This window comes from Blastomyces gilchristii, assembly GCF_000003855.2.
Source record: "Blastomyces gilchristii SLH14081 genomic scaffold supercont1.4, whole genome shotgun sequence".
Taxonomy (NCBI): Eukaryota; Fungi; Ascomycota; class Eurotiomycetes; order Onygenales; family Ajellomycetaceae; genus Blastomyces; species Blastomyces gilchristii.
Genome location: NW_003101679.1, coordinates 1,180,285 through 1,235,092, shown reverse-complemented (window position 1 = coordinate 1,235,092; position 54,808 = coordinate 1,180,285). Strand labels below are relative to the sequence as shown.

The 54,808-nt window shown below is 37.2% G+C and overlaps 11 protein-coding genes and 1 pseudogene across 12 annotated transcripts; 7 read left to right on the top strand and 5 right to left on the bottom strand.

Annotated features, from left to right (window-relative positions):
• Positions 1–14,066: 14,066 nt before the first annotated feature.
• On the top strand, positions 14,067–17,291 carry BDBG_02788 (uncharacterized protein). The gene is made up of 4 exons (XM_031720954.1): positions 14,067–14,364; positions 14,441–14,612; positions 14,675–15,150; positions 15,306–17,291. The coding sequence occupies exons 1-4, from the start codon at positions 14,209–14,211 to the stop codon at positions 16,353–16,355; spliced, it is 1,854 nt and encodes a 617-aa protein (XP_031577307.1). The 5' UTR covers positions 14,067–14,208; the 3' UTR covers positions 16,356–17,291.
• BDBG_02787 (SacI domain-containing protein) lies at positions 14,714–19,719 on the bottom strand. The gene has a single exon (XM_031720953.1). The coding sequence runs from the start codon at positions 19,598–19,600 to the stop codon at positions 16,793–16,795; it is 2,808 nt and encodes a 935-aa protein (XP_031577306.1). The 5' UTR covers positions 19,601–19,719; the 3' UTR covers positions 14,714–16,792.
• A 132-nt stretch (positions 19,720–19,851) lies between these two features.
• BDBG_16654 (uncharacterized protein) lies at positions 19,852–20,515 on the top strand. Its single transcript, XM_031724561.1, has one exon. The coding sequence runs from the start codon at positions 19,985–19,987 to the stop codon at positions 20,177–20,179; it is 195 nt and encodes a 64-aa protein (XP_031577305.1). The 5' UTR covers positions 19,852–19,984; the 3' UTR covers positions 20,180–20,515.
• Positions 20,516–20,687: 172 nt separating this feature from the next.
• On the top strand, positions 20,688–21,003 carry BDBG_02786 (uncharacterized protein; the record flags this gene model as incomplete). The annotated part of the gene is made up of 2 exons (XM_031720952.1): positions 20,688–20,706; positions 20,755–21,003. 2 exons carry the CDS (start codon positions 20,688–20,690, stop codon positions 20,928–20,930), a joined length of 195 nt encoding a protein of 64 aa, XP_031577304.1. The 3' UTR covers positions 20,931–21,003.
• A 1,186-nt stretch (positions 21,004–22,189) lies between these two features.
• BDBG_02785 (mannosyl-oligosaccharide alpha-1,2-mannosidase) lies at positions 22,190–24,789 on the bottom strand. The gene is made up of 3 exons (XM_002626562.2): positions 23,421–24,789; positions 22,860–23,353; positions 22,190–22,768 (listed from the first exon to the last, which is right to left on the bottom strand). The coding sequence occupies exons 1-3, from the start codon at positions 24,393–24,395 to the stop codon at positions 22,474–22,476; spliced, it is 1,764 nt and encodes a 587-aa protein (XP_002626608.1). The 5' UTR covers positions 24,396–24,789; the 3' UTR covers positions 22,190–22,473.
• Positions 24,790–25,172: 383 nt separating this feature from the next.
• On the top strand, positions 25,173–26,903 carry BDBG_02784 (3-demethylubiquinone-9 3-methyltransferase). Its single transcript, XM_031720951.1, has 2 exons — positions 25,173–25,356; positions 25,508–26,903. The coding sequence occupies exon 2, from the start codon at positions 26,246–26,248 to the stop codon at positions 26,720–26,722; it is 477 nt and encodes a 158-aa protein (XP_031577303.1). The 5' UTR covers positions 25,173–25,356; positions 25,508–26,245; the 3' UTR covers positions 26,723–26,903.
• A 425-nt stretch (positions 26,904–27,328) lies between these two features.
• Positions 27,329–29,100, top strand: BDBG_02783 (alcohol dehydrogenase). Its single transcript, XM_002626560.2, has 2 exons — positions 27,329–28,519; positions 28,622–29,100. Exons 1-2 carry the CDS (start codon positions 27,644–27,646, stop codon positions 28,844–28,846), a joined length of 1,101 nt encoding a protein of 366 aa, XP_002626606.1. The 5' UTR covers positions 27,329–27,643; the 3' UTR covers positions 28,847–29,100.
• Positions 29,075–32,368, bottom strand: BDBG_02782 (PEK protein kinase). Its single transcript, XM_031720950.1, has one exon. It carries the CDS (start codon positions 31,730–31,732, stop codon positions 29,288–29,290), a length of 2,445 nt encoding a protein of 814 aa, XP_031577302.1. The 5' UTR covers positions 31,733–32,368; the 3' UTR covers positions 29,075–29,287.
• Positions 32,369–32,391: 23 nt separating this feature from the next.
• On the bottom strand, positions 32,392–34,471 carry BDBG_02781 (C6 zinc finger domain-containing protein). The gene is made up of 2 exons (XM_031720949.1): positions 34,066–34,471; positions 32,392–33,908 (listed from the first exon to the last, which is right to left on the bottom strand). Exons 1-2 carry the CDS (start codon positions 34,132–34,134, stop codon positions 32,748–32,750), a joined length of 1,230 nt encoding a protein of 409 aa, XP_031577301.1. The 5' UTR covers positions 34,135–34,471; the 3' UTR covers positions 32,392–32,747.
• Positions 34,472–37,661: 3,190 nt separating this feature from the next.
• Positions 37,662–39,305, top strand: BDBG_02780 (tyrosinase; the record flags this gene model as incomplete). The annotated part of the gene is made up of 5 exons (XM_002626557.1): positions 37,662–37,975; positions 38,044–38,206; positions 38,267–38,352; positions 38,426–38,919; positions 39,043–39,305. 5 exons carry the CDS (start codon positions 37,662–37,664, stop codon positions 39,303–39,305), a joined length of 1,320 nt encoding a protein of 439 aa, XP_002626603.1.
• Positions 39,306–39,814: 509 nt separating this feature from the next.
• Positions 39,815–39,903, bottom strand: BDBG_16653 (annotated as a pseudogene). Its single transcript has one exon. The product of its transcript is annotated as a tRNA-OTHER (tRNA).
• An 11,246-nt stretch (positions 39,904–51,149) lies between these two features.
• On the top strand, positions 51,150–51,397 carry BDBG_16652 (uncharacterized protein; the record flags this gene model as incomplete). The annotated part of the gene is made up of 1 exon (XM_031724560.1): positions 51,150–51,397. Exon 1 carries the CDS (start codon positions 51,158–51,160, stop codon positions 51,395–51,397), a length of 240 nt encoding a protein of 79 aa, XP_031577300.1. The 5' UTR covers positions 51,150–51,157.
• Positions 51,398–54,808: the final 3,411 nt, after the last annotated feature.

The window sequence follows — 54,808 nt, the reverse complement described above, 5'->3', positions numbered from 1 at the left end:
CAATATTGTGTAAAATCCAGAGAAAAACATCTTACTTTTTCAAGAGAAGTAAAAAACTATTTCTAAGATCTTTTTTTTTTATTATATTAACTGCTGTAGAAGAATGAGATAGAAACTGCTAAAATATACACTACTGTATACTCTCTATCAAGACTTTCTCTCTTCAGAGTCTTGATATTATAGAGAATATAAGTCTGTTTCTATATAATAATATAAATATTGTAAAGTGAGATGTAGAGGAACTGGTTATTTATATCTCAAAATAGAAGACTTTATCAATGATTATATCAATATAGAGATAATTCTCAAATTCAATAGAAATCTAGTGTTACTGTTCTCAATCTCTTGCAGAATCTATTGAATATTGAGGTATTAAAACTAGATTTAATATATCTCACTGTGCAGGGATCAAAGGCTCAGTCAGATCTTGAGATATACTAAATTTATAGTTGTTGACATGCTGTTAACTTGTTCTGTTGACTTGTTGTCTGCTGGTTATGTATCAAGTACTGTTGCCAGAGTGTCTTTTTGTATTGTTCTGCCAGGGATGGGCCAGATTGAGAGGGGCGGTACAAGGGTGAGACTTGGCATTTATGTCTAGATACACTGAAGACAGACAGGGTATTCACAGAGATTGCACTTCAGAAGTGTCTGTTGATTATGTGCTTGATATTATTGCTGAGGTATCTTTTTGTATTTTTCTGCCGGGGATGGGCCAGATTGGGAAGGGCGGTATGAGGGTGGGACTTGGCGTTGATGTTTTGGAACATCAAAGATGGACAGGGTTTTCGCGGATGTTGCTCCTCAGATATCTCCACAATCACAGGTCGGGGATCTTCCAAAATCGAGAAGATTGGTGCATATGACTAGGTCTTTTCACCTTACAATTTGTATGGCAATTTGGCCCGGGGTTGTGGTGTGGTAGGGGAGAACGGGGGATAATCCCACACAGGAGTTTCGAACAACGTCTGGTTCACATTTGGCTGGATAACTCCACCACCACACGGGGTATGCGGTCGGCGATGGGGTCAAAATGCTCGTATGATCGAGGGCTTTTCGATGGATCTATCGGCGGGTTCTTATTCAAAAAATCGAGCGAGTTCGTGGTGGAGCAGTTGGATATTCTTGCTCATTTAACTGTAGTTATGAGACTATTTCTGAAATTGTAAAGAAGAAGATATCTGTCTTCAATCTGATTAAGAGTAAGAAATTAAAGTGAAACAGTATTACTGTATCTGTGAATATCTGTTTCAATCTTGTAAAGACTCTGTAAGCTTCTGAGATAAGAAAGTTCTCACAGCTCTCTCTTCTTAATAATCTTTTCATTCTCTGTTCATAGAATAACTTCTTCTTATTTTCACTCTTCAGCATGTCTGTAAGAGTCAAGAAGATTCTTATAAATACAAAGATAAATCATTTATAGAAATTCACAAAGCTCAGAAAGATCTGAATCTCATGAATACTAGTTAGCTCTGATTATAATAGAATAGTCTCAATCTATGAAGATTTCATCTGAATATCATCTGCAGTGATTACATATTCTAGAAAATTAATTCAATAGATACTAAAGTTGTACTTTATAAGCTTAATATACAGTTCTGTCTTATCTAAGACCTTCAACACACTTTGTACATGCTCAGTATATTCTTTCTTCTTTATAAAGTACATCATCACATTATTCAGATATATTACTATAAAGACATTCAGATATATATAAAGTATTTTATTAATAAAAGACTGAAATACTGCAGAGACATTAGTCAGATTAAAAGATATTATTAAATATTCAAACAATTTCAGTACAGTTCTAAAGACAGTCTTTTATTTATTCTCAGACTGTATTTATAGCTATGTATATATATTGATTACATTCAGTTGTGTGAATATAACAGCTCTTATAAGACAGTTAATCACATTCTCAATCAAAGATAGAGAGTAGTAACTCATTATTATCTTGAAGTTCAGATCACAGTAGTTTATATATAATCTGAGATCTTCATTCTTCTTCTTCATAAATATCACAGAGACTCTCACAGAGATCTGTAAAGATCAGATAAAGTTATTCTTCAGATTCTTCTTTATATAGATTTGTAAGACCTCTGTCTTATAATAAAAGAGCTTATAGATTGATTCTCAGAAGAGTTTCTATTCTTCTATTAAATTTATTATCAGATTCTTCTCATAGTGAGAAGAAAGCTCAGCTGTCTTTGTTAAGCTGAATATCTCTGTGAGATCTCAGTATTTCTCTGATATCTAAAGCTCAGTTTTTATAACTGTGAAGTTTTCAGACATTTGTAAAGTTATTATATAAATGAGCTTATCTTCTCTAATCAACTCTACAGTATCAACTGATTCTATCTCTGTGAGTAAGTCTGTTAACACTGATCAGAAGTATAAACCTGACTTATAGATAGCTATATATGAATTGTATCTTTAAAGTTATACAAGTTTCAAGTACATATTATCTGTAATATCTGTAATAATTATAGTTTCTGTAAATTTTCTTCAGATTCTGAAGAGATCTTACAACTCAAAGATAACTCTTATAAGTTTCTCAGCTCTTAGATCTAAGTTCTCATACTCTGCTTATTATAAGAGCAAGTTCTCAGTTTTCATTATTCAGCTTATTTACTCTGTAAGCTTTAGAAACACTACAGTGATCTGAGATTCTGAGTTTATCAATACTTTTCATACTTGCAGAGTAGTAGTACTGCAGTGTGATCTCTTCTTATAAACAAGTATTTTTATCAGAGAAGCAACAGATTCAGATATCAGCTTCAAGACTCTTAAGTAGACTGTTACTGACTCTGTCTGTGACTTCTCAAATTTCTATTTTAATTTATTTAGACAGTTTGTATAAAGATGTTCTGATTTAAAATAGATGAAGTAGAGTCTCTTTTTCTTAATCTCTCTGTTATATACTCTATTCACAGAAGCTTATAAAGCTCTCTCTCTCTACTTAGTAGTCAGATATAAATCTCTCTATATCTTATTATCTTTCTCTGATAAATCTGTTCTCTGTTATTCTAACTCTTGTGAGATTAGTTGATAATTCACTCTTCACAGATCTGTGACTCTCACAGTGATTCATAAGCAGTGAATGAGAGTTATCAGTTTCTTCAGAGTTAAGAACTTAGAGTCTTATTCAATGAGCTTATTCTGTATATCTTTATTCAGTCTCTTTATAAATATCATTATTCAGATCTTGTTTCAGAGCTCTGTTTTCACAGACTTTAATTCATATTATAATTTTATAAAGTACTGTAAGTAGTCTTCATCAGATTTCTTGTCTCTTTTTCTAATATTAATAATCATAGCTCAGATGTTCTCTATTCAGTTTGTAAAGTTTCTCAACTTATTCTCTAGATAGGTCTTGAGAACAGATCAGTGAAATCTCTCATAATTATTCTCTAAATAATTCAGTCAGTTCTTGACTTCAGTGGAGTAGAGATCTGGTATCATATAGATGACAGCTTCTTCATCTTTCATATTACACAGCTGAGCTTGTAAGTTAATTTTAAATACAAACTTATAAAAGCTTTTATAGATTATAATTCAATAAGTAATTTTAAGTGATTACAGCTTAAGATAGTTTCTTTTCAGTTTGTAAGTATCTCTGAAGATTATGTCTAGAGACTCAGTTTAAGAGTGTTTATAGATAGTAAGTATTTCTTATAGAAAAATAGCTTAATCTTATAGAAGATGCTCAAGAATGTTCTTCACTGAGAGTAATTTATTTATGAGTTTAAAGAGTTTCTCTATCACAGATGTAGAGAATAATGTTCTGTGAGTGATTTATAAGTTCTCTGAGACTTCTTTTATAAAGATTATTCATAATTTGAGTGACTGCTTCTGAGTATCTGCAGTAGAATTCACAGGGATTAAAGTATATAAGTTTCTAGTTCTTTCAGTTATAATAAGTGATTACTGACTGACTGAGCTTGAAATGTAAGAATAAGTACTTACAGGTGATTATTCAGGTGTTTGCAGCTTGACATAATATGTACTGTTAACTACTAGAAGTATTCATAATAGAAAGATAAAATGTAGAGATCAGATATATAATAGCATTCAAGCTGAGTTACAAGTAGTATTCATGAACTTCAGTTTATATAGTTATATGTAGTCAAGAGCTGCTAACTCTATTAATTACATGAGAGATAGAAATAGAGGTAAAGAATCTGTGAGAAGTGTGTAGTCAAGAGCTGCTAACTCTATTGATTACGCGAGAGATAGAAATAGAGGTAAAGAATTTGTAAGAAGTGGGATTTCTTACACTATTCTATATAGATAATGAGTGAATACTCTTCTCTCATTTTATAAGTGAGAATAGTCAGAGTGATATCTCAGTAGTATTTTATTACTAAGCAAGAGTAATCTGCTAATCTTATATAGAAGCAGAGTTCTTATATTTATTACTTAGATCTTTCTATAATATATCTGAATAATGTTATAGAGTGATTGAAAACTGGTTTGAACAGTCTGCAGAATGAATAGAATTATTCACATGAAAGTAATAAGTTATGTAAAACCGTAGCAGGGCCTTGACGCGGTCAGAGACATGATATTTAGCTATATCTTTAAGCTTACAGATAATCTGATTTCATAGTATTCAGTGAAGTAATCTTACATATCTCTAAGTTTTAATAAGACTGAATATATAGCTCTTAATAAGACAGTCTGTGAAGTAACATGAATTCAGAATCTTATAATTAAGCTTGATCTTATTACTACATCTCTGATACAGATTCTCACTGATAATAAAAATGTCATAGATCTTATAAAAATGACAGTTATTACAGTCTGAAGTAAGTATATTAACATACATTTTCATTTTTTATATTAACAGTTGAATCAGAGAGTCATTGATTTAGAATATATTCTCACTGCTTAGATAATAGTAAATAAACTTACTAAATCTCTAAATACTATGACATTTATATAATTCATGATTTTACTAGATCTTACAGATGTAAAAGTTGAGAATGTTTAATTTTACATTTGTATTTGATTTTAACAGACTATCTTGATGATTTGAGTGTTTTTGTATATAATTCTTATTATCTTGAGAGAGAGTGTTAACTGTTACAGTCATTGTAATTAGTGATCCCACTAGATTACGTGACTTATTACTATATTATGTTCTTGTATTATCTCAGTGAGCTCAGATCTCTGACTCAGTTTAAACAGATTACAGTATTATTAACTAATTCAGTATAATATTAATCTACTTTTAATACAAGTCATGTACTCAGAGCAATTCTTATCAGAGAGTCTGAGAAGAAATGATTTCATCTTTAATAAAGATTTCTGAGATTTATAAGAATTTTTCAGATTCTTTAACTTTGACTTTCTATTACTATATATTTATATATCTTTGAGATTTGAAAATCACCTTAGCTTATAGCTAAAGAGAAGAAGAATAGAAATATTTCTTTAATATTTTAAAAAAATCTATATTTAAGATAGATATATACTCTTGAAAATGATTATATTTTTTAATCTCAGAATTTCTAAGAGCTTTTTTTTATATAAGAAATTGAATTAAAATTCCTGTGTTTAAAAATACACTAGTTAACTTTGAGATGATACTTCTATTCTAAGAACTTGAGATATGAATATAAAAATCAGATATATTATAAGAATATTATTATTCTAAGATTCTAAAATAATATAGAAATAATAAATTTATGAAGTTGAGTTGAAATTCTCTTTTATACTCAGAATACTGAGTAAATTCTTTCTGTATTATTAATAATCAGAAACTGTTTCTTGTCAGACACTTTGTAAGATATTATCACTTACATGATCTGATTTTATCTTGAAGAATAACATTGTTGTGTTGTAATCTAACTACGCGAGTTACACTAAATAGATTGAGATGATATGTGACTAGAGTAGATATAGTAATCATCAACATCTTCTCTTGCTACACTGTGGTCTATAAGCCGCCACCCGGGGCCTTTCTAATTCTCAAATCTTTCAAAAATACAATAATAATTAATTATATCAATCAGACTCTGATTTTCTTATTAGAAAAGACATCTGTACAGCAATAACTGTAAAAATCAAGAAATATATGTAAAATTCATTGATCTGCTGTATTATCATTATTATTCAATTATTTCTTCTTCTCAATTTTCTGAATGCTAATTCTTTTGATAAAATCTTCAAATGCAGGCTTTGTCAGTGACTTAATAAGATCATCAGCTATGTTTACTGTAGAACTAACATGTTCTATCATGATTTCCTCTTTTTCAATTAAATCATAGAGAATATGATATCTAATCTTGATATAATGTGATTTTCATGTTAAGAATTCTTTCTTTGCTAGATCAATTGCTCTCTTATTATCAACTCATAGATATGAGTATATTTTCACTTTTTCATCATTCATCAACCTGATGTTATATAACATATTATTTAATCAGATTATCTTATAAGCTATCTTACTAACTGTAATATATTCAGCTTCTGTAATTAATTTAGTAATAGATGTCTGTCTCTATGACTGCTATGAAATCAGTGACTCATTAATCAATATAATATAGTCAGTAATCAATTTATATTAAGAATCTGCTCCTGCTCAGTCTGAATTGTAGTATATTACAGAACTCAGACTTATATCACTGATCTTCTTTCTGTATAATATGTCATGGTTTTTCATCTTCTTGACATAACATAGAACATGCTTCAACACTGCTCAACATGTCTTATACAGATATAAGTTAAAATACAAGAGATAGTTAATCATGAACATCAGATCTGACTGACTGCTTAAGATTAAATATTGTAATGATTTCAATTCTTGATAATATCTCATAGCTGTAAAGTTATCATTCAATTCTCTTCTCTTATCAGGTGACAATTTCAGTTGTATGCTGACTGCTATCAGAGTGTCAGCTGAATTTATCTTATTCATGCTGAAATCTTCAAGAATCTTCTTAATATAACAGCTCTATGTAACTGCTAGATCATTATTCCTCTGACATTTAATCTTCATTTCAAGATATAACTTAATCTCTTTAACATTCTTTGTCTTAAATCTCTTTACAATCTTCTTCAATACTCAGTCTAATTACTGTTCTTGAGATTCTGTCATCTGATAATCATTAACATGCAATATCAGATAAATCTTGTGAATAGAGTGATATAGAAATCTACTGTTATAAGATGATATCTTAAATCTCAATGTAGTCAGATGCTCTGTTATGAGGAAACACTATACTCTTACAGCTTACTTCATTTTATATAGACTCTGACAGAGTAATCTTATCAAGTCTTCTCTGCTGTGCTTAACATCTGTGAGTAGTTATATATAGATTATCTCATTCTGTAATAATATGTTATTCGAAAATGTGAATATATAGTTAATTAATTTGATCTTTCATTCTTTGACAGTTAATATAGTGAATAGACTGTGTGATATAGACTCTGATATCACTGCAGTATACAATCTCATATAATAAATACTCTGCTATTGCAAGAATTCTCTAATCACTCAGTGAGCTCTAAAATGAATGATTTCTTTCTTATTATTGAATTTTCAATCATATACTTATTTATCTGTAAGAATATTCATTTTCAGAGTCTTCTCAATGATAATATATATCTTCTTCTATTCAAATATCTTAATCTTCTTTTTCATTGTCTTATGTTAATAGTCTCAGTCTGAGCTTCTTTTAGCTTTTATCAGTGTAGTTAATCAGTCTGTCAGAATACTTAGAACAGAATCATTCTTATTAACAGAGTCTTCAGACTCTTCATTCATAACAAGCTGTGTCTTATTATCTAGAAGATAGATTGAATCAATTACATTCTCTAAGTTCTCATTGACAATCATCTTTAAAATATCTGACTTTTTCTTCACTAGATATTGTAGTAAGCAGTGCTGTCATTTCTCTCTGTCATTCAGAATGTTTAATTTATTAAACAATTCATTGAATTCTCTTATCATATTCACAGGTGTATTTGCACTCATGTTAAGAGCTTCATCAAATATGACATCTCATGTAATCTTAAGACAATATACAACAGAATCTCACACACAATATTAATGTAATTCTTGATATTCAACTAGTTATTATTTCTTACTATCAGTTCTATCTGTGAGCTTATTCAACACTTTCAAATCCTTCTTATAGATCTTGCACTCTCATCTCTATATTCAATGAACAGAAGATTGTACCTTATTTCATACTTCAAAAGATATAAGTAATATTTCTTTCTTACATTCAAATATCTTTATTGATATTGAGAATGTATTGATTATCATGATTGTGACTTATATTACTTCATCTCAAAGATCTCTTTCTAATTCACTATTAAATAGTAGACTTTATATCTTTTCTGCAACTATTTAATTTACATGTTCTACTGAGTCATTTAATTATGATGTGTCAGATGTAGTTATTTCATATATTATTTCTTTACTCTGATAGTAGATCTTAAGTTCTTGACTTTTGAACTCTTCTTCATCATTCTAGTATAGAGTTTCAACTTAATATTATATAGTTATTTTAATACTCATAATAAAGTTTATTAATCTTACAGTAGATTCTTTCTTTCTTATTATAAGAATTACTCATCTATAACAGATTGTATTATTCATTATACTCAATCAGTAGCTTGCACTCTCTCTAGTGAGAGTGTTATTTCTGTTGAAAAGTGTTTTTTCATTCTCTATCAGATTGATGAAGAATCTCATTACTGACTTAACAGCTTATGTCATAGATATGAAGATTGAATATATTATTTTTATCTGAACACAGACTTTGTAGAATGATAAAGCTCATTGATCAATAATTCTCATTTCTAAATATAAATCTATTATTATTTTTGTAATATCTGTGAGATTTAGATGTTCTAGCTTTTAATATCATTGTATTATTGTAAGTTCTATAATCTTTATATTATTTCTTTCAGATAGTGTTAATATTGTATCATCTTTCACCTGTAATATATTCACAGGTTCAAAATCACTATTAAGTATAGTAAACTGAATCAAGTCTCTGTATATAATCAGTCTTTTCATCTCATAGATATCATTCTCATTTAATCTTGCTGTAAATGAGAATATACAGTCAAGAGATATAATTAACATAGTATAATTATTCTTATATATTAACTGCTTATAAATATAACTCTGATGTATAAGCTTACTTATACTCATAAGATTCACTTCTAACTTCAGAATATAGCAGATATTATTTAATAGTATATTTATCTCTTTCACTGAAATCTTTGTATCTTCTATAGCTGCAGCAAGAATCATTATTTCATCTGTCATTTTTAACATCACTTTTATCTTCTGAGATTTTGTCATAACAAGATCTCTGTGAGATGTGATATAAGTGTCTGATTCAGAGTCTAGAATTCAGATATCTTTTTCTGTCTAGTTACTTATATAGATCTTTTCTTTAATATAAAATACTTACTTTATAATATTGTGAACAGAAGCAGCATCTGTATTCTCTGCATTCTTGTCTTTATTCTTATTTCTATTGATGTTGAAATTCAAATTCAAAGAATGTTTCTCAGAGTATTTCTTTCAACAGTCAGTCTGAATATAATCAATCTTTTAACAATGATAGCAGGTTCTTGCATCATTATCTCTATATTCAGGTTTGAATTCAGTGTTCTTATTCTTGTCATTATCTTTATTCTTGTCTTTCTTATTCTTGTCTTGAGTGTTATTCACAGGATTTTTCATAGATTCAGTACTACTATTTTTCACAGTAGAAAGTTATAGAAGTATGTTATAATATAACTTTATAAAGTCTTCTTCTAAAGATCTTGAATTGTTCTTATCAATCTGATTTATTCTATTCTTTATAAAGAATGTTCAATCTCTATTAACTTCTATTAGTAATCTATTGAAAAATATGACATCTTTAATTTTATATTTCAGACAGATATAATCAGTTCTGATAATAATTAATTATTTAATAAAAGCTCTGTCAGATTCTTTGCTTTTAAAGATTATTTTAATAAGCTCTTTAAATAAATAAGTTTTATATATAGTAGATCTCTCAGAAAAGTTATTCTCTATAATAGTTTATAGAGTATAAGCTGATAATTTAAACTTTTTAAATATAGTAAAATAAGTCTTAGTCTGCAGAGTAATTGTAGATTATATATAATTATATAATCAAAGATTGTATTCTTTTCAGAAATGTTGTATATTTATAGTAATATTCTTATCAAGATTATTATCTTTAAGAATATTATCAGTTTCAGACTACTCTACAGTTAAAAGAATTTTCTCTCTCTATATTAAGTAATTAATAAATTTAGTGAGAATTATTAGTCTTTTAATAAGTCTTACTTAGCTTCTGAATTCTTTAAGAACTTTTATTATAATAGATATTTTCTCTTTCTATTGAAGATATTCTATCAGATCTGCTTTTATCTCATTATCTACAGAGTCACTTCTACTAATCTTTATTCACTCAATCTCATACTGAAGTCTTGTACTTTCTAGTCTTATATAAGTCTTCTCACTCACTGAGCTATTATTATTTCAGTTATTTAAGTTCTCTGTATTATTTAATATCTCACTGATATCTTTAACTAAGTCTTTATATTTATTAAACTCATCAGACTGTTTCTCTATAATGATTTCATTCAGCTTAAACATCTTAAGAGCTGTCTTCTGATTTATTATTAATATTAACAGTGATCTGTGATCTTGTATTTACTACTCTGATATTTTCTCATTTCTTTATCTTGAAGATATATATTCTTTTATTAAGTCAGATATTTCTCTAGATCTTAGATTAATTATGAGTTCAATTAATCAATAAAAAACATCTAGGTACATGTAATAATATGTGAAGATGTAGTTAACATATTATTTCAGTGATTTTCATTGCTTGTAAAGAACTTCATAATCTCTTAAAGAATAACATTGTTATGTTATAATCTAACTACGCGAGTTACACTAAATAGATTGAGATGACACGTGACTAGAGTAGGTGTAGTAATCATCAACATTTTACTATTTCTTGAAGAATAATGTTATTATATTGTAATCTAACTACGCGAGTTACACTAAATGAATAGATTGAGGTGGCACGTGACTAGAGTAGGTGTAGTAATCACCAACACCCCCTCTTGCTACACTGTGACCTATAAGCCGCCACCCGGGGCCTCTCTTATTCTCAAATCTTTTGAAAATGCAATAATAATTAATTACATCAATTGAACCCTGATTTCCTTATTAGGAAAGACATCTGTACAGTAATAATCATAAAAATCAAGAAATACATGCAAAATTCACTGATTTACTGTATTATTATTATCATTCAATCATTTCTTTCTGATCTCTTTCAAATCAATTCTTTTAATAAAATCTTCAAACACAGGCTTCGTCAGTGACTTGGTGAGTCTGTCAGCTATATTCACTGTAGAATCAACATGTTTCATCATGATTTCCTCTTTTTCAATCAAATTATAGAGAATATGATATCTAATCTCAATATGATATGACCTTCATATTAAGAATTCTCTCTTTGCTAGATCAATTGCTCCCTTATTATCAACTTGTAGATGTGAGTATATTTTCACTTTTTCATCATTCATCAACTCAGTATTATACAACAGGTTTCATTATCTGTTATACTCAATTAATAACTTGCACCCTCTCTAGTGAGAGTGTCATTCCTGTTGAAAAGTGTTTTTCCACCCCCTGTCAGATTGATGAAGAATCTCATTACTGGCTTAACAGCTCATGTCATAGATACGAAGATTGAACATGTTATTTTTGTCTGAACACAGACTTTGCAGAATGATAAAGCTCATTGATCAATAATTCTCATTTCTAGATGTGAGTCTACTGTCATTTTTGCAATATCTGCGGGATTTAGATGTTCTAGCTTTTAATGTCATTGCATCATTGTAAGTTCAGATCAAGTCTCTGTATGTAACCAGTCTTTTCATCTCATAGATATCATTCTCATTTAATCTTACTGTAAATGAGAACATGCAGTCAGAAGACATAATCAACATAGTATAATTATTCTCATATGTTAACTGCTTATAGGTATAACTCTGATGTATAAGCTTACTCATACTCATGAGATTCACTTCTAACTTTGAGACATAGCAGACATTATTTAACAGCATATTCATCTCTTTCACTGAAATCTTCATATCTTCTATAGCTGCAGCAGGGATCACTATTTCATCTGTTATTTTCAACATCACTTTCACCTTCTGAGGTTTTGCCATGATAAGATCTCTGTGAGGTGTAATGTGAGCACTCAATTCAGAGTCTAGAATTCAGGTATCTTTTCCTATCTAATCACTCACATAGGCCTTTTCCTTGATGCAAAATACTTACTTTATGACATTGTGAACAGAAGCAGCATCTGTATTCTCTGCATTTCTGTCTTTATTCTTGTTCTTACTGCGGCTAGTAGAGTGTTTTTCAGGAAATTTCAATCAGTAATCTGTTTGAATGTGGTCAATCTTCTGACAATAATAACATGTTTTGATAGCATTATTACTCTTTCTATTTAACTTGATAAAATCTTTGTTCTTGTTCTCAGAGACCTTCTCCTTCTTCTTATCTTAAGTATTATTTGCAGAGATCTTTTTATCAGAGATGAGAGATTTATCAGTAGCTGACAATTGTAGAAGAATATCTCAATACAATTCTATAAAATTATTTTTAAGTATTCTAGCATTCTCATTCTTCTCTATTACATTTATTTAATTCTTTATAAAAGATAATCAATCTTTACTAATCTCTGTAAGAAGTCTGTTAAAAAACATGAAATCTTTAATATTATATTTTAATCAGATATAATCAGTTCTGATTATAATTAAATATTCAATAAATATATAATCAGAATTCTTTGATTTTAATATCATCTTAATTAATTCTTGAAATAGATGAGTTCTGCAGATAGCAGATCTCTCAGTGAAATTATTCTCTATAATAGATTATAGAGAATAAGCAGATAGTTGAAACTTCTTAAGTATAATAAAGTAAGATTTGATCTGTAAGATAATTACAGATTATATATAGTTATATAGTCAGATATTCTGTTCTAATTAAAAATGTTATATATTTATACTGACATTCTTATCAGAATTAATCTGCTTATTATTAAGAATATCATCTATTTCAGATTATCTTACTATAAGCAGAATTTCTTCTTTTTATATAGAATAATTTACAGAGTCAGTGAGTATAATAGATTTCTTTATAAATCTTACTTAATCTCTGAATTTATTAAGAATTTTTATTAATACAGATGTTCTACTCTTTTATTAAAGATAGTTTATTAAATCTGTACTAAACTCTTCATTTTCACTTTTATCTATCTTTATTCACTTGACTTCATGCTGAAGTCTTGTAATTTCTAATCTTATATAAGTCTTCTCACTTACAGAGCTATTGTTATTTCAGTCACTTGAATCTTCTGTATTATCTGATATCTCACTAATAATATCTTTAACTGAGTCTTTGTATACATTGAACTCATCAGACTGTTTCTCTGCAATGATTTCATTCAGCTTAAATATCTTAGAAGCTGTCTTCTAATTCATTATTAACATTGACAGTGATCTGTGATCTTGCATTTACTGCTCTGACATTTTCTCATTTCTCTGTCTTGAAGACATGTATTCTTTTATTAAGTCAGGCATTTCTCTGAATCTTAGATTAATCATGAGTTCAATCACTTATAAAAAAACATCTAGGCACATGTAATGATACATGAAGATGTAGTTAGCACATTATTTCAGCAGTTTTCATTAGCTTAATGAGGGCTTCATAACCTCTTGGAGGATAATGTTGTTGTGTTATAATCTAACTACGCGAGTTACACTAAATGAATAGGTTGGGGTGGCACGTGACTAGGGTAGGTGTACCTAGTAATCACCAACACTATTTGGATTAGCTTATTACTTATTTGAGGTTAGCTCATGACATAATCATCAATCCAGTGTTAAAACAGCAATGGAATATCTGGAGAAGCGTCTGAGCTTGCTGAGATAATTCTTGTAGATAGATCTATCAATACAACCTTCAACTATCCTACATTTTCTGCTTCCTGACCAATGAGTTTACTAGTGAATTTAAAGTCTACTGCATACTGTACAAGTACTATATTTGCCGGCTCCAATAATACAAACACTGGCACCATTAATTGATTTAAGGAAATTGATGTGTACTCCATGTGGCAATAATTCGCCCTCATGCACCAGTATAGGATAGCAGCTTGCAAAAGCTTGAAAGCCGTGGACGACAAAGCCAACTATCATCTTGATACATCTCAGATTGAGTCTGATATAAGCCTGCCTGACCTGTGGTCCGAGATCAGTGCAAATGAACCCTCTGTCACTACTGAAAAGGCATGTTTAAAGTTATTAAGGCGAATGCCACAGAGAGCATACACAAGTTCGTTCGTTACTAATATTATTCTGCTAGCAATGCGAAGATCTTCTCCTCGTGGAGGCAGTCTTGAGGGCTACCAGGCAGCCCGGTTTATTACAAAGGGAAGATCGAGAAGCGGCAAGATTCCTGACATTCTGGACTGCCCGCGCTGTGCTACCAAATGAAGATGTTACTGTTTTATGGGAAAACGCGCAGCTTGCCGATAGTGAGTTTGATTTAAACATCTTTGGGAGAATAAATGTATTTTCGCTAATCACCGTTGAGTAGACGAAGACTCAAAACGCTCACAACCCGGAACATACAAATTGGCCCGACTAAAATCAAGTGTTGGAGTATCGGTTTTAGGACTTCTCAATTTGATTAGCCCTATCGAAAACCTTGAAGACGAGGATGCAATTGATGTCATCGCCTCCCTAGCCGCCTTCACGTGCAGGAAGGACCCTTGGACGACGGAGCGTGCATTCAATGAGTCCTCAACTATTCTTCAAAACTATGAGTCATGCCTTGGCTCAGGGACGAGAGGAGAGTTGGCTGCTATTCAGGAAGATATTCTTAGAAAGAAAATAAAGCCATTGTTTTCGAAGACGAAGACGCCCGCGGTGACAGCTGCAGGCAGAAAAAATGTCCACCCTCTTCCACAACCAAGATTTGACCCGAGCATTTTTGACCCAGAGTCCAAGCCGTGGAAGCTTAGAGATGTGTACCTGATTACGGTACTTTCTTGGGTTATTGGAAGATATTCGGTACGTTGACAGTTACTATTTTCTACGGTACCCCTGACACTAAAACAATGGAAATCCACTGCCAGCTCGCTGTAACAACAGATAAATGTTTCTAATATGCTTCTAAAATTTCAATGGAGATGAGATATACTAATAGAGAGAATCCACCCTATTAGCCATCTGACAAACTCGCACTTGAATCGCAATTCCCTCTCCTTGTCCCAGCAATCCTATCCTTAATAGATGACGAAACCCTCTCATTCAAGGCCAAGGGCTGCGAGTTGCTGTCGAAATTCCTAGCTCCCCTTGAACAGTCAAACTCAGATATACTCCAGCGCACAAACCTGGATTCAGTATTCCAAGACGCTCTTAACCCTTGCCTGCTCTCCCTTCCTACAATCACACCTGAGCCTGAATCCATTCATCTTCTCCAATATGCCTACCCAGCACTTCACGCCGTAATCCGCACTCGTTTCCCTTCACCCCTACTCCAACCTACATCAACACCACTAAGACCCACCCAATCCAGACCGAAACTAGATTCCGAATCTCAAAAGCGTGTGGAATCTCTCACTAACCTCCTGCGCCACGGCATCCTTCACTCTTATCACCACACCAGCAACCCTCGCCCGATTGAAAACACCTCAATATCCTCGTATCCATATCCCCGCCTCTCTACCCTCCTTCTCTTCCAGCTCCCACCGGTCCTCTCGGAGTTAGGTATCCACACCACCAAGCATCTCCAAGATCTCGTTCCGATGATTTCAGCCACATTGTCCAACCCGTTTGGAACAGTATTCCCGCCACTTCTTGCTGCGGCGGTTGAAGCGACAAGAATGCTAGTCTTGAACGCATGGCCGAGAATTTGGAGGTGGCGGGCAGAGATACTAGGCGGGTTGTGTGCCTGTTGGTTGCATATCTGTGATGGTTTGGTAGATATAGGGATAGGCACTGGGGGCGACAATGGCAGTGGACAGAAGGCAGAGTTACTTCAGCTACAGGGTGGGCTTAAGGTCGTAGTTGCAGTAGTAAGGATTGCGATCGAGGAGTGCGTGGGTCCGGCTATGGAGGAGACTGGTAATGAAATAGGAGAACAGGGTGGAGACAAGGGAGGGAAGGGACAAGTTATTGATGTTGATAGTGAATTTGGAAAGTTGGTTCAAGGGGATACGAGGTTGAGTGGTCTGCTGATCGATAATGAGTATTTTGATAGCAAAGAGGGGTAACAATTCACTTCGCTCCGACAATTGCGTGATATTTGTCTCAACAATTTTCCTTTCGTTAAAACAATATTAAATTTTTGAAGCTATGGAGTCTAACACCTATGTCCTCCAAGATCAACAAGTGTAGGGTATAAATGTATCGTCATGGGATATTATCCAATTAGTTAAACGATGAAAACGCAAGAGAGAAATGTACGCCACAGTACAGACAGCGCACCCTCATAACCATGAGCTGAGACAAAGAACTACGTATCACGAATCAACTCGCTGCTTGAACAGGCTCTTTCCTCTCAACCACTGCCGATAACGCTTGTACCCTTTTCTTATCGTGGTCCTCTGCTATGACTGTCAATCCTTCCTCACTCACATTGACAAACTCAAGATAGTCTGGCAAATTATCCTCCGCTAATAAGTCCAAGTTAGCATCGTCGAGTGTGAATTTATTGGCATATTCGAAAGGTCAAGGGTTTGATCCACGCTCCGCCAGCGAAGCCGGCAGCCAGCGTGTCCTCTGAGGTCACGACAAGGGGGACTTTGAGAGGGTGATTGATGTAGCGTTCGTACTCTTCTGCCTCCACAGCGGAGACTGATGGGTGGAGTGATTCGTAGACTAGCTCGTCCAGACTCCATTGGATGAGTTGTGCTTTACTAGGAGCATGTGAGTTGTTGGCCATATAGGTTTCTGGGCTGTCGGAAGTTTCGAAACGGGGTGCTTTCATGATACCGGTCTGGGGCGGGTGTTTCTCGGCAGAGGGAGGTTGCTGGAGCCAGTTCTGGATAGGTTTAGAGACAGCTGATGAGTCGACGAAGGAGTTCATGGAGCGTGCGTCTTCGCTTTGGATATCTGATGGTTCTTGGATGGTGACGCCTTTTCGGCGGGATGGTTTCTTCTCACGACCATCGGGTTCGTTAACCACACGCACGACAAATGGACTGAAGTTGTACTGAACCCCTTGGATCGATCGGAAAGGAAGATAACGTATTGTTGATTTCATCTTGTTTGAGAAGATTTTGGAAAAGGAAGACACGGCCAACGGACGGTAGTATTCTAGCCAGTAGTCGTCGTAGTTGTTGACCTGGGGATTCTTTACACCTTTTGGAACCACGGCTGACGGTGTTTGGTGAGGTTTCAAGTATTCTGGATTGAACCAGTTTATATAATTATAGTTGTTCGACCGTACTCGTGGATCCGAATGATGGAGATAATAATCCGTGGCAAGTTCCCACAACATGGGCTGGCCGTGGGAAAATATGTAGTTCCCTAGGAATAAGTTGTACGCTTCCTGGCGCTGCGCATCGAGAAAGGAATTGTTATAATATCGTTTAAAGCTTTCAACCATATCTCTGGAATGGCTCGTCCACTGGTTGATTTTTCTATAGGTCGCCATGGTGTTCACGAGGTGTGATCCACCATATTGAACTGCTATTGTATCGCCATGATGATGCCACATGGTAGTGAACAAGTTCATCGCATCGGTGTCATACTCGACGGATACTTCGTCGATAATCCCCAAGGCATGGAGTTGATATCCCAGCGCCCGCTTACCAATGACAAACTGGGCGGCATTCGTTCGGTCAAGGCAGTCGATACAATTTGTTCTTGCAATGCCATTTTGTAACTGCAACCCGGATTCAGCATCCTTGCCGTTGCGGAAAAACCCTGTCTTTGGTATTATATCCTCAGCGATGTCCTCTAACGTGCCGATGACATCTTGATCACGACTCTTTGACGCTCGACTCATGTCCCAAGCTTTGTAAAGAATTTTCTTATCTTCAGGCAGAAATTGATTTAGGTAGGTAATGGCATTCGTAAACTCCGTTAGCAATTTGGATTCCCGTGGGACTCTCTCCCTGGCTTTGATAAGGTTCAAGACGTACACGGGTGCGCCATATCGTTCGAACAGGTTATTGAAATGAAGAGCAGCAGCCGAATAGAACGGGTCAACAAGATTCAGCTCAATATCGGGCTTCGGGCTGACCCCTGTACTGTCCTGCGTCCAATGCAATGGAATACTACCACGGTGTTGTACATACGAAGTGTACTGAGGATTTGCGTAAAGCTTTGGTCCAGGAGAATGAAAGGAGGTGGTCAACATTTCGGAGACAATCTGTTCGGTTTCAACATCGTTGGCGACGTAACCAAGATCGTTTGCGCCGCGCTTCAGAAATCGTGCCCCTGCAAAGAATCTAGACCGGCGGGCAATTATGGTTACATATACTAGTCTTCCATAGACGGATATCATCGACTGATCAACATATCCGTGTATGATCGGGAGGCACCAGTCAAACGCATTCTTAAAAAGGGAAACCACAGGTTCCAACATGTAATAATTCCAAACAAACATTGGATTGTGATCAACGTCGCGACCGTCAGAACTTCCTCTTTGTAGTTTCTCTCGTTCGTAAGAAATATTTCGTTGCAGCGTTCGAGTGATGTTATAAGAGTAACTGAAGTAAAAGGATCGTGTTAAATCGACATTATTCATAATGGCAATGAATCTTGCCTCCTCAGCATTTTTTTCAGATTTAGTTCGGGCTGATGCTGTAGAGGTTAATGGTACAAGTTCTGTGCCGTCAATCTGGTAGATATAGTGTCCGCCAATCATTGCAACTTGACTTCTTCTCGTGACCAGAAGCATGTAGTATGGCCCAGTAAATTTAATGAAACCTAGTAGGCCCCAGGAACTGCATCTAAGCTTTAAGCCACCAGAGCTTTTGTTTCCATCATCAACCGCATCTAGGAGCTCATTCATTTCACTTTTGGTGTAAACGGTATCGTCTTCTGAGATGTTGAGATCGTCCAGCTCAGAAGTGCGCTCGATCTTTAGAATCCGGAAACGTTGCTCCAACAAATCCATGCCCACCATGTAATACCGCGTTGAAGTCTCATATAGCGAGAACTTGTGCATTCTGGAGACCCAGTCATCTCCTATCTTCCCATCGAGGAAATGCCGACTTCTCTGGGCCCCAGTGGAAGGGGAAGACGTCCGTTCAAAGGATTCGGCGACATTTGGCTCCTCATCTCCAGCCTCCGTACCCTCGTCAAATATTGGCACATGGTTGGCAAGGCCGCGGGTAACTGACTGCTCCTCGAATGGGGTCGTAGTGCCATTTAGCTTCGTATCTTTGATATTGATATCACAAGATGCTGGTCGTGCTGGCTCAGGAATAGTTGCATCCAGTGAGCCCTGCTCCTCACTTTCGATAAGTGTTTTGAGGGGTCGCGTCACATTATCGAAACTCTCCATTGAAACTAGAAAACATGCGGTATGGCCAAAATAAAGGGCAAGACGAGTTACCTTGGATGGGACCTTGGTCAAGTGTATGTTCAAAAAGTCCCTTATCTCGATAGGATAGCGCGACGTTGATGGCGTTACGTCATACGTTTCCCCTTGGACAGAGAGCAATTAGTTAACTAGTTAACTATCACGTGATATCATATTTTGTTGGAGTGTAGTGTGCTATGCTATGCTGGTATGCTCGGTGGGAGATGTATGTAACTATGTATTTGTATGTACATTACTGCAAGATCAAACTAAACGCATCCTTTTGATTCATTGTAGGTTCTATTTTCGCCGCAAGATTGCTACTCCTGAGTATGCCGCTGTCAAGTTGTTTTTCTATTCCTTAACATGGGTCGCGTCAACTTCCCCAACATCTGGATAGGCAATCTGGGGGACAATTTCAAGCTGCACTGCCATGTCTGGCGCATCAATGAGAAAATCACTGAGAAGTCAACTCTGCTGCCCTCACTCCCCAGCATCCACAGAGGCAAAGCCGAGGCCCAGGCTGTCTATCACTACAAGGAGATTTTCCAGGGCAGATAGAACAGGAGACGGGTGTTTGTCAAAGTACAAATACACTAAGGATACACATGTCTACATATATCAGCAAACTGGAATAAATCTTGCCCATAGAGTACCCCCAGAGTTCCTGCCTAGTTTCAACTCAGGAGTTTGCACTCAGCTAGCAGAAACAGTGCCAGCAGGCTGGACATGTAATGAGCTGCACTCCCACACTCGCTTCAACAAGAAGAAATGCACAGTGATCCCCAAGCTGCTCAATGTTGTGAGCTCATGGCAAGACGGGCCTAAAATGCCTGTCAAAAGGCTATCTGATGTTTATTGTGATGAACTCCCAGGTGTCTCACTGACTGATTTCTGGAGCTACCCTCTCTGGAAGCGCAATGTGGTCAGAGCTTCATTTGAAAGGAGTCTGACATAAGTAGCAGCCCTTTACTATTTGGACCTTTACTTACTAGTCATGACTACTTATAGTGAGCTATTTAGCTTTCACGGACGTCCTTGGGATTGCAGGCTCAGAATCTTATCCACAATGAGAAGACTGACAAATGGTAAGCCCTCAAGTCATTGTTTACATAACAAATCACTACTCATTATAGCTCTTCTTCTTGTAGCTACTTCTGTTGAATTTGAAGGAGTCGATGTGACAGAGGACAAACAGGTGCTCAGTTTTTCAGATATCTATTTCTACCTGTGGGGTTTGATGCTGAGGAGTTTGGCGAGGTTCGCCGCTAGTATGGAGCTACGAATGGCTGCTACAATCCAAGGTATCTAATGATATCTGAATCTCAAAATCGCGCGGGAACCCCTTGCCTTGACGTTCTAGGTACTCTCATATTGTTTTATTTCAGACACATTGGACATATTACATCCCGAAACATTGAACTAGCAATGTATGGCTGGGCGAATGGCCCACAGTCAGAGAAAATGCTACGAAGTCTGCACAACAGAGTGTCGACCGGAATATGGGAGCAAATATATTGTCTTGGTGATGGTGGCTGAACAGGGTGTCTCACTGTTGTCAACATTCTTGGGCTCGTGCGAAATTCTAATGGAGGTGCCAGCTTCATATGCCGCGTCCGTGGGAAAGGTATCCCTTGTTTGATTAAGCAATGGGTTTCAATTGTTGACGATGCTGTGGATCGCCCTCTATCTACGATTGTTCGTGGAGAACGGTACGACAAGGCAGCCGCTAAGAACAGAAACTAATGTTTCTGATACGTCCCTGGAAATAGGATTTGATCGGCATGGAAGAAGATTTGTGCATCATTCCAAACAAATGTCTACTAGAACGGCAAGCAACCCCTCATTCGACCAACCGAGAGATATGTCTGTTCGGTTAGCAGAGTGCCGTGACACCTCTCGATGGTGCCACAGGGTAAGGTTGGTCAGGGCTAGGTTCATTTGAGACCTTCGTCATGCAGAGATGCAACCTATTTTCCCATATGCTCCGGCCAGAAGTTAGCCACAAAAATTTGGGTGTTACCAAAACTCCTGAGGTAACCAAGAGCAAGATCCTGAACTGTGTCTCCCAGCGGCTGCCCTTAAGCCCATATGTACGCGGGTTGCTTCCTTATTGACATGGTTAAGTTGCTGGTTACCTACAGCGGATTCCCCCGAACATCTCATAGTGGAAAGTGAAAGACATACTGCCCAGGGTTGATAGGCGATTACTGCATCTTGCCTACTCGTTTATTTCGGAAAAGTATCGCGGACGGCACGCTGAAAGTCATGAATGTGACAAAGATAAAAAACGAATATGCCGCTTAGTTGTGGTCGTGGTACTCTCCCCCACTGGTCTTCTAGCTCGCGCGTTGTTGCTGCAGGTGTCGATCTAGCATTCACAGACGTCCCGCAGTTCAGGGACTGTCATCATGATTAAACTAAGTTTTCAAATTTCCCTGCCCCCCTGCCCATCCTGTAGGATCAAATGTCGACAAGTTAAAACAAGATATGATGGCTCAGGTTATTTCTAATGATGCCTTCCCCGTTCCTCTCAAATGATGATGCTACGTTATCCACATATGCTGATATCCAGGAAGGAAATAAAGAAAAAGAAAAGAAAAAACTACAAGATGACACTTGGGATAGCTACCTGTATAGAAGTCAATATATTCTCGAAACGCCTGATCTAGTCCCACAATAATAATACAAACCTAAGGAAAATAACGATTCCAGCCTCAAAATGCAAAAAGCACCCACCCCTTGTTGCAGTATACATACCATCTATCCTTTAGACCACTCTATGCATGCGACTTTCTATAATTTAACACCCATATTCTCCAAACAAACCAAACCAACCAACAAGCCTCATCTATTTACCAATCCATCAAAAACGGATGCGCCTCCGTATTAAAAACATACTTGTCCAAACTCGCGAGATCCGGCTCGCTAAACAGAAGATAAAAATATTTCAACGTCTCCCCAGTCCAGAACGACTCCATCTCATTCTCCACCCTCGGTTTTGGCGACGTGACATCATCCAGGCCGCCGTAAGCGAACTCCGTCTTCGCATGCTTCTCGATGGCAGAGAACATTTCCCAACCTTTGTCTTGGAGGCTCCTGTCGCCAGTGATGCGGTAGAGGATGAAGACGGATTCGATAGCCTCGGGCCTGTTTTGTATGGTGTGTTAAAATCGGCAGGGTCCTTGATATTTTAATAGGGAAGGGGCGGGAGGAGCAATAAATAAAATAAAATAAATACCTTAAAGAATATCCCCTTTGGATAATTGTGGAAAATCCGGCAACCTTCCCCTGTTCCCGGCCCATGCGCTCGTAGTCGCTGTCTGAAGCCCCGTCATGAATTTCACCAATAAACCACGACTCCGGTCGCCACTTGCAATCCGCCTGGTCCTCACAGGGGACTACCTCGAACGTCTCTGGCATTACCCCACTGGGAGTGGCTTTGTATGCCCAGATACAACCTTCTGCGAGTTTTCTGGCGATCTCGAGTTCCTCAGGGCGATTGAAGACCTTAGCACCAAGGGCAACCATACCCCCTACAAAGCACGTAAGGTGTTGTCCTTCGGGTCTGAGTGTGACCATTGTTGTTCCTCCAATATATGCAGTTCCGGAAATCAGGATGTCATCACTGTCTTTGGTCATGGGCCGGAAAAAAATGTGTTTCTTGGCCACTTCGATGGCTTTTTCGTACATGTCTTTGTACTGCTGGTTCCGGCCACCGAGTAAGATATATTCCTAAATTGATGCATTATTAGCCACCAGATCATGGAAGGGCAGATGCATCGGTATTTGAGTTTCGTACTTTCGGTAGATACTCATACAGAGAATCTGCCATGCTACCAAAAGTGAATCGACGATCCCTAGTAAATGAGGGAGTTTGAGTATCGACAGATAGCGGCCATAATCCAGGAATCTTTGTGTTAAACTGGTGCTCCTGAAGTATATTTGTGATCCGATGGATGGCATCATAGTACTTGTGGTCCCCGGTAATCTGCGATAGCCTTGTGAATTCGAGGGATAATGACCCGAGTTCAGCAAGATTATTTAGCGTGCTTGACTCCTGGTTATCACCATCCCTTGCCCCAGGCCAGTACCAACGGAGAACGGGCATTCGATTCGGAGTATCGAATGCAATGTATAGAAGATCTCCTACTTCTACCGCTTTTTGCAAAAGGACCGGATAAGCTCCCTCTGAAAGATCGTAGGCTGCTAGAAATCCACCCAAATACCGAATATTCGTTTCAAACACATTTAGCATTAACATGTTACTAGACGAGAAGTCAATGTGCTTAACTGCCGCAACAGCCTCCTTGAATTCCTTCTCCAAGCCCATGAGCCACAACGTATCCAGCGTATCAACTAACGTTGCACCCCACCCACCGTATGGATTCCTCGCCCCACCGTTAACGGGTGCAAGCTCATCCTTCAACCAGGCATATTCCTTATATCCTTTCCATGTATGGAGGAATGCCTTTTTTACTAAATCCCGGCGAGATTCTCTAATTGCCTTGGAATTTGGATCCTCATTTCCAAATTCAAATTGGATTTTTGGAATTGGTACGGGTTTCGTGGTTGGAAGAGGGACCATAGACGTCACAGGGTATTTGATGACATGCCGCCTGAACCAATTGTGAACAACTTTCTGTTTTCGTCTTGCGGGTGGTGAGGAGACAGAGGACGTCGAGTCGGGCGATGAAAGATTATTTATGTGAAGCAAAGTGAATAGGAAAACAAAAGTGAAAATTAGGGTGATGACCCATCGTCGAATCCAAGCCATTGCAGAATGTTGAAAGGAGTGTATTATTCAAAATGAAAAGACCGAAAAGAAAAGAGCGGCAACGACGACGAAACGATTGCCCTGAGTATCATCGCACAGGTTAAAGGAAGGAGTAAGAAGATGAGAAGAAAAGATTGCAATTGCAACCGAAGAGAAATGCCATTGCTCGTGAAATCTGGGGTTCCAAAAATTTACAATTCATCTGCTTCTTCCATGCTCGTTCTCAAGGCTCCAAAGAAACTCAAGCTTGCTAGGATCAGGCCAATCGGGCATTGCTTCGACGGGATGGGATTGGTCTTCTTTGCATTTCAGGAAAACTCAGGGCTCCCAAGTTCCACTACAGACCCATTATTCTGTCTTAGCTCATGTTTGATCTTGTTCCAGAGCCACAAAAATAGCCATGATGTTTGCCTGGGTATTGCTTAAGTCTCCCCGATTGGCGGCAAAAATGTTTCCAGGGGGGGCTGCCCCTGGTTGGCAGTGACGTAAGCTTGGCTAGGGCGGCAGCTGCGCGAGCAGCCCCAAGGATTAGGCGTCCGGCTAACGGGGTTCCAGGCCGTCCAGGCGCTGCTCGGGGCTTCTATGTTGGGTCTTCTTGCCCAGCGGTGGGCCCTGTGGGGCCGCTTGGCTCGCCTTAGCAAGCTTGTGTCAAGTTAGCTTGCATATCAGTGGACCAGCAATTTTTTGGGCCCAGTTTTGCTCCACGCGTGTGAATGTCTCTGGTGCTGCCAAGTTTTTCCAAGCAATCCATTTTCTGGGGAAATTGAAGCAACAAAGGGGACGAAATATTATTTATAAATCGGTTAAAAATCATATAAATGCAGCATGACCCACAGGAAGCCAAAGTTTTTGCAAAAATGCGCTTTTGTTCTTGGGCAAGCGCCGCCGGACACCGGCCGCCTATTCATTCATATCGGCTGTGTCATATATCGGGCAAGCAAGCAGGATGAAGGGCAGCAAGGTGAGTTAGTTCTCATTGTTCGATATAAACGCAAGAACGCTTCACCATATGAAGAAGATACCCTTCAAATGCCAATTAGGTGATCCCGCCTCCCCTCCAAAATCGCAGTTCATTCAGGAAGCTGCTAAGTTAAAATACCGCCCGGTTATAGTAGACGTAGATTTTAACACGCTTTGGAAATAACTTACTCGACATGGGGCTCCATTCAAAGGGCATAGGGACCACAACGTGATGTTCTTAAAGATGTTCTTCATTAATTTCAGATAGGAGATGGGTTCCTGTTTATTCCAGCGGAGCGCGTCCAAAATTTTATTATCCCCGGATACAAGTTCGCAGAGCAGTCGGAACTGAACTCCCAAGACAAATAACGGCCGTACGCTTCAAAGAAGACAGGGTCCCAATTTGAATTGGCCCGAACTCCGATATATGATCAGCCTGCAAACGCATTTCCCCTCCTGAAAACCAAATGGATGAGGGGGTGTTTGGTGAGATGTGTATGGGAATGGGCGTTAAAGATCCAGTGGCCTGAAAACACGTGATTGCTGCCTGAAATGATTTCGTATTGTCGGCTTGTTCGACCGGATTTGAGCATCAAGGGGTTTGCATCCCACAGAATCAACTCTTCCAGGGTTGTTCAAGGGTCAATGAGTCACATCTACAAGCTTCAGATAGCGTTGGTCGATGAGATGAAGAGGGGAAGGTTGATGCGACGTAGCCAGGACATAAAAAGATCCTTCCTTTCCCACCCCAAGCGCATCTCAATCTCTGGAGCTCCGCAGGAACAATATGAGCATACCATAATCTAAACTCTCGGGGTCAAAATTGATCAATTGGAAATTTATCCACCCAACACCAAAGAAAAAAACCTTTACTCCTTCCTCTGACCACCATGTCCCTCCCAACTTTCACCGTTCCCTCGCACAAAATTCACACATGTCTCTGGTTCGAGAAAGACGCCATCAAGGCAGCCGAGTTCTACGTCTCCCTCTTTAAAAATTCTCGCATAGTCAGCAGCTTCGATACTCTGGTCACACTCGTTCTCGACGGCCAGGAGATATCTCTCCTGAATGGCGGCACTTATTTCACCCTCTCCCCGGCAGCGTCCCTTTTCACCATTTGCGAGGATCAGGACGAGGTTGACCGTTTGTGGGCGGCGTTGCTCGTGGATGGCGGCAAAGAGTCACAGTGTGGTTGGGTCACCGATAAATTTGGCGTCTCATGGCAGATTGTTCCGAAATGCTTGATGGAGATGATGGGAGATTCCGACAAGGAGAAGGCAAAGAGGGTTACGGTTACGGATGCGATGTTGAACAGCATCAAGTTTGATATTGCGACGTTGAAGAAGGCGTTTGATGGAGGTGATTGAGGTGATTGAGGTCGCCCCTCACGATGATGGAACAACATATATATATATATATATATATTAGCAAGGGACAAGAGAGCAGTCTACAGGGAGCTGTTACATAGTATGTTTTGGCTTACCCCGCCCATAGTTTTCAAACCACCTTTTTCTTTTTTTTCATTTTTTTTTTCATTTTTCATTTTTTCATTTTTCATTTCATTTTTCATTTTCATTTCATTTCATTTTTTTTTTTTTTTTTTTTTTTTTTTTTTTTTTTGGATCGAAGGAGAGTTTTCAAATTTGAAATGAAAGAGTTTTTGGTCCTCTTTTTTTATCCAGAGTTGTCGTAGCCTTGTTTTCCGCATAGCAATCGTGATTCAGTTGGAAAGTATCCCCTCCTGATGTCTCCTGGCATATTTCGTAGGTACCTTCGGGGTACCACTCATGAAATCCCTAGTGCAGTACATTTTGGATTGCTTGAAAGTGACCGGAACGTCTCCCATCTCAATCCCGAAGTCCGATAAGCTTCGGCACCGGTTACCCCACAAACTCGGCCCGATACCAATATCCTAGCTCCCGAGGTACATGTAACTACTATACAAACAGCGAACCAATCAAAATTACCAATAATGTAGCTAGGTAGGGCGCGAAGAAGAATTCAAATGCGCATCAAACAGAAACCTAGGGAAGACTAGGCCCAACTTTTTAATCCGAGGCTCAGACTCTCATACTGGCGATTCAATTGAGGTCGTTGACGATGAGTTAATTGAAATCACTCCTCGCAATGACTCGACGTACCCAGACCTCCGCGCTGCCCTCTCAACTAAATCTTCTCAAACGAACTACGATAGTAAACGATAACTCCTAGCCCACCACGCCTCTACCAAACACCTTTCCCTACCTTCCATCCTTGCTTGAGACCTTCCTTCACAAATAGCAAAAACCATGCAAGCAATCCACATAACCGACTTCTCCGCCCCCCTCTCCTCCATCAGCCCACAAACGATCCCCATCCCACCACCCCCCAGCCCCAACGAAGCGCTGATAAGAATCCACTGCGCAGCCCTAAACCACGTCGATCTCCTCTACGCGCAGGGCAAGCACCAAAACAACACCTCTCTAATCCGGCCCCCTTTTACCCTCGGCCTCGAATTTTCTGGCACAATAATCGCCCTCGGCGAACCCGCGCCCACCACACCCCTTGCCCGCACGAGCAATCACGATACAGCAGACGAACACCCACTCCAAATCGGCGACAAAGTCTTCGGAGCCGGCCCGGGTGCCTTTGCAGAGCGCATTGTCGTCCCCGTCGGCTCTCTCCACCGCATCCCTCCAGGATGGGCGTTTAAAGACGCAGCTGGCCTCGCGGCTACGGCGTCAGTGGCATATGGGGCCGTTGTGATGCGTGGGGATGTGGGGGATGGGCAGTGGGTGCTAATTCATGGGGCGGCAGGAGGGGTTGGTGTTTATGCTTGCCAGATAGCTAAGGCGTGCGGGGCGAGGGTGATTGCAGGTGTGAGGAGCTTAGGGGATTCGGAGAAGGTGAGGATGCTTAGGGGCCTTGGATGTGTGGATGCGATTGTGGAGACGGGTGGGAAGGGAGATGGTGGTGAAAGTTGGACGAGCAACGTTAGGAAGATCACAGAGGGGAAGGGGGTGGATGTAGTCATTGATAATGTTGGGTTGGTTAAAGAGAGTTTGAGATGCTTGAGGCCTGTCGCTGGAAAGATTGTTCTCGTGGGGTTTGCAGGGAGAGAGGGTGTTATGGAGCAATTGTCTGTTAATCGGATTTTGTTGAGACAGGCGGTTGTGATAGGTTACGTGAGTTCTTCCTGCACAGCCTCCACTTCCTACCCCCCCCCTTTTCAATTCCGGAGATATGGGGTTTACCTCAGACAGCTGACTGGGCGCATACGATAATAGCGATACGGGGAAACCAATCGCAGAAATCCTAATGAAACCAAACTGATATGGGATGGATTGATGAACCTCATAAAGTCTAATGCCGTCAAGCCAGTGACGTTTGAAAAAAGATACCGTGGGTTGAGTGAGGTGCGCAATGCCATGTCAGACCTACAGGCGCGGAAAATATATGGAAAGGCAGTGATATATGTTGATGAAAATGAAAGCGGCCGGGCTGCGCTATAACTACGAACTTACTCCGCCTTCATCCGCTTCGTTTCACCCTTTCGCTATTGCCCATTTTGAAAGGGAGATAACCATGATTTCCCGTTTGATTCCTACAAGCATAGTGAGTGAGATACTGCTCCAGAAGAGTGGCGATGTACTGTGCATGAACTGCACGAACTACTGTATATACAGTCACCAAAAGCAAACAAATGGATTTGGGCAATCCAGAGCCAAGAATTAAATCTTACAAGGTCTTTCGCCTTTTCTCAGAAGCTTTACCACAATCAAACTCTAGGATATTTAGTATTGGAAGTCATCTAAGAGCGACATAGCGCCGTTGGAAGGAAAAAGAAGTTAACAAAGGAAACACCAGGCTCCGAAAAGGGATGGAGACATAAAAGGAGGGGAGAATCATGCGCTTGAAACCCAAAGAAGAAAGCAGCAAGAATGGCTTTGCTTCTAATTTATTCCGACATCACCGGTCCAGGTTGGGTTTTCATACCTGGATACTATGTCATTCAAACATCGCTGCACATCCTTACATGACCATCTGCAACGAGGATCCGGATCGAGCATTCCCTTTATACATCCAGTCAACTTTCTAAGGATATCCGTAGTACCACTCTCACTCTCATCTTTGAAGATCCCCGAACAATCAACCTTGGTTGCGAAGTCAGATGGAAGTTTAGGCACGAGTCTGGAGGGCCTGCGCTGGTGCTTCATCCGCGGATTGGGTGAACAGGTCAGATCACAGAGCGTCATTTGGCGCTCCATTCGGGTCTCAAACTTATATAGTAGTTCAAAGAGGATGACACCAAGCGCGAAAACGTCTAGGCTTTCGTCGATGCTGAGGGCACTGCGTATCTTATTATGGTGTATCTCATTGTCACCGTGGCCACCGCCATTGTCATTGATTCCATGGTGTGTGCTGTGACGTGTGGTAGGGTATGAGGATGTGACGATGGGCGGTCGGTAGAATTCCGTGCCAACAGGACGGACATGGGTCCCTGTGGAACTACACAGAAGCCCTTTATCTTCATCCTGGCATTGGGATATTTCTGCAACGAGGCCGAAATCACCGATGCGAGGTGCCGTGTACCAAGTCCTTTCTGTACCAGCTTTCTTGCATGTTGGACATGGGCTGTCCTGCGCACCTGCTGGAGAAAGGAAAATGTTTGCAGGCTTTAGGTCCCGATGCACTATGCCAGTGGCATGCAGATACTCCACGCCAGCCAAGACTCCCAGAATGATTTTGAGAGAAGGAACTAGATGGTAGCAATGTTGCGGGGGTTTGGGACCTGGCGCGACGGGCTTCGCAGTCAGATATTTTGCCAGGCTCAAGGGATGTAGCGACATTTGTATATGCAACATAAGGACAGGGCCAGGTTTCACTAGGTCAATTTTCCGGTTGACATGGGCCATGGAGCCACTATGCCCCATCCCGTCAGAAAAAACATCATCATTTGTTTCACTCTCCGTTGTTGTGTGGCCAGGGGTTGGGAAGTCAAAATGGCGTGGAAGAGACTGGACTTCATCGTCTACGGTGTCACCTCTGCCACTTGATTTTTGATAAAATTTCTGCTTATCGCGTCGTGCGCCGGGAGTGTCGTGTGAGAGTTCACTCTCGTCAACTTCACTTTCACGATTTGTGGAAGAGTTCTCGAATACGATTCCGTGGCTGGAGTCCTCAAACACGATGCTAAAGTTTAATTCATCGTTTCGTGGTGATGACGATACGGGGCTCAGGAGTGGCTGTTGATTATCGTCCATCTCGCGATGACCAACTGGAAAGCTCGTAGGGGAAGTCTCGATAATTGGGCCACTGGGGCATTCAGCCCAAGCACCGAAATAACGCACAACATTTGGGTGCTCTAACCGAGCGAGCGTTCTAACCTCCTTCAGGATATGATCTAGACCTCTCAAACCACGTTCCTGCACTTGCCGCAGTCGTTTCTCTCCCAGCGGTATTTTTTTCACAGCATAAACTTGGCCATCAACGTGATGTCTCACGCGGTATACAGCACCATATGACCCTCTGCCAATCATTGCTTCCTCTTCAAACTCAATCGTATAGCGGGAAGTGGGGAAATTCATAGCTTGTGGATATAGAACAGGTAAGTTGATGGGAAGCTGCGGGAACGGAGTACGAGTATGCTTTACGAGATCCGCAATATTTGGCGGCATGGACTCATTGGGAGCTTCAGCATGGGCTTTGTCAGTAATACGTCTTTGAAGACTAGGGCGGGAAGCGCCACGTGGAGTGAAGTTCCTTATGTTTTCAAGATCGAGGCCTTCTAATCGCTTTTGAAGTTGCTCTGTATCTACCATTCCTGCAGCCTGTCTAACAGCTCCCCTCGATGATGGGCGAGGGGACCGGCCGCCCAAGTCCGCATCTCCTAAGGCAGCCATACCAAGCACATCCAGGTTATCTCTATAATACTGTCTCGTACTTTCCCAATCCTCCCCATCGACTCCCCCTGCAATAACACCATGATGAGACAAGAACTGCGACTTGTAGGCATACATATGCCTTCCTAAGAATTTCGCTTCAGGAGAATCTCGAGTATATGGTCCATGGGATCCTGGTTGCCCATTGAGGATGTCAGCAGCGCGACTGTTGCAATAGAATTCTAGGAGGGCGGCAGTCATCATAGCAGCCTGTCCTTCTGCATTGAGTTCGGGGATATCCCCCTGGTCAAGGCGATTACTTGTCTCAACTTGCTCATACTGAGACGTTCCGTATTCATGAGAACGGGTTGAAGCCTCGGCAGTATCGGTGCTTGTGTCTGTGGGAGCCTTTTGGGAGTGTCCCGGCCATTCGTCGGTCTCACCAGGGTCAAACTCCGGCAGAGGTTCGGAATCGGAAGACGAGATATCTTCCGGAGAACGAAATAGGGTAGACATTATGCGTCTGTGTTTTTCCGTATTTTTTGCACTCTTCTGGACTCGACGAGGAGATCGAATATTTAAAATGAGGTTTAACGAGGGATGGCAAGGAAACTCAAGCACAATGGGCAACAATCATTTCAGAAAGGAGTGTGTAGAATGGAAAAAAAAGAAAGACTGTATCATATTACTGTAAACAAAGGTAACGTGCGAAGTATAAACAGACATTACACACAATCAGAATGACAATGACATGTTTCTAGCAGCATTCTGTAAGTGATATTGGAGAATGCAGGAACTAGTGAACAGTGAAGTGAAAAAAGAGGTCCCCTAGTGAATCTAAGCAGTTGGAAGTTTTGCGCTGGGGATTCTTGAATTACCAGGGTCAAAAGGGTTCAAAAACATGGATATTATGATATTTGAGCCTGTGAGTTTCGATCAGATTCCATTTGATATAGCTCGAAGGGCGCCGGTGGCTTGCCTCTCTGCCTGAGGGAGCTGCACAAATTAGTGGCTAGGATTCCACTATAAAAAGATAAAAGTCATCCCAGTAATAAACATGTTGGATCATGGCATATCGATACCCATTTGGTCGATATCAAATTGGAGCACAAGCACTGGAGGTTCAACTGAATGAGCCTCGCGCAAGTTGAGGCTGAAGAATCCGATAGTAGTTACCGACGTATTAACTAGTCAGCGCAAGCTCCCCTTTCCGATACACTTAACTAGCTTAGGACATTTAAGCGAGTGACAAGAGCCAATAAACGCGAAATGAATAACAGTAACTTACGAATACTGCCTAATTAGGTAACTTAACTAACCAAATAGAAATACAGTACAAAACCGCAGATAAGGTAGAAATTAAATACTATTTACAATCTACTCCATCAAACTCTGCGCCATACTCCTTCACAAACTATTGGAAAGTATTTGCTGCCCTTGAAGAATACGTATTATCTTCCATTCCACCCACCACGCGGGGCGTAGCTCCGTAGTAGCAGGGCCTTCAGATAACAGAGGCGTCATTCGTAGCTCATGGAATATTCGCCAGCTTATCAGCCAATCCAAGCATTTGCATCGGCCATCGTAACAAGGGTCTCCAACTCACGCCTAAGGAGCGATAAATTGCTTCGAACAAGTGACTCGCCCAGCCTTGCGACCACCAGCACGAATCCAACCTGGAAAGGATGACACAGTAGTGCGCAAGAATCACCAGCGCCATGGGTTTTCGGGCCTTCAGATGCACAAGGTAGGCTTCGGGGAGAAGGATCGGCCAGCGAAAAACAGTCTCCAAGCTCGAAGCGGGTCGCTCAAACGAAATCCGAAGTTCGCGGATGGCATGATTATTCGCATCCTTTTCTTCAGCACTTAGCTGGGTTACATGTGCTCCATTGCAATCGTGCAAATAATCAAGTGCATTTATGACGTCTTTAGAAATCGGCTGTGGTATACCATCCGCAGGACGCCGGATCATTGGCCCCAGCTCCCCCTTCTGTATGAGCTCCCATGATGTACTTAGCACGCTCTCCACACCGCGAAATAGAAGGAAATCTTGAAGTAGCTCAGCAACGGGCTCGCCCCCACCCGGCCTGCCGACAAAACGAGAGAAAGCAAAGGCCAGCGCCGCGATGAGACTCGAGAACGCGAATACAGCGTTGCAGTTGGACGGGGTGATGTTATTCAGCACTGGCCGAAACGCTGCAAGGGCAAGATGCTGATGCATGGTGGCTAATTCGACATATTTTCGGAGGTTCGGGTCGTTATTGCTGCTGCACTCAATGAGGTGAAGTGCTGACAGAGATAAGAGTCCATGCATTAGAAAGGGGTGAGCAAGAGCTTCCTTGGGAATGACGGTTCTCCATATTTCGATATGTTCTGGGGTGTTTGATAGCGTCGTATACGTCTCCGTGGTGTAATGGTGCATAAGCTTCAAATCATCTATATGTAAATTCGATGTGAATTGGGGATTTCTGCTGTCAAAGGTGGTGAAGATTTCCAGCTGATCAACAGTTGACGAGGAAATTGGCGCTGAGATTGCAGGGAAAGAAACAGGTAGCAGTGCTGAGGCGCCATTGACGATCGCCGGCCAACGGCCAGTTCTACCGTTCAGGCGTACCGCCCCAGGAGGTGTCGCGAATTGGCATTCAATATTGTGCTTTTTGCAGTTGCCGCATGGCGGCGGAGCCTCGTCACACTATTACATATGTAGAGTCAGATATCTTCGATGAAAGCTACATTTGAGCCTAGACCTCTGTGCTATGATATTTACTCTTTTCGTTTCCATTTCAACTAGACCACGGTGAAAACACAAATAATCCAGGGAAACTTCGTAAATCGACTTGTCTTCTTACCTTTATCTTTCTTCTCTTGCACTGAATACATCCCAGGCGGGACTTGCGATGGCTCCTTCTTGGCGGCATTGTGAATACAGAAGCTTGTTATTATTTTCCTCGCTTCTGCATGCTAGTTAGATCATACGCGTAAATGTTCGTAGTAAAGCAAGCCACGGTGAAATTGCATAAAAGCCATGAACAACATCCAGGGCATGATCAGGGTTCCCTGGATCAAATCTTTAAACCAGGAAGGCTCAGCAGCACGTGTTCGCCTGGATCCCCCGCTGAGCTCAGACTACCGGACAATAAAAAGGGACTAAACCATGCTAAGAAAAGGTCACCATAGGTAGAAAAATCCTTGTAAACAAATCAAACAACGTAAATTATGCGTAATCGAGCTGCGCAGTGAAATTGACAATATAGATTGTCAAGGCAAGACATGACATGGAGCGCCAGAAGCCGCCACCAGGTCATGGTACGTACCCAAAAGTATCCACATGCAACTATCCGCAGGTGTGATACCCAGCTGGTGGGTATGTACAGTAGTTACATGTACATGTACGTACATTACATTGTTACAGTACTTCGACACTCACAAATTCCTATGATTGGCCGCAACATTAGTGTCCGCCCCATCCTCACATGGGCTGATATATCGTAGTCGAGTTTACTGCAGTTTCACACCTTGCTTCAGAAAACACGGAAATATCTTGTTGAGCTCCTGTTACCATTCTACTACATCAATTATCTTACTCTACTCTCTCTTATAAAACCATTAGTTATCGAAAACTTCAAGCATGAGCATGCACATTTTTGTCCTGATAGTTATTTGGGTCTGTTTTGTCGCCACGCTCACTCGGGAGCAACACTTGCCTGGGCGGAAATCTAACAAACAAAGCGCAGGCTCCATATTCCTGCTGTTAATGGGACTTCAAACTTTCACCGCGACCCAGTTGCGGTTATTGCCGGGTCCTTATGTGTGTCAGAATTTGTTGCGATCCCGGCACAGGAACGTATTCCAGGATTTCTGTGGTGGCGCGTTGACGAATTCCTGAGGAATGCGTGTTCAGCTTGAGCTCGATGCGCTCGAATGGCACCATTATAACCTCTGTACGGAGTACGGAGTACAAATAACCTCAATGGTTGACCGCCCTAGTTGCCATTAGCCCCAAAGCATGTCTTGTGTTATTGGCTACCGCAATTGCGACGCAGCAGAACACATTCTCTTTGGCTACTCGGGACCTAACGAATTACTAGCTCCACGACACCTTCATGACGGAAGGGGACGAAATAATGTAAAGGAGTGCAGGATGATTCTTTTGTACATGCCTATTGAGGCATGGACCCCGGGTAGGAGGATCACAAAGTGTCGGAAATTAAGACACACTTGAAGACAGCCATGCCTTTGTCATATGGAATCGCCCTATTCAATGCGGCGGCTAATTACGGCTCGGAAAAGGAATCTACTGTTGGTTTTTTTTATAAGATGACTATCATTGAACTCGGGTGCTACCTCATGGTTATCTAACTTGAGAGGTCAGATTTTTGAAACTTTAACAGGTTTAATTTCACAAGTCCCAGCGCAAAGTTTCGATCAAGAAGTAGCCTACATCCTCGGAAAGCCATAACTACCCATGCAAGCCCTCTAAAAGTATGGTTTCCCCGGATTTCCTAGTCTCAGACACGCATGGCAAGTTGTTGTTTTACAGCAGGGAAGCACCCCCAGTCAAAACCCAGGGATCTGGGGAATGACAGTTGGTTCTCCAAACAGTTACCCGAGTATTTGGAGGTCGCGTTTTTATGTACTGTACAACGTGTGACCATCAAAACTCAACCTGAAAAGACAAATGTTTGCTTAAATTGCTGCGAACTTGAGATTATAAGTGTACCGTACCTCAGTGCGATATGTCTCATCGGTGTTTGAGGTCGGGCAGTTGTCTTCTTTTGGATTGAGAATATATACCTCGTTATTTCATATCATTTGGAGCTCGATATGCTTTTGGGCCCGAGTAGCTCTGGATTATCCTGCCAACCCCCGTTCGAAAACTTCTACGATTGCTTCGACCTCCTCTATGTTATAAACACACATCCGAGATAAATAGCTCTCATGGCTCTGAGTTTTTCACTTGATCGGCTTGTGTTACCTTACTGACATAATTTTATAGCTCCCCGACAAGGTCGGCGTTAGGTACAGCTTTGAAGTCCAGAATTCTGTAATTGTCGTTCTTGTTCACCAGATATCCATCCTTCTGACATATCTGTCCTACTCTGTTGGAGGGCTGGTTCAATTTTATAAACGCTTTGCCGTGGTTGACCAATCTCACTAACTTAATGACATCAACTCATGTGCACAATGTGACACGGGTTTGGTCTGTCTATCTCCAGTTTTGAGACCCTCTCACTTATCTCTAGTGCTCAGTGGTGCCCTGCGCTTGACCTGCAGGTTGACCTACGCCAATTTCGTATCTTGCACTTTTTGTACCCCAACCCCCAACGAGATAGACACATTATTCCTCCTGTAAAACGCAGGCCATTGAGGGTTCGACGGCTTTGCTAGCAATTATCTCATGACGCCAGTGTGAATTCATGTGTCCAGTACACGGCTCTGCTTAAGTTCGTTGCTTGGTCATCGGTCTGATCCCTCCCCCCCCCCCTTCTCTCTCCTCCTCTTCTTCCTCTTCTTCCTCTTCTTCTTCTTTCCTTTTTTTTTTTTTTTTTTTTTTTTTTTTTTTTTTTTTTGGGTGGGGTCGACCTGCTAAATAATAACTACTCAGGAGCTTTTTATCATAGGTTCTTCTTTCTTCGACGATTGGCAGTTCTACGGCACGTTCTATTGCGCGCAAATATTGTGCTAAACATCACAGCCCATTCATGGCCACCCCTCCACTCACCTCTCATGTCTTAGGTTAACACGGGATCAAACTATCTGCATTCTAGTGTGAAGTGCAATCTTCCTCACTGGGTCAAGACTCTCTGGATCAGTCTCGTATCAGGTGGTCGATCTCATTAGCATTTTCTCTCGCATCGAGTTTAATATCCTACATAATTAGCCATCACGAAATTATTTTCGTTTTTTAGATGGAGATGGTTATTTAGTCTACAACTACTGGCTTGTGAGACGTTGCAGAATTGCTCCCCTCATTTTGCCCGCCATGATCGAATTAAATTGACGTTCTGGATACCATTGGTGTCACAGGCATCCCCAAGGGGTACGCAAAGGCCTCTGTCTTGAAGAATATCTCCATTTACGGCCTTTTATCTCACGACAAGATGCTCTAAATCTTGCAAAGTTGAAGTTGGAGCTATGTCCTTGACACATTATCAAGCTAGTTTCTGTTTGATAACGCCAATTGGTATTCGATCCAGCTCAAAAAAAACGTGCTCATTTATTTGGGATTGCTATGATTAACAATAGCCCGACGCACTTCATATTTATATCCTACATCACTCCCAACTTCCCTGCCTCTTGGATCAGTCGTTCCCATTCATTGTAATGTGTTTTTATATATGATTCGAGTCTTCTATTATACATTACCTTTGTACTAACTATCAAGCCTATTCCATATTTGTCCACAGATTTGTATACGGAGAATTTCAAGTTTTTACCACCAATCATGAAGCAACATGTTCTGGCGTCTCTCTTCTGCTTTTGCAGTATTTTGATAATTGGAGCACTGGGAGGGTCTGACACAGCGAACAGAAAGAGACGGGAGTTTATTGACAGCGGAGCACGCCTTCTTCAGCTGCAAAGCAAGGCAAACCACCACCTGTATGAGGCACTTAGAGGACGACGAGATACTCGCCACGATGAAAAGGCGGGAGGGTGTAACAATGACTACGGTGACGGTAGTGGTCATCGGGATGATGACCGTGGGGAAATATGTCGCCATCAATGTACGCCAGGTAAATTAACTATTAGGAAGGAGTGGTGAGTTGACATTCTTCCCTCCGAAACTACTTACACACCAATTTAACTCACTGGCGCTTCTTATATAGGCGATTCTTGTCCAAGGCAGAAAGACGGAAATATATTGACGCTGTGTATTGCCTCCAGTCGAAACCATCATTATTTACACAGCAAGAAGCACCTGGCTCTAAAAATCTTTTTGACTCGTTCGCAGCTGTCCATATTAACAAAACCCCATTCATCCATGGAACTGTATGTTTTTGATATATATGCGTCCCTCTCATATTTTACCCAAGCGCTTATGCTGTCTAGTTCAACTTCCTCGCCTGGCACCGATACTTCGTCTGGGCATACGAGAAGGCTCTTAGAGAAGAATGTGGATATCATGGGGCTAGTCCGTAAGAATCCCTCAATCCAGCCTAACTTGTGGCCTGTTGTGAATGTATACTCATGTTTTAACCCATTCAAAAGTTATTGGGAGTGGGGATACGATGTCCATGATCCGGAAAAATCTGCAGTGTTTGACGGTTCGGCCTATAGCTTGGGGAGTAATGGTGCTCCATTAGCAGATAGGGCACCAACATACCGTCCGGCTCCTCCTCCGCCCTTGCCACAAACTGAGGGTCACGATTTTCCGGCTGGAACTGGAGGAGGATGCGTTATGTACGGTCCGTTTTCAGACTTAACCACCAATCTAGGCCCAGTTGCTATGCCCGGAGGTGACCTAAATAATCCATTGCGATACAATCCCAGATGTTTGATGCGTGATATGAACGCCTTCATAGGCCAGCACTACACTGCTTTCAACTGGTCGACGTGGACTATTGAAGAGAGTAAGGACATAGATGGGTTTCAATCTCGTCTCGCTGGGCTACCGGGCAATCAAGGCTCGAAACATGATCCGCTGAATTTCTTTGGGGTGCATGGTGGTGGACATCTCTTTTTGGGTGGGATGACTGGCCAACGTATGTATACTCAGCATAAATAGCGAATTTTGTATATACCCTCCTGTGGTGTACAGGTAGCACCTAACCATTGACTCGCACTTATGATGTCCGAGACAAACTAATGCTTTTCGTTGCGTCCAGATTCGGATTTTTATTCCAGCCCCCAAGAGCCAGCTTTCTTCCTACACCATGGCCAGATCGATCGTCTCTGGTCCATCTGGCAATGGCTAGATATTAAGGAACGACGGGATGCAATTTATGGCACACTTACGCTAGCCAATATACCTCCTACCAGAAATGGAACTTTAGACGACATCATCGACGTGGGTCCGCTTGCACCGCCAGTGTCTGTGCGAGAGGTTATGAGCACAATTGATGGACCGTTTTGTTACTTTTATGAATGATCCCAAGATCACCCTACGGTCTTCGGATTTTCGTGGTTTTTGTTATTTTCACCGACTATATATGATCTCTAATTGACATTTATTCCTTTTATTCTTCAGATTATTAGGGTTGGCCGCATCTAAGCGAGCTCACGAACTGGTTGGTTGAACACACTTGCCAGTGTGGCTGCTTGAATAAACGCCTTTCTGGCTACTGTTTGAGATGTAGAATAATTGTATAAGTTATTATTATTATTATTATTATTCTTCCATTATACTCATATGCAAGCGGAGCTTATGATGAGTCCTTGCGTGATGTTAAATACAGGTCAAGTGTTGGTTATACAGGAGGAAATACAGGTGTTGAGACCACGCCAAGATAACAAGAACATAGGAAAATACAAAGGAGTGACAATTAGATACATGCGATAATAACTTCCCAGCCCAGGAACATAGAGTGATTCATTGAAGCGATTTGTACACCTCTGTATTTATTAGGAACCTGAGGTGCTTGAGTTCCGGATTTAATGTATCCCCTGCGGGTTTCGAACCCACGCGCCTTGGTTTCCCACGCCAAGGTGCTACCGGGTGGCCGCATTAACCATTCGGCCACCGGGGCTAATTGTATAAGTACTTCTCGGCATAATTATGAATTTTTTGTCACGTTTTGAATACAATACATTAATTTTTATATCTCTGCACCCGTTATCTCAGCGGGCTCAGACCCTCTGGCTCGGTTTGAACGGGTTGCAGCATTATTATTAACTAATCCGGCATGACACTAATCTACTTTTGATACAAGTCATGAGCAATCCTCATCAGAGAGTCTGAGAAGAAACAGTTCCATCTTCAATGAAGATTTCTGAGATTTACAAGAATTTTTCAGATTCTTCAACTTTGACTTTCTATTACTATATATTCATATATCTTTGAGATTTGAAAATCACCTTAGCTTATAGCTAAAGAGAAGAAGAATAGAAATATTTCTTTAATATTTTAAAAAAATCTATATTTAAGATAGATGTATACTCTTGAAAATGATCATATTTTTTAATCTCAGAATTTCTAAGAGCTTTTTTTTATATAAGAAATTGAATTAAAATTTCTGTATTTAAAAACACACTAGTCAACTTTGAGATGATACTTCTATTCTAAGAACTTGAGATATAAATATAAAAATCAGATACATTATAAGAACATTATTATTCTAAGATTTTAAGATAATACAGAAATGATAAATCTATGAAGTTGAGTTAAAATTCTCTTTCATACTCAGAGTACTGAGTATACTTTGCAAGATATTATCACTCACATGATCTGATTTTACTATTTAAGTTAGCTTATTACTTATTTAAGATTAGCTCATGATATAATCATTAATTCAGTGTTAAAACAGCAATGAATATCTCTTAAAGAATAATATTATTATGTTATAATCTAACTACGCGAGTTACACTAAATAGGTTGAAATGGCACATAACTAGAGTATATGTAGTAATTATCAACACTTTCTCTTACTACACTGTGATCTATAAGCTGCCACCCGGAGCCTCTCTCATTCTCAAATCTTTCAAAAATGCAATAATAATTAATTACATTAATCAGACCTTGATTTCCTCATTAGAAAAGGCATCTGTATGACAATAACTGTAAAAATCAAGAAATACATGTAAAATTCATTGATTCACTGTATTATTATTATTATTCAATTATTCCTTCTTCTCAATTTTCTGAATATCAACTCTTTTGATAAAATCTTCAAATACAGGCTTTATCAGTGACTTGATAAGACTGTCAGCTATGTTCACTGTAGAATTAACATGTTTTATCATGATTTTCTCTTTTTCAATCAAATTGTGAAGAATATGATATCTAATCTTAATATGATGTAATCTTTATATTAAGAATTCTCTCTTTACTAGATCAATTGCTCTCTTATTATCAACTTATAGATGCAAGTATATTTTCACTTTTTCATCATTTATCAACTCAGTATTATATAATATATCATTCAATCAGATTATCTTACAAGCTGTCTCACTAGCTGTAATATATTCAGCTTCTGTGATTGATTTAATAATAGATGTCTGTCTCTGTGATTATCATGAGATCAGTTAGACTGATCATGTGACTGTGTCTGAGACTAGAATCAAACTTTACAGTTGTTACATTGCCTAAAAGCATTACTTCTGGTCATGATTTGTATTTATTATATTAATCTCAAATCTCATTATTTCAAATATTAAAGATCTCAGATTCACTTTTCAAATAAAAATCTAGTCTTAGATAAAGAATATGTTTGAATTCTTAGTTACATTTTCATTCTGATCTCATTATTGAAAATGGTATTAAATGAGACTATGAAATCATTTCTCACTTACATAATATCATAATATAGTGCTCATTTGTTGAAAATTCAACAGAGAGTGTTATCAAATATTATTACTTTTCTGAACACAGATTATAATTAATATCATTTTAATTAAAAAAAAAAATGTAAAATACAAAAAATAATAAAAAAATAAAAAATAAAACAACAAGAAAAAATCACAATAAAAAAAAAAAAAAAAAGAAAAGAAAAAGAAAAAAATAAAAAATAAAAATAAAAAAAAATCAAGATCACAGAGCTGCAGTACTCTTAAAATACTCACTTCTCAGAGTCTTCACAATGTTCATCACTAACTGTGTATCTCTTATAGTGAGAGTAACACAGCTGTGATGAGTTATTATCTTAATATTATCTAATAAATAATCAGTATATATCTATATAAATGTGAATAATTAGAAAACATATACTTAAAAAGTGTGATCAGAGTGAACTCTGCTGTCACTTGAATAACATTAAGAACAGAACACTGAAATCAATGATTTCTCTCATTAATTTCATAGACAAGATATGTAAAGATGATCTTGAGAAATATAAGATTCTCTGACTTCTGATAGAAATGAATCTCATGAAGAGACTCTATTTTCATTATATCAGAGACTGAGTATTATCAAAAAGTATTACTTCAATACACATGCACTTACTACAGTGATTCACTCTCTACACATGTGACTGAGAGTTGTAGCTTTCTCACACTGCACAGCTCTCTCTGAGATGCTGCTGCTGGTTTGCAATTCATGCAGTCTCTCAGTTCAGCATGTACTGTGTATATACAGCTCTGTGTGCTGGGGCTGTGTTAGTCATTATGGCCTGACATGATACTCACTTTTCACAGGTCATGTTTTGTTTGATTGAGGGGAAGAGGGAGACGCGACTGCTGTTTTATTTGAGAGAGAGTGAATAATTGAATCTGTAGAAGATAATTTGATTTCTTCTGCATTTGAAATTTGATTAGTCTATACTCTTCAATTTGAGAGTTTCTGAGAGTGTTTTAATAGTTTTCATATCAGCTTGAAATTAGTGATTGATTGAAGAAGAGAAAAGAGAGAAGAAAGAAATGAGAATAACTTATCTTTATAATATGAAAACAGAGAATTGCTGCAATTATTTGCTCTAGCAATAAAGATCTGTTTTCTGCATGTATCTCTGATACAGATTATATCAGGGACCGCTCCACCACGAACTCGCTTGATTTTTCGAATAAGAACCCGCCGATAGATCCATCGAAAAGCCCTCGATCATACAAGCATTTTGACCCCATCACCGACCGCATACCCCGTGTGGTGGTGAAGTTATCCAGCCAAATATGAACCAGACGTCGTTCGGAACTCCTGTGTGGGATTATCCCTCATTCTCCCCTATCACACCACAACCCCGGGCCAAATTGCCATACAAATTGTAAGGTGAAGAGACCTAGCTGTATGCACCAATCTTCTTGATTTTGGAAGATCCCTGATCTGTAGTTGTGGAGATATCTGAGGAGTGACCTCCGCGAAAACCCTGTCCATCTTTGATGTTCCAAAACTTCAACACCAAGTCCCACCCTTGTACCGCCCTTCCCAATCTGGCCCATCCCCGGCAGAAAAATACAAAAAGATACCTCAGCAATAATATCAAGCACATAATCAACAGACAATGAGTCAACAGCACATCAACAACTATAAAATCAGTATATCTCAAGGTCTGACTGAGCCTTTGATCCCTGCATAGTGAGATATATTAAATCTAGTTTTAATATCTCAATATTCAATAGATTCTGCAAGAGATTGAGAACAGCAATACTAGATTTCTATTGAATTTGAGAATTAACTCTATATTGATATAATCATTGACAAAGTCTTCTATTTTGAGATATAAATAACCAGTTTCTCTACATCCTGCTGACAATATTTATATTATCATATAGAAACAGACTTATATTCTCTATAATATCAAGACTCTGAAGAGAGAAAGTCTTGATAGAGAGTATACAGTAGTACATATCTTAGCAGTTTCTATCTCATTCTTCTGCAGCAGTCAATGCATAAAAAAAAAAAGATCTTAGAAATAGTTTTTTACTTCTCTTGAAAAAGTAAGGTGTTTTTCTCTGGGTTTTATACAATATTCTTACAAAGAATTAAAAACAGAGCTGTTTTCTGTTATAATTTCATATTCTTTTAAATAAGAATTACTTTTTCAGTGACTGAAGAGCTTTCATTAATACTTAATTCTTTTTTACACTCTTTATTAACTGATTTGAGTTGCACACTTGTTATGTGAGAAGAATTGAATAATTTAGAATAAAATTAAATAGTTTTAATCAATTTCTCTGCAAAAAATTGATTTATTTTTTGTCAGTTTTTCTCTCAAAAACTGTCATATTATCTGATTTATTATCAATTGATATCATACTTTTCCTCACTATATTCCAAGAAAGAGATTGTAAAGATTTTATTGATTTATCTCAAAAATCAATTTTAGTTTATTAGATTCTCTTCAAAAATCTAATCTAGTTACTGAACTAGTGTGAAAAAAATCAGGTGTTTTATACATAAAAGTCTTTTATTCTTCTTTTGAAACAGTCTGACCAACTTTTCAATTGAAAACAGACTTAGAAATATCTCAATTGAAACAGTCTGACCAACTTTTCATTGAGTGAAAACAATAAGTTCAAAAATACACTCAGTTGATGTGGAAAAAGATGCTTTCTCAAATGCTATTTCTGAGATTGAAATTCTGAAGAGAAGAAAGAAAGAAGAAATAGAGAAATAACAAGTTCTTAAAATACAGAAACTTGAAAAAGTAAGCAAGATTCTTGAAAAGCAGTGTCTGAGTGAGATAAATAAAGAAGTTCTGTTAATTCTTCATACTCAGGCTAGACAACTACAGGAGATGATCAAGTTCAAACTTGAAATCTCAAACACAGTTTAAAAAACATTGAAAATTTCTAGTATAATCACTGACTCTTCATCTTACTCTTCTTCATTCTTTTTTCCTACTTCTTCTTCTTCTTTGAATTAGAAGAAAACATATGCTCAAGTAGCTGAATCTGCTGTCTTTAAACCTGCTATCTCAAAACCTGTTCAAAATCCTGAGAAAACTGAGAAGAATACTGCTCATGTCTCTATTCATAGAAAAGTGAAAAAGAAAATGCAAAAAGAGAAAAACTTTCAAATCTTCAGAAATAGAAGACTTATTCTCAAAGTCTCAAATCAGGATATTCTGCAAAGAAACAAGCTAAACTCAAATCTCATTTTCAGAATCAGAAATAAAATTAATCAGCAGTTCTTTTCTCAGTTGATGACTGATATTGAAGTTCAAAAATCAGTTATAGCTTTAATTAAGTCATTATTCTTTGAAAACTTCATCATTCTGACTACAATGTCTGAATTCAGTGCTGAATTTCTTATTCAGAATGAGAATCTCTGAAAGTCAGCAGTAGAATCTTTGTTAAACATAATAATTCTATCTGAAAGAGATGAAAAGTGAGATAAATTCATTCTTTATAATATTTCAGTTGAAATTTTTGACTGTGAAGAAGAAATACTACTTCTCAAAAATGAATTGAAAGAATACAACTCTATTCAACTAAGAAAGAAGCCTGTATAACTAAATTCAATTGAGTTCAGATAAAGCAGGAGAAATGCCTCTGTTCTAGTATATATAAAAACACTTAAACAGTCAAAGATCTCTGAAGTAAGAGTAGCAGATTTGAAAATGAGAGTTCATGAATACAAAGACTCAAGAATGAATCTCAAAGCTCAAACACAGTGTTCAAACTGTCAAAGATATGAATACTTTATAATCTCATATTTTAGAGACTCAAAATGTGCATTCTGTGCCAGAGATCATAAAACTAGTGAGTATAAATATGAAACATGCTTAAAAAGAGATAAAATTTGTCAATATACTCTGCTTAAGTACTCTAATTGCAAAGAAAAACATGCATCTAGCTTAAAAGAATGTATGTTTACTTCTAGAACTCAAAAGAACTGGAGAAAAGATGAAGCTCAAAGTCAATCTAGAACTGAAGAGAAGAGTCAAGCCAGTAGACTTATAACTGCAAGCTTAAAAAGAAGAAACTCTCAACTATCTAAATCTTCAAACTCTAATTCTTCAGCTAAATGTAAACAGAATTTGAATTCTCAAACTTCTGTTAAGATTAGAGAATTGAGAAATGACTCTGATGATAAACTAGATATAATACAAGCAGTTGAGATTTCTACTTTTAAGAATAGTTATAATCTACTATCTGATGATAGTGATTAGATTCTACTCTACTCTCTTTTAGTATGAATATACAATAAAAACAACAAAAAAAGTTTAAAAACTCTTCAAAAATCACATTTATTCAAAATAATGTGAATAGAAACTCAAATTGCATTTATTCTTATCTTTAAATTGCATTTGAATAAAAAGTTAATTTTATACTGCTTCAGAAGCCAAATTTTGATACTGAGCAAAAATATGTCATTTCTCATTCAAGCTACTACTGCTTTTTATCTCAAAAGTCTGAGATAAAGTCAAGAGTAGTGATCTATGAAAGAAAGAGATTAAGATATCAATTTAATCTAAGATTTGATATTATATCTGACCCTGATATTCTGGTGAGTGATATTATAGATAAAGAAAATAAGTTTGATACTATACAGCTTATAAATATCTATAATGAAAAGTCATTGAAGGAAAATAATAATATCTGAACAATTGATAGAGAATTTCTGAACATAACTTTATCAAGAAACTCTATAATTACAGGAGATTTCAATACACATCATCTCTGATGAAATTCAGAATGCAAGAGAGCAGTGAGAGCTGATAATCTAGTTAAATGAATCTTTGAGCATTCAATAGATTTGATTAATAAGTCTGATTAACAAACATTCTTTAGAAAAGACATGAAACAGAAATCTATTATAGATCTAATCTTCATATCACAAAATTTAATGAAAAGAAGACTTGTAAACTGGTTTATTAATTCAAATGAGACATCAGAATCAGGTCATGAGATTATTCAATTTAAGATTGAACTGAGTGAAAAACAAATGAGTGAAAATTCTCTTCTCTCTAATCAGTTTAACTTTGAAAAAGCTGATTGAAAAGTAGTTGAAGAAAGCATAAAACTATTAAAATCTGAAAGACAGAATGAGCTATATTGAAATCCTGATCAAGATATCTCAAATGAAATGCTTAAGAATAGAGTGAAGCTTATTACATCTATTATTCTAACAAGTGTTAGAGATAATATTTCAAAGAGAAAATCTTCTGAGTATTTAAAACCTTGATGAAATGAGAATATCTCATCTAAAAGAAAAGAATTAGCTACTGCTAGAAGAGATTGAAAGAATGATGTAATATCTGATGAAGAGTTCAAAGCTGTCAGAAATGAATATTTTTCAGATATTAAAAAAGCTAAAACAGACTGCTGGAATAAATTTCTTGAAGAAGCATAAGAAAAGAAAGTTTTTAAAGCTTTTAACTATACTAAAACAAGAAGTGTAGCAAAACTTCCAACCTTAGAATATGAGTTTCAGAATGAATTATATACAGCAAACTCTTTTGAGGAAAAATGTCAAGCTTTTATAAGAACTCTCTTTCAATACTCATCAGATTCAGATTCAGAGAAAGAGAATATATCACTTCTTAACTATATTGATGAAAATGACTGGAAATGGCCTGATCTTACTCAAGATGAATTAGAGTCAGCTATTTTCTCAAGTTCAGTTAAGACTGCTGCAGGGCCTGATTCAATTAATCACTTGATTATTCAAAATACATACTTCTACTTAAAGAATGAATATTTTGAGCTCTTTTTCAATCTCTTGAAAAATGAATATCATTCTGAATGCTGAAGAGAAGCCACTGAAGTGATTCTTACAAAGCCTAATAGAAAAACTTCAATTTCTAAGTTATATAGAGTAATATCTCTATTGAACTGTCTAGAAAAGGTTTTAGAAAAGATAATAGCTACTTAACTATCTTTTATAAGCTCTGTCAGTAATTCTCTTTTATTCAGTGAATAAATGAGGGATAGAAAACAGTGTTCTGCAATTGACACTATTCTCTCAGTTGTTCATAATATTCAAATAGCAAAGCATGAAGATCTGGTCTCAACTGCAGTTTTTATTGATATAAAAGAAGTATTTAATCATGTTTCAAAGTCAAAGCTAATTCAGACATTGAAGATGTTAAAACTGTCACTTTCTCTAATAAAATGAGTTAACTGTTTTATATCTAAAAGAATTATACAACTTTTCTTTGATGAAATGAAATAAGACAAGACTGAGATAAAAATAGAAGTATTACAAGAATCTTCAATCTCACTCATTTTATTTGCAATATACACTGCATATCTATTCAAGAATAGAAATATGAGAATAGTGAGATCTCTGAGTTATATGAATGATATTGATCTAGTCTACAGCTTAAAAACTATCAAAGAGAATTTAAAAGTGATTGAAGAAGCTGCAAAGGAAATCTTTGTTAGAGCAGATATCAATCAAATTTAATTTAATATGAATAAAACTGAGTTAATTCATTTCTTTTCTAGATTCAATGAGAAAGAACTGTCTCTATCTCTTTTAAATAGAGAGATTAAACTCAGTGTAAATGTCAAATGATTAGAAGTATGATTAAACTCCAAGTTGAACTTTAAATATCATATTTAACAAAGAACTGTCAAGGCAGAAAGACTATTGAACAATATAATCAGACTATCAAATACAGAGAGAGGTCTATTCTTCCAGGCTATGAGACAGTTATATATAGCCTGTATTACATCAGTAGCTGATTATGAAGTTCAAGTTTGATGAAATAATCAAGAGAATTTCACTGAACTCTTTCAAAGTCTGTAAAACAGAGCCTTGAGAAGAATTCTGAGAGCATTCAAATCATCTTCTATTAAAGCAATGAAAATTGAAGCATCAATTCCTTCTCCTGCTATTAGATTTGAAAAGGCCTGTATGAACTATGCTCTGAGAGTTATAAAGATGAGCTCAAATCATATAATCAGAGAAAGAGTCTCATCTTCATTTTCATTAATTAACTCTGAAAATGAACTGAATTGAAATAGATTTCTTGATTGAAATGAAAATGATTCTTCAAAGAAAATATCTTCTCAACTTTACAGACTATGCTCTCTGATTAAGAATCAATTTTCTTCTTTAAATATTGAAAAAGTGAATCATGAGAAGTTATCTCTCTGAAGAGAAAAGCTTGAATCTCTTATAGACTTACAAATAAGTGAACTATTAAAAGAGAAAGAATGTGAACAGCATTTGAAGAGAATTTCTACAATCAAGATAAAAGACTCTATTCTGATTTATTCAGATGACTTAAAGAATGAGAATCTGAATAGATTAGACACAGACATTGCTTATACTGAAGATAATATCAATTTTATCTCAGATTTCTGAAATCTAGACTGTGAATCTGAAGTCTTTGATGCTGAACTATTTGTAATAGTGAAAGCTTTCAAACTCATAGAAATAAAATCTTATAAAAGAGAAAATAGTTTGAAAGAGACATGAATATTCTCTGATAGTCAAGCTGCTTTAAAAAGACTTAAAAATAGTCAGATTCATAATGATCAAATGAATCTTGAACTGATCTTAAACTCTGTTTTGAAAATTCAAAAGAGAAGAATATCAAAGCTGATAATTCATCTACACTGAGTTCCTGCTCATATGAATATTCATGGCAATGAATTGGCTGATTCAGCTGTAAAAAAGAGTGCAGAATTAAGCAGATCTATTCAAAAAGTTATGTCCTGGTCTTTTATAAAGAGAAAAATAAAAGAATCTTGTTTAGACAAGTGGAATGAAAGCTGGCAGAAACAAAAGAAGAGTATACATTATTCAAGATTTGAAATAAAACCCAAGTGAAAATCTTGTTCAATTAAATGTAAAAAGAAAATATTCTCATCTATAATACAGCTGAAACTAGAACATGGCTATTTCAAATCTTATATACAAAGATTTGATGATAGATTTCACTCAATAGAATGCTCATTCTGCAATGCAAATGAGAATTCTGAGCATATTGTAATACACTGTGTGTTATACAATAGTCTCAGAGTCAGATTGAAAGAGAAGTATGATTTAAATCAATTAAATATGAGATTCTTATTCTCAACTGAGACAGGAATTAAATATTTAATAGACTTTCTATCAGAAACTCAAGCAGCTATAAGAAAATGACTAAATTCAGAATTATCTGAATATGAAGAGGAGAAAATCAATCAGATATAGTCTGTTAAAACAGCTATATACTATCTTTTAATAATTTGTTTCATTACAGTCTTTCTTTATTTTACTTTACTTTTTCCTTTCTATTCTTTTCTATCTATCTATTTAATATGTCTATCTTTAAGACTGTGTTCTCTTTTCCTTTGTCATGATATTGTCAAATGATTTCAAAGTATCAGAACATGTTAAAACACTGCAATTTATAAACAGTTTTTATATTCTGAGCTGAAATTTTCTGATTTTGCATATCTGAAATTGATGAATGTATAATAGTTAACTTTACAGATATAGGAAAAACCCTGAGAACTAAAAGTTCTCAGGTAGATGTCATAGTCTCTGACTGCATACATCTATAATTAAAGAATAATAATAATAATAATAATGATACAGATTATATAATAACTGTATACAAAGAATATCAACAGTGCATGCATTGAATGAAGATGATATTGCTATGCAACACTGTAGCTATTTCTGTACATCACTGAAAGCTGTTAATATTTTCTTTAAGTCTCTTTATATTTGATAAGTCAGTAATATATTTCAATGCACTTTCTCTTTCATTATTATCATTATTATTATCATTATCATCACTATCATCACTATCATCATTATTATTATCATCATTATCATCATCATCATTATTATCATCATCATCATCACTATTATCATATCATTTCTAGTCATCTCTTCTGCTTTCATCTCTCTTCAACGCTCACTGAAACCAATCATGTTATTTCTCTTCAAATATTCTGCGGTCCTGCGGATCATCAAGGTGTGTGAGCGCTGTCACAGATTGAAGAGAGAGAAGAAGAAGATGTTCAAGCAAGAGAAGACAAATTATAAGACATGTTATAATGTCTTGAAGAGGCTCTGTAAGAGAGCAGAATGATAACAATTTTAAGTAACACTTCTGATAGATTTAGACTGAACTAAGTATAGAAATAATGCAGATGGCACTGTCTGTGAGAGATTGAAGAAGAAGACAGTGAAGAGTCTCATGCAGCAGCAGTGAGACCAGAAGAAGTCTCAAGAATGATTTGAGACTAAGATGAAGAGAGAGAGAGAGAAGAAGAGTGTTACTATAAATAAGCAGCAGCAGAAGAAGATTGAGAGAGTGTTGAAGTGAGAGATAAAGAAGTCAAAACTGATAAGTTTTTTATTTATTAAGAGATAACAATTTTTAATAATACTTCTGTTCTCTAATTGATTAGCAGAAGCTGACAGAGAAGAAGGAAATTGAGGCCTTGTTCAGGTCTTGAATGCACTTCATGATTCAGAATATTGAGAAGACAGCTCTGCTCTCTGAGCATGTCAATCTGCTTACTGCTGAGATGAAACCTGAGACAGCAGACCAGAAAATGCAGGATTTTGAGGCACAGGTTGACCTGGCTGAGAAGGAGCAGCAGAAACCCTTCTCTGAGAAGGCAGTGAAGAGAGATTTTGAGATGATTATCATCTCAGATGAGAAGGAGAAGAAGAAGAAGAAGAATAAGAAGTGAATTATGAAGAATAATAAGAAGAATGAGAAAGAGAAGAAAGATAATGAGTAGAAAAAGTTTTTTTCTTTTTATATTAGTTAGTTATAAGTTCATAATTATTAATAATTGAAATCAATTTTGAGTTTTTAAAAATTATTGTACAAGTTGTAATCAAGTCAGCAACAATATATATATATATATATATATATTTAACTATCATGATTCACAAATCACTATAATGTATAAGTATCAACATTTTTTCAACATTAATATTCATAATATTAATATATTTTTAATGATATCATCTGATAATATAATTTAGTAATGCTCTCTTTCACAATATTAATATATTTCAAGAAATATGACAGAGATTAATCAAGATTATTTATTTACTTTTATACATCAATGATATTCAATCTGAGTTAGTATTAAAATTATAACTAAGCTAAGAAACAAGATTATTTTCTCTTATATTAATTCTTCTTACACACATCAGTGATCAGTTATTGAAAATAAATTATCATTTTTCTCAAATTATTATCATATCTTCTGAATTCACTTCTTTCACTTCTTTTACTTCTATTGAAGATTTATAAACTCTTCAAGAAATCACTATGAATTACAAAGTCTATGTTGTTTACAATTCAACACAGAATGCTCTCTTTCAATTATAATGAATAATTACTTCATTCTTCACATCTAATTTCAGGTCATGAAATTTATGAAAAACTCAACACAAATATTGAGATGAACTATGAAATAATTATCAATAGATTGCATTATAGATTACTGAAGAGTCATCTCTCTGCTGCAATCACTGCAACTTTATTTAGAAACATTCATCATAAACTGATTATAGCTCTGAAGAAATTTTCTAACATCTGAAGTTATCAGAATGCAGACAATAAAAGAAAAATAATCAGAAAATTACTACTGAGCTGATAAGTTACTCTATCAGATAATAATTTTTGATAACATTAACTTTCTAATTTGAAGAAAATCATGCAAAAATAATCTTATATCAGTACTCTGATTTCACAACTCTTATCTGATAACTTTCATGAATAATTACTTCATATGTGTATATCTCTGAATCTTTCTCTTTGATCAATTGAAAACCCTGAATTCTGAACACTTCTTCAAATGCTTAATTCAAATCTTCATATTTTATATTGATTCTGTCTTCAGTTCAATCTCAAGATATACTACAAAGTTAATATACAACATCTAGAATCAGAGTTAAAGAATTATTGAAGAGTGTCTCTCACAGTGAATACATGAACTAGTATAAACAATCTTGCATTTATAAGAGTTATATGTTATTATATTGATGAGAACTGAACTTATTAAGAGACATTAATTGAATTTGAATCATTGATCAGTAGTCATACTGAGAATTATATAATAGAGATATTAATAACTGTGATTAAAAATGACTATTGAGATATTAGTCTCAGTCTTCTTATAATTACAACTGATAATACTGTGAATAACTACACTATAGTGAAGAGCTTGAAGCAAAAATTGACTTTGTATTTCTGAAATGATAAACAAGGTTATATTCTCTGCATTGCTCATGTGATTTAACTTGTAATATAAACACTGATAAAGAATCTTAACATCAAGATAAAGAATAATGAGATGACTGATTCTTGAGATAAGAATGAGATGAAAGTGATTACTCAAGTAACTTTTGCATTCACTTTATAAAAGATAATATTTTTTGATAACACTTTTTGATATTGCTTTTTAATAATACTTTTTGATAATATTACTGTTAATTTTGAATAGATTAACTAATAATTTAAATATCATAGATTTGAAACATTGCTAATGTGATTTATATCTCTTCTAAACAATAACAATGATTTCATGATATTTAATAAATAAACAAATCAGTCACATCACTGAATATAATACAGAATGTTAGAATATAATGAAGTTCAATATATGAGATGACTATTCAGACTCTTCAATTGTATCAGATAATTGATCATTGAGTGTAACACTCTGATTGAGAAAAGATCTAGATATTGAAACTTTCTGATATAAAGTAAACTCAGTTGAAATATATGATTGATTTACTGTTTCAGTTTTATAAGATAATAAAGACAGTCTCAATCACTCATACATCAATGCTGCAGTCAGTCTGATGAGTGTATAACAGTTTATTTACTCATCTTGAGAAGCAGTTGAATCACTTAAAAAGAAATTCAGTCTGAGATAATGCTATAGTACAGGCTATTGTTACTGTAAGAAATAAACTGATATATTATTACAGCAAAACAGAACAATCTTTTACAGAGTACTATACTGTAGCAGCTCTACTAGATCTCTCTTATCAAGTTAATATCTACACTTCTCAAGATTGAATAGAGGAGGAATGAGACTCATATGTTAAATTAGTCTGAGACTACTACAATGTCAACTATCAGAGATTTGAACAAGCAGATATTTAAGATGTAAAGACAGTGAAATACAATTCTCTAGTAAGTAACAATCTTTGATAATGCTTCATATCACATAGAACTATAATACTAACTTTGAAACAGAACTTGCATACATTAATTGCAACTGAAAATCAGACAAAACTACATACTTGTAAAACTGAATTTGATTACTATCTTCAAGATAATTCAATGAATTTACACACTAAATCAATTCTAGAGTTATGAAAAATTATTGAGAGTATATATTCAACTGTTGCACTGATGGCATGTGATATTCTGATAATTTTATTAACAGGGATGAAAATGAAGCAAAAGTTCAACTCAAGTTGAGATATTTATTACTATTATCAGAGATAATTACAAGAAGAAACAATCAAGAAACTCATGATTGTAAAACATAAAATTATCAGACAGTTTAATACCTCTGATCACAGTATATCAGAGAAGTGTAGTTTTCATGAGAAAGTGAAGAATAAACTTGCACAAGAATGTATTTAGTTATTTCATGAGCATTATCAATAATTGTTACCAAATTCTGATTATATAAGCAATCACTGAATGAACTGAATGAAACTGATTTTAATCTTCAGTCTCAGTCTCATTCTGATTTTGAAAGAATAATCATCTTTCACAGTTTATTCTGGAAAATTACTCTCATTTTACTGTTCTTGAATTAAATCTGGTCATTTTTCACACCATTTCTCTCAGAAATGGTCCATTTTCAGATTTTTTTAAGACTTGGTCCTGGTGGGACTCACGCCAAGAAATGTATGAGACCAGACCAAATGGGACCAAATGTGAAATTCATGGTCCCGGCGGCCAGTCTAAGATCAGTGACCTGTTAATCAATATAATATAGTCAGTAGTTAATTTGTATTAGAATTCACCCTCACTCAGTTTAAATCACAGTATATCACAGACTCAGGCCATCTTCATCTTCTTCTATACAATATATCATGGTTTTCTCTTCTTGACATACATA

Coding starts and splice junctions, on each gene's coding strand:
- BDBG_02787 (XM_031720953.1), bottom strand. CDS start 19,600: ATGGAGAGTTTCGATAATGTGACGCGACCCCTCAAAACACTTATCGAA.
- BDBG_02781 (XM_031720949.1), bottom strand. CDS start 34,134: ATGCCGCCAAGAAGGAGCCATCGCAAGTCCCGCCTGGGATGTATTCAG. Junction 33,909..34,065: donor GCAAGAGAAGAAAGATAAAG/GTAAGAAGACAA, acceptor CATATGTAATAG/TGTGACGAGGCTCCGCCGCC.
- BDBG_02785 (XM_002626562.2), bottom strand. CDS start 24,395: ATGGCTTGGATTCGACGATGGGTCATCACCCTAATTTTCACTTTTGTT. Junction 23,354..23,420: donor TGTATGAGTATCTACCGAAA/GTACGAAACTCA, acceptor GCATCAATTTAG/GAATATATCTTACTCGGTGG. Junction 22,769..22,859: donor CAAAGGGGATATTCTTTAAG/GTATTTATTTTA, acceptor CATACAAAACAG/GCCCGAGGCTATCGAATCCG.
- BDBG_02783 (XM_002626560.2), top strand. CDS start 27,644: ATGCAAGCAATCCACATAACCGACTTCTCCGCCCCCCTCTCCTCCATC. Junction 28,520..28,621: donor AGGCGGTTGTGATAGGTTAC/GTGAGTTCTTCC, acceptor ATACGATAATAG/CGATACGGGGAAACCAATCG.
- BDBG_02784 (XM_031720951.1), top strand. CDS start 26,246: ATGTCCCTCCCAACTTTCACCGTTCCCTCGCACAAAATTCACACATGT.
- BDBG_02782 (XM_031720950.1), bottom strand. CDS start 31,732: ATGTCTACCCTATTTCGTTCTCCGGAAGATATCTCGTCTTCCGATTCC.
- BDBG_16654 (XM_031724561.1), top strand. CDS start 19,985: ATGGGTCGCGTCAACTTCCCCAACATCTGGATAGGCAATCTGGGGGAC.
- BDBG_02788 (XM_031720954.1), top strand. CDS start 14,209: ATGCACCAGTATAGGATAGCAGCTTGCAAAAGCTTGAAAGCCGTGGAC. Junction 14,365..14,440: donor CCTCTGTCACTACTGAAAAG/GCATGTTTAAAG, acceptor TTATTCTGCTAG/CAATGCGAAGATCTTCTCCT. Junction 15,151..15,305: donor GGGTTATTGGAAGATATTCG/GTACGTTGACAG, acceptor CCACCCTATTAG/CCATCTGACAAACTCGCACT.